This window comes from Thamnophis elegans, chromosome 8 (genome assembly GCF_009769535.1).
Source record: "Thamnophis elegans isolate rThaEle1 chromosome 8, rThaEle1.pri, whole genome shotgun sequence".
Lineage (NCBI taxonomy): Eukaryota > Metazoa > Chordata > Lepidosauria > Squamata > Colubridae > Thamnophis > Thamnophis elegans.
The window spans coordinates 14080767-14149723 of record NC_045548.1 but is presented as its reverse complement, the minus strand read 5'-3'; the positions used below and the strand labels follow the sequence as shown (position 1 = coordinate 14149723).

General features: G+C 40.5%; 1 protein-coding gene across 1 annotated transcript; it reads right to left on the bottom strand.

Moving 5' to 3' along the window:
• Positions 1 to 29181: 29181 nt before the first annotated feature.
• SCGN (secretagogin, EF-hand calcium binding protein) lies at positions 29182 to 56153 on the bottom strand. Its single transcript, XM_032222262.1, has 11 exons — positions 56061 to 56153; positions 55070 to 55140; positions 49835 to 49927; positions 48208 to 48297; positions 46361 to 46417; positions 45298 to 45375; positions 33290 to 33345; positions 32992 to 33037; positions 32828 to 32887; positions 30401 to 30469; positions 29182 to 29444 (listed from the first exon to the last, which is right to left on the bottom strand). Exons 1-11 carry the CDS (start codon positions 56131 to 56133, stop codon positions 29316 to 29318), a joined length of 822 nt encoding a protein of 273 aa, XP_032078153.1. The 5' UTR covers positions 56134 to 56153; the 3' UTR covers positions 29182 to 29315.
• Positions 56154 to 68957: the final 12804 nt, after the last annotated feature.

Sequence of the window (68957 nt, the reverse complement as noted above, 5' to 3'; positions counted from 1 at the left end):
AGCCAAATATTTTGGTGTTAAATATATAAATAATAAACAGAATAATGGGAGGCACAATATAATTTCCTGTAATAGTTTAATTTAGAACTGACCTTACAAGAACTATTTCACCCTGCTTAATAATATGGTTGGCCTCAAACTTCTTCTAAAGTTTTAGATTGCTCATAAAGTGGCAATATAATGTTATCTTTTCTCCCATTTCCTCAATTCTGTCTGATTGGGGACTATAAACTGATTACTAAATGTATGAATTCACCATTCAAATGTATTAATTCAGTTGGTGTGCTGTGTGTTTTATCAGTACACGGTCTATGTGTATTCAATTCGATATATTTTCTCATTGACCTTTATACTTAGTCTCGGAGATTAATGTACACACAATTAATGTACTCCTGAATTAACAGAGTAGCAAACTAGCACTAAGACTAACAGACTAGCAGTAAAACCGAACAAGTTTATACAAATATGTCTTTGTGATGTGAGGAAGGCAAAAAACAAACAAACATCCATAACTTGCCTGTCAAAATGTGTCTACATTTTCCTACAAGATCAAAGTGCTTTTCTTATTCATGTACAAAATATGCACGAGGATGAAAATATATATGAATGGTGAACAGAGGTTCATAAGTTGTGAGCAACATTTATTTAAGCAGGTTGATATATTCAGTTGTACCGCAAACTTTAGTTCTCTGTCTTGCCTGCAGGTGGCAGTGTCCAACTGTCTGTTTGCCGCAAAGGCAGGATTGAAAAATGCCCAAAAGGCAGAAGAGACAAATGAAGTAAACAAGATGAAATTGAAAATCTTTTCACTCAAGAATGTGCAAGTCTTCCTCCCAGCTCAAAAAGGCAGAGAATTGGTAGGAATGATAACAGCTTTCAGATGGGATCAGTTGAATGCCAGGTCTGGCTTCTCCTCCGCAGTCACAGCCTGTCCTCAGGATAGCAAGAAAACAAAACTCAAGGCCATAAATTCTAGTTATTTTGTTTTTCAACAGAAAGACAGTCAAAGAATCTGGAAAATGAAATGTAAGGCAGATGAAAATTGTAAAAACACGTTGCAAAAAAATCATAACACAAAAGGTCATGAATTAAATTAGGTCCTTAGAGCAGTGTTTCTCAACCTTGGCAACTTGAAGACGTCTGGACGTCAACTCCCAGAATTCCCCAGCCAGCTGGGGAATTCTGGGAGTTGAAGTCCAGACATCTTCAAGTTGACAAGGTTGAGAAACACTGCCTTAGAGCATCACATGAGCTTTAGTATCTAATGGTGGCTTTCTCTAAACATCAATTGCATGCCTAGCCTGGAGAGAGATGGAGATTTTAGATTCTGTGTTCTTATTAGGTCTATTCTTATGATTGTCTTGAGTTTGTAGTAAATGCAGTTCTAGGCTAAGCCACACCGATCTGCTCTATTTCTACTGGCTGAGCAAGCTATGAATGACATCAGCTCTAAAGTTAGGACAGATCACAGTTCAGCATCAAAGTGTCCTTGTCTTTTTCAAGCAATTGCATCTGATTTGCAAGCAATTTGATATCATGGCCAACAATAAATATTCTGGTGACGGGAAATTTAAAATAGGTTTATTACCTCATAAAATGGCCTCAGACCAAGAAGATGACTTTATTCTCTGGAACAACCTGAGAGATTTACAAGAACTCTCAGTGAGGGAGCAATCAATATCATCTACCTGTCAATCAGATTTTATTGTTGCAAATTGATTCCCAAACCATTATCGTTAGGAAGCAGAAGAAAAATATTGCAAACTGACTCAACCAGTCAGTTTCTTTTGTGGTGCTCATCGACCAGACTTCTGTAGTTTCATGACAACAATTGTAAAGCACAAAACAAGTAAAAAAATGTTTACTAAATACATGGTATTGTGGGAAGTTATCATCCAGCCCTCTCCCAGAAAAATGAAATATCCTAGGAAATATTGAAAAGGCAGAATATTTCTCTGGATGCGAAAAGAAAGAAACATGCTTTAAAAGACAGAATAGTTGCCTGTAGCTTCCTGCCCATCCCCACAGTTTTTTTTAATTTTTAATTTTTATTTTATACACATAAGCACATCAACAGAACACATAAACACATTAACAAAAATAACCATATAACTTAAAAACAACATAGGAACAATCGTATATCATACCGCAGTTCCGAATCGGTTTCTTTGCAGTCAGTGTTTTCCCTTCTATACATTTCTATCTTGCGTTCATAATCTCCTTATTCGTTATCCATTTTTATTTACAATTCTATATTTATTTATACTTAGCTACTTATGATCAAGTATTATTTACCTATATTGTGCTTTATATTTTTACTGTCATTTATTCTCTTACATACAGTTATAGGTATACATTCACATAGTTATTCTTTTTCTTTGCCATTCTTATATTATTATTCCATTTAAAAGGTTATAAGGTATAATTTGGAATGTATTGTTTACCATCCTTCACATCTGCTATGACACCACCTTATTTTCTCTTTCCTTTCTTTTCTCCCTCCCTTCTCTACTTCCTTCCTTCCTCTTCTCCTTCCTCTTCTTCCTTCCCTTACTTCTCCCCTATTCCTACCCTCTGTCTTCTCCTTCCTACCCTCTCTCCTTCTCTTTCTCTCCCTCCCTCCCACCTCTCCTTACCTCTTTCTTCTTCCCCTACCTCTCCTCCACATCTCACCTTATTTTCTCTTTCTTTTCTTTTCTCCCTCCCTTCCTTCTCTACTTCTTTACCATCCCCACAGTTAATAGGCCATTAAGAGACGGCCAAGCTAGTCCAGTTTACATAATAAAGACTTCACCAGCAGCTACAGGAAAGCATGATAATATTGGCCCTTTACTCAACTGACCACATGGCATCTGAGAACTCAACCAAATCTGGATTCAAAACACAGCCTAGAGAGTAGCCCCTGCATGGCCCCATGGGAGTCTGACAACCAATCAGAATACATTTCTTACACAGGAACAGGAAACAGAGAGGTGGGACTAAACAGGTTATAAAAAGCCTAGCAAGCCCCTCCTTCAGCCCTTCTCTTCTTCTCCACCAACATTGAAGCATGTGATCACTTTTTCTGTTCAGGGCTCAAGCCACGTGGTCCTGTCCACCGATAAACCATCTTTCCAAGCAGCCTCCATGTCTCCGGTGTCTCTTCCCCCACTTGGAGCTGAACCCAGAAGGACATTTCTTTCATCAGTATTAAATAAGATCTACATCAAATCTGGAAAATGAAGTTGTAGGAAACATAACTAGGAAAATAATGGGTGTCCTGTGCTTGTCAGAAGCTCAGGAAAGATGACTCCTAGGCCATTCAGGTTTGAAGTCTGAGGATGGACAACCTGCATGGAATAGTACAGAGGCTCGAAACTTGGCAATTTTAAGTATTGAAGTGGGCTTCAATTCTCAGAATTCCTCAGCCAGCATGAGGAATTCTGAAGAATTTGGGGAGTTGAAGATCACAAGTCTTAAAGTTGCCAAGTTTGGAGAGTCCTGGAATAGAGATAAGACGAAGAGACTAATTTTCATTAAAAACAAGGAGTTAACTGAAGGCCCAATCACTATATCTCCATATAGTTTGTATTGCCAGGCTATTTTAATGAGGTTAGAACAAGACAAGATCCTTAAGGATACCTTTTGGGTACATAAGAATAGACTAACAGAGTTGGAAGGGACCTTGGAGGTCTTCTAGTCCAACCCCCGCTTAGGCAGGAAACCCTACATCACTACATAAGACAAAAGGCCAATATAACTTAACAAACAATGTTGTTTAGTCTCATAATAAACTAAGTATATTGCTTCAATCATGATTAATGTATTCTCTCTCTCCCTTTGAACATAGTTTACAAAATGCTTATTTACATTGAGTCTGCACAGATTTTCTATCTGACATCTTTATGTATCAAAGCTCTGGCCAAGCCAATTTAAAACCTCTTGGTGCACAAAGAAAAACCTTTCATTGTGAATTCATTGCCTTCTCCTTTAAAGCAATGGCAGAACAGAATCCAGATTTGGCAGAAGACGGTTAATGTTTTTGAATGGTTCAGGAAGGCCAGTCAGGCAACTTTTGATTAGGCCTAATTGTTAAATGGACTCTTGATATAAGTCTGTCTCCGGAATGTTTGAAATGCAAAAGCTTAACAGAGTTTGAAGAAGGTGAAACAATCTGTCCCCCTTTTTATAAGGTCATAAGTTGATGTAAAATACATGTGTGGGAAAGAACAAAGACGCAGTCTAGAAAACCAGAAGAAAAACAAGTAGAAATTAGAAGCTTCTTGAGATGTACAGAATGTCTCTCCTGGAGATTTCTCCAAAAGTAGTGATGAAAGAAATCTCCTTCTGGGTTTGGCTCCAAGTGGGGAAAAAGACACTGGAGACATGGAGGCTGCTTGGAAAGATGGTTTATTGGTGGACAGGGCCACATGGTTTGAGCCCTGAACAGAAAAGGTGATCACACGCTTCAATGTTGGTGGAGAAGAAGAGAAGGGCTGAGGGAGGGGCTTGCTAGTCTTTTTATAACCTGTTCAGTCCCACCTCTCTGTTTCCTGCTCCTGTGTAAGAAATGTATTCTGATTGGTTATCAGACTCCCATAGGGCCATGCAGGGGCAATTCTCTGGGCTGCATTTTGAATCCAGGTTTGGTTGAGTTCTCAGATGCCATGTGGTCAGTTGAGTAAAGGGCCAATATTATCATGCTTTAATCCCCCCTGCAGCTGCAGTGGAGAAGTCTTTATTATGTAAAGGGACTAGCTTGGCCTTCTTAATGGCTCATTGACAAAGTAGGGATGGGCAGGAAGCTACAGGCAGCTATTATGTCTTTCAAAACATGTTTCTTTCTTTTCACATCCAGAGAAATATTCTGCCTTTTCAATATTTCCTAGGATATTTCATTTTTCTGGGAGAGGGCTGGGTGATAACTTCCTACAGTAGTGGATAAGCTGTGTAGTAGAAAACACATGCTATTTGTTTCATGTATGCCTCACTAAATACGTATATGTGGATAGATTGCATCTGAGAGTTATGAGACCAGTACAACTCTACAAGACATATTCACTCAATCCATATCTCAGAGGTTTGGAGAGCATTCCTTCATATATTTTTTTCTGAAAGGAAGACATGTTCAAGAGTCCTGCCAAAGATGCAGAGGTGGTATTCAGCCAGTTGTGACAGGTTCTAGAGAACCGGTAGCGGAAATTTTGAGTAGTTCAGAGAACCGGCAAATAGGCTGGCCCTGCCCTCCCAGCCTCCCAGCCTCCCAACCTCCCAGCTGATCTTCTTGTTGCCCTGAACAGGAGAACAGAGCTGGAAAGCAGGTTAGTGGGGTGGGAGGGAATGGGGATTTTCCAGTATCCTTCCCCTGCCACACCCACAAAGCCACGTCATGCCCACCAAGCCACACCCACAGAACCAGTAGTAAAAAAATTTGAATCCCACCACTGCAAAGATGGTTACATAAGATATAGCCATCCTACTGATAATCAAAAGCTTGAATATTAGTACAAAGCTTCAATTTACTTACTTACGTTTATGCATTTCAGATCAAACATCAACTTAATTATAGCAGTAGAAAAGATCATGTTGGCAACTCAAGTGGACAAACACAAAAATACAGTGTAATTGGTTTTTAAAAAAAAAACTATCCTAACTTTAACAGACAGATCGGCACAATCTGAAAAATAGAATTATTCCAATTAATTCAACATTCCATCTTCTTAAGAGGTGTTGGCTTGTATATTCCAGCAGTCTACAAAACTTTGGCCTGAAATTTCCAAGAACTCTGTGGGGGTGACTGGTTCTACTCTATTTTGATTTCACCGTCCAAGTGTATTTGAAATTGTGGATTGACTCTGAATTGTAAACATTCTTCCAGATTGTCAGGTGTTTTCTTGTGTATTTTGGCATCTGGGACATTTTGAACTCAAGAAAAGCATTGTAGACATCCAAAGCTTGTGGTTGGCAGGCTTCAAATTAAGTTGCAACCTTAACTACGGCCCATCTGGATATCTGCTTCCAAAGGCTAATGAAATAAGAGCATTTACTCAGGAAATGATATCAAAGGACAGCCAGGGCAGACATACCTTGTATAGGGGTTGCCGAGAGTTCATCAGAATCTGTGGTGATCTTTGAATGCTGCCAACAGGTCTCTGCATCTTTGTTTTACTAGCACGTGAAACAGAAATTCTTCAGTGATAAAGTTGATCTTTGCCCACCCCCCAGAAAAGGCTAGGATGTTTATGGGGAGGGGGAAAATGAGGGATGGGGAATGGCTTGAAAACATTGCATTGCTGTGATGGAGGGAGCAGATGTCCCCAGAATTGCACAGAAAGATAATGTCTGAGACCCTTGAGACTGAGAAAGTAGAAAAGGAAAAGGACAAGCAAATGCCACTTTTAATTAGTTTCAAAACAGGAAAGTTCCCTCTAATGCTTTCACTCTGAAAAGTAATTCAAAGTTAGGAGAACTTTGCATAATTACTTTAAAATGTAAGATATGTGCATTGATTCTTACAGTTTTGCCACCCCACCCCACCCCATCAATATCCAATATTTAATCTGAAACATCTTACCAGGGATGGGTTCCTGCCAGTTCTAACCTCTTCTATAGAAGAGGTTCCACAAATCTACAGTGCCATTTAGAACCGGTTCCAGCTCCCTCCCCCCACTCATCTGCACATCATCAAGATGAAGAGCGAGAGGAGGAATTCTGGGAGTTGAAGTCCACAAGTCTTAAAGCTGTCAAGTTTGAACACCCCTGGGTTTTTTTTCTAAAGGGTTAGGGCTGCAACGGTCTTGCAACTTGACAGCTTTAAGACTTGTGTGTTTCAAATGCCAGAGTTTCTGAGCCATCATTTTGGCTGCTAAGCAAGAGTGTTGTTAAGTGAGTTTCACCACATTTTACAAGTTGGCCACGCTCACCAGGTCACATGGCTGGCAAGCCACACCCACCCAGTCACATGGCCGGCAAGCCACTCTCACTTGGTCACATGGCTAGCAAGCCACTCCCACAAAGCAGGCCACACCTGCAGAAGAGGTTCTACAAAACGTTGAAACCCACCACTGCATCTTACCCTTTTAAAAAAAATATGATTTGCCTTTTGGTGTTATTGATTTATTCCACTTATAGCTCATTCTTCCATTGAAATTGAATGTTCAAGTTGGTGAGCCCGGCATAAAAGAAACGACAGAGGAAAATCAAGCTGTTAAAAAACAGGTTGATGTAAAAAAAAATATTAGGTGAACTGAAGGGAACTCAAAAGATTGTAATAATCTTCAGTCTCTTCATTTGGCAAGATGCTACAATAATCAGGTTCAGGAAGAAGACTAGATTTATGTGAAGTATTTTGGCTGGGGAATTCTGGGAGTTGAAGTCCAGACATTTTCAAGTTGCCAAGGTTGAGAAACATTGCTGTACACGGTTTCTCCTTAAAATAATTCCAAAGTGGTTTACAGCAAGAAGGCGGAAGGGCTTCTGGGCATGGCAAGTGTTTTGTGAAGAACATAACCTAAACCACTACAGATGCAGAATCAATGTTTTCAAGACTCCTGCAGACATAAAGCACCTGATTTATCTTTCTTTTAATTGATGCCATAGGACAACTTTCCCTTCCAGATACAATGGGACTACAATTCAGAGCGTTTCCAGCCAGCTTGGAATCACGAGTGTTGAGCGGGCATGCATTGACAGAATCATTGTTTGATCTTTTTTTATTAAATTGCAAGTCCAATAAATAAAGAATGTATTATTTAAAAATGTGAAACCAAGCAGCCCAAGAGAACAAGCTTGAACCTTCTACGGCTTCATTTTACCATCTCTGGTATTAACTTCCTGCCAACCAAAAGTTGAAAATGCTGCATCCTTTGAAACTTTTGTTGCTGTAACACAATGTATTCATCTTCAATGATCGCTTGTTTCAATGGCGACTGCGTTTCTTGTCTTTCTAGGTTAAAAATGGTACCTGGATCCTGGTAGTTTGATTCAGATCTGTCTGAACCATCCAGATAGGGATCAAAAGAGAAGGTGCATATATGAAATTCCCAGAGGATCCCATTTTAACCTTCATCAAATAATGTTGGAAGAAACATAACTTTAACTATTATCCAAAAGTTGAGCTCTACTTATAGGAGAATGTGCCTTTTTTTCTTCCTATTCTCCTGTTTTGTCTATTTTGGTTCATATTACTGTTGTTACTTTTACAATAAGCCATTGTCCCAGCTACACCTGTGGTTGAGGCCATATTTGCATTCACTTGCAGTTTTAAAATAAATTGCAAACCTAATTTATTTCTAATAATCTGATGTAGATGCATTTAACATATATAGCTTCTACACACACCCCCACCCAATTACATCAGTACAGAAATGCTTATTTGGGGTTATCCTTAAGCAAGAGTCCTGTGTAAACCCTACTTTTTTTTTTTTTTTTTTGCAAATGCTAATCCTAGAAATACATTTTTCAATATAAGCATAAAAGCCTAGCTTTTCTGAAGAATCAAGCAGATAAAATGATCTAAATCAGAGGTGGGTTTATGACAGTATGGCCTGGATCAGCCAAACTGATAGTGGTGGCGGCAGGAGGCTCCGCCCACCTGCCCAGATGTTTCTGCGTATGCGCAGAAGCGTTGCGCTCGCGAGCATGAATGAACCGGTAGCGCTGGGATTTGAAACCCATCTCTGATCTAAATGTTCCTATTTTGAAAGGCATCCTATGCAATTAAGCTTAGATTGTTTTCTGTGGCAAGTTTCTAATCGCTTTTCCCAAACCTGTGAATTCCTAATATATCATTTCCAGCACCCAACCAACATGGGAAAAACTGGTGCAAGTTATCATTGAGTCGGCATTTTGGAAAAACATCTTTTAATATTACCCCCATTCTACCCTCACCAGAGATCATCCAAAAATATGACCAATGCTGTTTCCATCTCATCTCCGGGCCTGGATTCTGACTGAAAGCGGCCCAGATAATCAATTTCATCTGGGGTCAACTGAAGGTGCTGCACAATCAGTTTATCTACAACCTTTCCTAGAAAAAGAAGGTTGGAGACTGTACAAATGTTATCTAACACAGCTGGGTCCATAAATGGAGTCTTGAAAATGGGAGAAACCAATTCCTTTTTAGGAGGCAAAGGGACAAACACGGAAAGCAAATCTGAATGATTTCATCCAACAGATTCTGTGCAAATTCCTTAGCACAGGGGTCGGCAACCTTAAACACTCCAAGAGTCAGAAAGGTCCTAACCGAAAGCCCCCCTTTCAATTCTGGAGCCGACCGGAAGTCCGGTTCCCCCACCATAGTATCTCCTCTTAGCGTGGCATCCTTTTTCCTCTCCCTGCCCCAGAGGTGAGTTCCTACCAGTTCGGACCAGTTCGGTAGAACTGGTTCGTCAAATCTACTGAACCGGTTAGAAGAGGTTCCACCAGTGGACCCGGAAAGCAGGTTCCAAAAAGTTTTGAAACCCACCACTGACACACATACACCCACACACGCACGCACACACACACATTCACACAGAGAGAGAAAGAGAAAGAAAGGAAGAAAGAAACAAAGAAAAAAAGAAAAAAAAGTGAGAGAGAGATAAAAGGAAAAAAGGAAAAACGGACAGAGAGACAAAAGGAAGGGGAGAGAGAGAGAGAGAGAGAGAGAGAGAGAGAGAGAGAGAGAGAGAGAGAGAGAGAGAACACATGGCCGGCAAGTCACTTCCACCAGGTCACATGGCTGGTAAGCCACTCCCACAAAGGAGGCCACACCCACAGAGTAGGTTCAAAAAAATTTTGAAACCCACCACTGACCTGTCCTAACCAAAAGCCCTAACCCTAACACTATCAATTGGGGAGCCGAACGGCAACAGGGAGCCGCAGCAGAGGAATGAAAGGGCCACAGGCAGCTCCAGAACTGTGGGTTGCTGACCCCTTAGCTTTAGCACAACCCTGAAGGTAAACCTCAGGGCTCCCTTATCCAACAAGGTTCAGGTCACTCTAAATAGGGTTACTAGTTGGCTATCTGTGGATGCAATGCTGAAGCTTCACCACCCTTCCCACCGTAAGGCAGATCTTACTAGTGGCTCTCACTTGTGTTCAGTTGAGTTCACTTGATTCCCACCCACCTGTTGCCTAGGATGGCTGTATTGCCCCATCAAATGCACTTTTTCATACTGTTACAATTGCACACTGATGCTATTGGATAATTGGTTTGCCACCACGTACCTGGCATCTCTCTCTGCCCTTCAGTGTATTTATGTTAATCCAATGCTTACTTTGCTGTCTGGAGCGACTTTTTAATTGATAGGGCTGATGCTGAGACGTTCACTGCATTGCAGTCCTCCCTTTGATCAGCAAAATATCCCCTTAATTAGTCCATGAATTTTAATAACTGATAAGCACACTGATGACAGGTGTCCTTGCAACGCATTTTCTGCTTTTGGGAAAAGCTTGTTACAGGGAAACAGTCTTCCTTTTATTTTTATAAGAAAGGTTATTTAAAAAACGGAATGGTGTTCATTTCTAAAGCAAAATGGAAACAGGTGCTAGAATATTATAGAATATTAGTAATATACAACAGAATGGGCATGCTCCTGGTCCTATCATTAAAGCAGGTTCATCTGATGGGAACCAAGTGCTGTGCCTTGTCTGTCGTGGTGTCTGTTCCCCTTCAGCTGTTGAATTGCTCCAATCCTGAGGTCCTTTAAACAGGTCTTGAAGGCTTGGCCTTTTCCCCAGAGTAATGGGATAATGTCAGTTTGTTGGAGTACCCAAAGGTGCTTTTCCAAGAGGCAACTGGACTTCCTTGTTTTTTTAAAGATGTTTCACTTCTCATCCAAGAAGCTTCTTCAGCTCTGACTGGATGGTGGGGAATGGAAGGTTTTATACTCCTTGCAGACAGCTGGTCATTTGCATTCTTTCAGAGAGTCATTGAAGACACTCGGAGGTTCATCTGTGTCATCAGGGTCACCTGCGTGGTGCAAATGGGTGTGCGAAACCTCTTGGAATTGCTGAAAGGACTGTGTTGCAGGCTGGAGATAGATGATGTCATATGCCTCCCCCTCTGTATTCAATTTTGACATTGATGGCAGCAGCCTAATGGACCTGCGTGACAGTGGTGGGATTCAAATTGTTTTTACTACCGGTTCTGTGGGCATGGCTTGGTGGGCGTGGCATGGCTTGGTGGGCATGGCATGGTTTGGTGGGCGTGGCATGGCTTGGTGGGCATGACAGAGGAAGGTTACTGCAAAATCCCCATTTCCTTCCGATCACCTGAAACTCAGGAGGTGAAGAATAGATGGGGGGTGGGACCAGTCAGAGGTGATATTTACTGGTTCTCTGAGCTACTCAAAATTTCCGCTATCGGTTCTCCAGAACTGGTCAGAACCTGCTGAATGCCACCTCTGCTGCGTGAGCTGCAGGAAGCCTTGGTGGTGGCAGTGGTGCCAAGGTGCATTGGGTGTGCAAGGGGAATTCTCTCCACATGTGGGCCAAGGCAAGACCTGAGTACTACTGTAGGAAATTAGCACCCATCCCTCTCCTAGAAAAATGAAATATTTTAGGAAATATTAAAAGGGCAGAATATTTCCGCTAAAAGAGTGGCAGAAACTCATCCCCACTCATCTTTGTCAATGGGCCATTAAGGCCTGGGCCAGACTATTCTACATAACAAAGATCTACCCCCTATGGCAAAGCCATAATAGGAATCCCAAAGCCCTTTCATCATCACCCAGCAAGAGTCTACCAAGCTTGGGACTCAGGACAGCCTACAGAGTTGCCCCTGCATGGCCCCATGGGAGTCTGACAACCAATCAGAATAGAAGCTCAAATTCAAAAGCCCAGAGAGGGCATAAAACTCAGGCACTCTCAGCATCTCTTCCCTTTTCTCCCCAGGGCCTCAAGCCATGTGATTTTTTTCAGCAGTAAACCTTCTTTCAAAGCAACTTCCATGAATCCAGTGTCTTTTTCCCCACTTGGAACTGAACCCAGAAGGATATTTCTTCCAACACTATAGAGTGAACAGAAAAAATGGCAGTGATGGTTAAGGTGTTGTAGGAAGTTATCACCCAGCCCTCTCCCAGAAAAATGAAATATCCTAGGAAATATTGAAAAGGCAGAATATTTCTCTGGATGTGAAAAGAAAGAAACATGTTTTAAAAGGCAGAATAGCTGCCTGTAGCTTCCTGCCCATCCCCACTTTGTTAATGGCCCATTAAGAAGGCCAAGCTAGTCCACTTTACATAATAAAGACTTCTCCACTTCAGCTACAGGAAAGCAGGATAATGACCACATGGCACCTGAGAACTCAACCAAACCTGGATTCAAAACACAGCCCAGAGAGTTGCCCCTGCATGACCCCATGGGAGTCTGACAACCAATCAGAATACATTTCTTACACAGGAACAGGGAACAGACAGGTGGGACTGAACAGGTTATAAAAAGCCTAGCAAGCCCCTCCCACAGCCCTTCTCTTCTTCTCCACCAACACTGAAGCATGTGATCCCCTTTACTGTTCAGGGCTCAAGCCAGGTGGCCCTGTCCAACAATAAACCATCTTTCCAAGCAGCCTTCATGTCTCCAGTGTCTTCTTCTCCACTTGGAGCCGAACCCAGAAGGACATTTCTTTCATCAGTGTTAAGGAGTTATACATTCTGGTGCATCTACTATTTGCAATTACAACAAGCCACAAAATGTTGGCATGAAATGATTGCTCCCAGGTAAGATGACAGATGCTGAAGAAATACAAGAGCCAACCAATTTTCCTTCAGCGTCATTTGCAGCTAGGAAACCAAACAATTAAATTGCCTTGGATGACAAAAACAGAGTATGCAGAACATAAAGCTACTGTCCTGTTTTGCAGCTGTTGCTGCTTTTTAATTGTTGTGGTAATAAGTTTTGAATCTCGTCAGTCACTTCTGATTGATTTAAAATAAGAAGCCACTCAAACCTGAAATATGCATAATTTATTTTGCTTTGAACAGAGTTTGTAAAACACGTCTGGTTTGTAAAGTTTGTTGGGTGCATGTGTGTGTGTGTGTGACTGGAGAGCATGCATTAGTTTAAAAGCCTGTTGTGTTGCAAGAGGTATTTCCAGTGGTGATTGAAAACAGGAGACTTCAACCAGGTCTATTTTAATTGCAAAATAAGTCAGCTGTTAAACGTGAAAATTGCAGTGTGCACAGAACTACAGTGTGCAAGAAAAGCAAAGTAAAAATAACCATTGGGAGGAACAACTGTGACAAGCAACTTAATGGTGTTATATACCTACTGCTGGGAAATGTTTCATTGAATAAGCCACCAGAATAAAAACAGGGAGATGAGAAGTTCTAGTCCTGCCATAGGTACAAAACCAACTTGGTAACCTTGGATCTTCTCTTGGTCCTAAGAAGAGGAAGGCAATTGTCAGAAGGCATTTCTAGCATTCTTGGCAAGAAAACTGAAGGGTTTAGTTTGGCTAATCACCAGGCATCAATGATAACTCAAAGTGTGAACACACACACATGGCTACACTTTAGCAATCAACCACACCAACTACACAGAAAAATATAGTTCACTTTTTGGCTCCTTCACTAGCCAATCCAATTACATTCTTTGTGACAAATATTTATTTTGTTTCTTTAAAAAAACAACACACAAATATTTCGTCATTTGTCAATCATTAAGACGTTGAAGTACAATTTTTTGTGTGTGTGCCCCTCCCTCCCTCCACCCCCCAACCCCCCTCCTCCTCCCCCCCCCCCGACTTCCCAGAACCCGTACACGGTATGGATTTTTAACTAACACAGTCTAAAATCTATTGAGAAAAAAGAGATAAAGAAATTAATGACATTCTACATTGACCTTAGCTTCTTCTTACTGAACTAACTTTTAGCAGTTTAAATCATTTCTGCTTAACCTTTTGGCAGGTCCACCAGATATGATAATCCAATTACATTCTTATGGAAAGTCCAAACAGCATTTAAGGATGTTTTTTTTTAAAATGACGATGGCAGCTACAGTCCTGCAATGGAAGCCCAGAGGTGGGTTCCTACCAGTTCGCACCTATTCGGTAGAACCGGTTCGTCAAATCTACCGAACCGGTTAGAAGAAGTTCCATCAGTGGACCCGGAAAGCAGGCCACACCTACAGAAGAGGTTCCAAATTTTTTTGAAACCCACCACTGGTCCTTGGATATGATTATTCTACACTATCATGCTCATATTTATAAAACTCAGTGGCTCTGTGAAAGGTAAGGATGACTACTGCGTTTGTGGTGCAATCAGAACATTGCGTGTGTTGAAGTTGTTTTAACGCAAACCAAAGATGCCTTTTAAAAAACAAGTTTACATCATATTCTTATGCATGCCAGTGCTGTGTGTGAGGTAATGGTGGTTCCGACAAGTGTCATCGGCATCTTCATATCTGGTTACATGGGCGGCAAGCCACTCCCATCCGGTCACATGGGCAGCAAGCCACTCCCACAAAGGAGGCCACACCCACAGAGTAGGTTCGAACAATTATTGAAACCCACCACTGCAGAAGCCCCATGAATGCAAGTGTACTTAGAAGAGAGGGAGGACTTCAATAACATTGCCATCTTAATTCTTTTGATTCTCCCTGAAGACACCCTGGGAAGGCCATGGATGATCTTAAGTTTGGTTTTACCATGTGATGTTCTCTGTAAAAAAAGAGGAATTTGGACTGAGCTAAAGCCGGCAAACTAGAGCAATGTCCTTACATAAGTACATTTAAAAAAAAATACTGGCTGTGTTTCTTAGAATAAACCTTGTGAGTCGGTAGAATCAACAGAGGATTTGCAAAGCAGTCACTGGAACAACTATATTTCTAAATATAAAACTATGAATAGGTTTAAAATAATATAATGGCAATCTTGATAGCCACCTGTGGCCTGCAGTATCTAATTTGGCTGAGCTTAAAACAGAGGCGAATGGATTATTGCCATTCATTCCTTTAGCTTCTCCACTGAAGAAATCACAAAATTGTTCTCAAACGCACTCCAATTTATGAGTTGGATGATTTCTTCCCCAATGAGTTAGCCTTCTGCTGCATACAGCTAAGTAATTATACCTGGATGGCTTTCTTGGACCTGATTGCAAAGCAATAAGTCAGTGGTGCTGGCATTTGTGGGCAATACAAATGGCAATTTTCAGCTCCCAAATCTCAGCAGAGGTGCAGTGGTTATCTTTTGATTCAATGTTTTAAATACTCCTTGACCCCCAATTTCTTTTCTTGGCCAACTTATTATTATACAATATATTTAACACTGTATATGGATTGGACTGGTCCAGCTGATAATTTCAAATACACAGCTATATTTTTGAAAGACACACTTTCTGCAGAAATTGCATCCCAGCCCACAAAACTGGGTTTGTTCCAGTGGTGGGATTCACATTTTTTTACCACCGGTTCTCTGGGTGTGGCTTTGTGGCGTGGCAGGGGAAGGATACTGCAAAATCCCCACTTCCTCCCCACCCCACTAACTTGCTTTCCAGCTCCGTTCTCCTATTCAATGCAACAAAAGATCAGCTGGGAGGCAGTGTGGGCGGGGCCAGCCTATTTGCTGATTCTCTGAACTACTCAAAATTTCCGCTACTGGTTCCCCAGAACCTGTCAGAACTGGCTGAATACCACCTCTGCTTTGTTCATATATAACACTTTACAAACTGTGGAATGTTGAACCAAAATGTGTGTTATTGCTTCTTCTGACACACATTCATGGAAGAGGAAAGGCAAAAGGATATATCAGCCTGAGAGAGACTCATGCATGGAATTGCAAGTCCCAGCTTAGACGGATGTTTAACCAGAGACCAGACATCTTGCTCTGAAGCATCTTTCTAGGAAGAGGCAGGCAAGAGGCAAAATCAATTTAGAGGAAAGGGAACAAATTTAGCCTCACGTGTTGAATTTCTGAAAGCAAAAGAGCTGCGTATTTCACACTGACATTCTCATTCTAAACGTATTGTCTCTTGAGTACGTTGCAGAATTCATTTTCGAGAGAGGAAGACATTTATTATGGATTGCAGCAACACAGGATAATAAAAATCTGGCATCTTGGAGAGATGACAGCAATTCAGTTCAGCAGCAAAACTGATAAGGAATCCAAGCACACTAGAGTATCCTTTTGGTGTTTTTAGCGTAATGAAGCCATTAGTCCCTGCGGAGAAGCTGAAAGGGGGAAATTTTGTTTTCTCCTTTCAGATTGCTTACAATTCTACATGTTTTAGATAAGCAGAGGAAAGATTTCACACAATCATTTCAATTACTCCTCGTTCAAATTCAAAAGCAGGTTTTCCAATTTGGATCGAAATAAGACTCAATTTATCAAGACTCAAGAAAACAAAGGTCATGGCATCCAGCCCCCTCAATTCCTGGCAAATAGATGGGGAAGAAATGGAGGTAGTGGGCTCCAAGATCACCACAGATGGGGTCTGCAACCAAGAAATTAAAAGACGCTTGCTCCTGGGGACGAAAGCTATGGCACATCTAGACAGCATACTAAAAACAGAGACATCACCCTGCCAACAAAGTCTATGGTTTTCCCAGTTGCAATGTATAACTGTGAAAGTTGGACCATTAGAAAGGCTGAGCACCAAAGAATTGAGGCCTTTGAACTATGGTGCTGGAGAAGACTCTTGCGAGTCCCTTGGACTGCAAGGCGGACAAACCTGTCAGTCTTAAGAGGAGATCAACCCTGACTGCTCTTTTAGAAGGCCAAATCCTGAAGATAAAACTTGAATACTTTGGCCACCTAATGAGAAGGAGAAGAGCCTAATGCTGGGAAAGATTGAGGGCAAAAGAAGAAGGGGATGACAGAGAATGAGTTGGCTAGATGGAGTCACTGAAGCAGTCAGCATGACCTTAAATGGACTCCAGAGGATGGTAGAGGACAGGAAGGCCTGGAGGAACGTTGTCCATGGGCTTCCAATGGGTTGGACATGACTTTGCAACTAACAACAACAAGACTCAAGTTACCAATAATATAGCACTGGTAGTCCTTGACTTACAACTGTTTGCTTACAACCATTCAAAGTTACAGCAGACTAAAACAAAAAGTTATAACCCATCCTCCCAGTTGTGACTTGACCCGGGGGGGGTCAAGGGAACATATTTTGGGTGCTTGGCAATTGGCTCGCATTTATGACAGGCTGCAGCATCTCGTGGTCACATGATCTCTTTTTGTGGAGTCCCCCCCCCCCAGTTTGGCAAAAACCAGCAAAACACACCCAATGGATAAGCTGGATTTGGATATTTGCTTAATAACCACGGTGACTCATTTAACGATCATCATAGAAACAACTGTAAAATCAAGTACAGTCCTATGGTGACTTGACTTATGACTGTATTGATATATGACCAAAGTTCTGGGCTTGAGGACCACCTATAAATATCAAGGTTGCTCCTGCCAGCACTTGTAATTGGATGACATTATAATGATACGGAATATCCCCTCCTCCTTTCTCCAGTTATTGTTCTATTTAGTTATGATATATTTCTGCTCTCTTGATAGTTTTATTTGAAAGATTTGGAATAAGTGCAAATCATGAGAAAGGGAAACAAATATACTGTTAATTTTTTTTATCCTGAGTGACCAGATTCAACAGGATATTGTCAAATGTAATTGACAATATTGCCTTGCTTTCTGCCATGCACATAGTGGGGATATTGCGGTACCTTTTAGAATCTCCTGATTCTGGCTTTTCTAATACAGATATTCCAGGGGTGGATTCCTGCCAGTTCTAACCTCTTCTATAGAAGAGGTTCCACAAATCTACCATGCTGTTTAGAACTGGTTCCAGCTCCCTCCCCCCGCCCATCCGCACCACACTTGCCCCGCCTGCCGCTCACTGATTGGCTGGCTCACCAATCGCCCCGCCCGCCTCTAAGAGTCCTATCTAAACCTTAAAGTCTTAAAGCTGTCAAGTTTGAACACCCCTGGGTTTTTTTTTCTGAAGGGTTAGGGGTGCAAGGGTCTTGTAACTTGACAGCTTTAAGACTTGCCTGCTTCAAATGCTAGAGTTTCTGAGCCAACATTTTGGTTGCTAAGCAAGAGCGTTGTTAAGTGAGTTTCGCCACATTTTACAAGTTGGCCACACCCACCCAGTCACAAGACAAGCCACTCCCACTTGGTTACATGGCCGGCAAGCCATTCCCACAAACCAGGCCACACCTACAGAAGAGGTTCTAAAATTTTTTGAAACCCACCACTGAGATATCCTCAGTTAATGTCCTCTTTAACTGGAATCAGAATTTCAGTTGCTAAGGGAATTATAAAGCATGACATCATGTGGCTGCATTGCTTAAAGACAGAAATCCCAGCAACTCCTGTTGCCATCATTAACCAAATGCCACCAGCTGTTAGGTAAAGGACTCCCCGGCCCCAAGCCTTGATAAGGTAAGGGACAGCCTTCTCTTGAATTCTCCCCACCTGTCTATCTCCTGCCCATCTCTGTCCTTTTGGCCACTCTGCACACCAGTACTCCCTGGGGTGGGTTTTCCTGTATTAGCATGCCCATTCAATTAGGCAGGTATTTTTCTTTTATCAGGCTAACAACTAGCCAATAAGGCTATCCTGAACCATCAGTTAAACTAAACTTACTTTGTTTTTTTTTAATTATTATTAAAGGTTGTAAAAAAGGCAAGATTTACAAAATACAAAAAGAGAAATAGAACTCATTACATGTTTACAGCACAAATGACAAGAATTCATACATATATATACATAGTCCATCTCACCTTGCCTAGTATGAAACTAGGTTACTAATTCTATGCAGGTATTCATAACGGATTTTTCCTATCAGATCATCAAAGTTTTTTCAACACTGTAGTCTATGATATTGCTTGTAGGTGAATTCTCACCTCTAATATATCTTATCTCATTTGTTACTTAGTCTTTGTATATCATATTTTCTTTTAAATTGTTCCTTAAGTTATTTTAAGTTAATAAAATATCGCATTTATATATCTTAATTCTCATTGTCTTTCTTACTTTGATGGACAATATGAGAAACCTATAGTTACCCTGTCTCCAGCATCTCTTAATTTTTTATTTTTAAGACATTGGCAGCTAACACCTGTAGCGGACTGAGTCGATTCTGCTGTCCACCACCACTGACTCCTCTCTCTCTTTACTACCCGTTTTCATCAATGTAACCAGCTTCTTCTTTCCTATTTCCAAGCAGTCCTCTTTTCTCTCACAATTAGTAAAAAAAGAAATATAGATTCAGCTAATGGCTGAAAAATGATAGGACTGGATTATCTATTAATGTCTCTTAAGCGGGAAAAAGGCAGGTGGGAACTTCAAGGCTATATTCCACCATACAATTACAAAATAACACCCCATTAAAGGTTCCACTATACAACAGGAACTTTCTGTTCCCAATCAGATTATTGTTACCACTAGCTGTCCGTTTTAACAGATAATACCAGTAATTAAAGTGTTCCACGTGATGAGTTATTATTATTAGGTGGCAGATGTTTAGCAGTACTCCTCGCTGGCACCTCTCTAGACGAGTATTTTAATTAATACCAATAATGCGATGCAAGCATATATACAACTAAGTACTGTATGTCACTTAATCAAAATATTGTAGCATTTTGTTATTTTTAATGTATTTCTGGCTGCCGCTCAAAGCACCGTTTTAAAAACAAAGAAGGTGCAAACTACAACACAGCCTCCTTCATTTCCAAGGTGAAAACTATTCTATTAATATTACTTGACGTATAGTTTTGTTGAGAACACGCATTAATGAAAACAGCATAGTATCAAACGATGCATCCAAAAACAGAATTCTTATTTTCAAGTGGGGTAAAAAATAGTTGTGCTTAGAGCCAGCTTTGCTGGCTGTGGAATTCTGGGAGTTGAGGTCCACCCATCTTAAAGCTGCTAAGGTTAAGAAACACTGGCTTAGAGTAAGAATGCCCATAGAAACTAGACATCTAGTAGGGCAACTGTGGAGCAAGAGATTGCATAGCTGATTCAAAGAGCCTCTTTTAAAAGTTTTCATAAAATGTGTGATTGTCTGCACAGCCACGAAAGAGAATATAGATTTTAAAACAAAAAGATCCCACAGTAATAACAGGTGGTCCTCAATTTATGACCGGTCGCCAAGCCACCACTCAAAGTTCTGAAAGATTTCTCTCCCCGCCCCCCAAAAAACATACTTATGATCAGGTTTCAAAGTTGCTGCCCCTGCTGTTGTTCATCCTTACGACTTCAGGGACACTGTACCCCCCCCCATCTCCCTCCCTCTCCTTGTGTCCATGCAGGCCTTGGCCTGCTCTCAAATCAGCCACTCAACCATGCAAGGTTGCTTAAAGCCGGTCATCAGAAGATAATGGCACACAGAGGACAATTATAGTTGTACTGGAACTGCTTTCTATGTGGCAGTAGCTTTTGCTGACTGCCTTTAGGCTCCCTTGCATGATGGGGTTGAGAGCAGGCCAGGTCCTGGGGGGAACCCTGAGGGGCTAAGAGTGAACCACTGGGGGGCTGGGGAGAGGTCTTGGAGAGACCGAGGAAGGGCCTCTCTCTCTGTTTCTCTCCCCCCCGCCAAGACTCCTTGTGCTCTGTTCAAAAACCTGGACCATCATTTAATGGCCCTAGCAGGGAGAGCAGGGAGTGTGGGTCATTAAGTGAGGCCATATCACTTAAAGGGCCATTGCCACCTGCAACCATAATGGCTAAACTTCATGGCAGCTGTAAGTTAAGGACTACCTGTATGTTTTCTACTGTTGGAAGAAAAATCCAGTTCCAAGCTGGGAATAAAATGGAAGCTGCTTAAGAAAGAAAGTTTATTGATGAACAGAACCAACACGCCCACCGCGTGCAGTTCTGGGACAGCTGACAAAATGGAGTTGAGAGTGAGTGGAGTTTTATACCTTCTTTGGGTTTTGTATTTGTGAACTTGTCCTTTAATATACTAATGGCTGTTGTCAGTTTCCTATTGGGTTAAAGCTGGCTCCAGAGGCAAAAGGGAAAATATAAATCCTAGGTGTTTGTCTGAGCTAATCTTTCCCTTGCCTAATTGTGCTGCTTATCTGGAGTTTCTGTCTGACCCAGTCTTTCTGAATGGATTACCAAATCTGCATTTCTAAAAGCTGGCTATAGTTTCTGCATGGGTCAGGGAGACTGGGGCTGCTTTCTGCCTCTCTTAAGATTCCCCGCCCCATTTTTCCTTTGGGGAAAATATTCTATCCTGCCTTTTTACTATTCCTCAAAATATTTCATTCTCTAGGAGGGTGGGTGGGTGCTGACTAGGGGTGGGCGGGTTCCAGTATTCACCACTGCCAGTTCGCTTGTGGGTGCACCACTTGTGCACGCGCGCACTTGATATCGCTGTGCTCTCAGACGCAGTGCCATAAAAATTGCTCTGTGCATGCACAGAAGCATAAAACAAGATGAACCAGTTTGGGGCTGTTCCAATGACCCAGGCTGATGAACCAGTACCGGTTCAGCTGAACCAGTCCGAACTGGTAGAAACCCACCACTGCTACTGACTTTCTACACTACAAAACAAGCAAAGTACCGTTTGAACAACCATCTAAATTGGCCAGCATTCACAAATAGAAGACGGAGTAGGTAAATGTTTGTTTACAGATTACTTGGGTATGTGCGTGTGCGTGTGTCCCCTCACCCACCTACCATTAGCCCCCATCCCTTTTGTATTTTCAAAAGACCCCCTTCAAGACCTGGTTATATTATCAGGTTTGGGGCTCCCAGGGAACTGGGGATTCGTGGGTCTCCAACCTTGGCAATTTTACGACTTGTGAACTTCAACTCCCAGAATTCCTCAGCCAGCACATGCGCTGGCTGAGGAATTCTGGGAATTGAAGTCCACAAGTCGTAAAGTTGCCAAGGTTGGAGACCCCTGGCTGTAGATGTTTCCGTTATTGGGGTGATCTTTTTTATTCTCTCTTCACCTAAGGATCTTTACATTTGTTTTTATCCTATTTGTTTCTTAATGTAGATTTCTATATGTTTTACATCTATTGTTTTTCTATCTGCGGTTTTCATCTGATTGTTGTGTGGAGTGCTTATAGAGTTCTCTTTTGGTGAGATCGGCTACTATATAAATTCCATTAATAAGTAAGCAAATATCTTCCCCTCAACACTTCTCCATAAAATAGCCATTTTACAAAACTGGTTTTATAGATTGAAATCATTCCCAAGGTTGGAACAAATGTAACTCAATGGATGAATAAGAACAAAAGAATTCAGCAATAAAACAGTGAATGGAGACAACTCTGATACCGTATCAAGAAAAAAGGAATAAAAATAGAAATGATGCCCAGGAGTTGCCAGCTCTCTTTATATCTTCATATGTCCTGACCTTTTCTATTTACAAGGAACCCTTTTTATTTTCACCTAACTAATTCTGTTAAAACCCAGACCTATTGAAGGGTGAGAAATCCAAGATATTCACAGATTGAGAAGTACGTAAAATGATGGCCCCAGAGAATTGCCTGGGAAACAGTGTTTCTTAGGAGGAAAATGTACCAAGAATATACATGTGATGGGTTTTGCATGTAGATCTAAAGAACAAAGAGTCATAACAGAGACTGATAACTAATTTAATTTAAAGAGCTGAGGTGGCGCAGTGGTTAGAGTGTAGTACTGCAAGTTACTTCAGCTGACTGCTAGCTGCAGTTCAACAGTTCGATTCTCACCAGGCGCAAGGTTGACTCCATTTCCATTTCCATTTATTGAATTTATAGGCCGCCCAATCCCGAAGGACTCCGTGCGGCTTACAGAAATAAGAAATATTAAAAAAGGTTAAAACAAATACAACACAACAAATTAAAAGAAGCACAACATGCACCCAGTCTAAGCGGGGCTGGACCTCAATCAAGAGGAAGACTCAGTCTTCCATCCTTCTGAGATGAGTAAAATGAGGCCCCAGATTGTTGGGGACAATATCCTGACTCTGTAAAAGCACTATGAAGCGGTATATAAATCTAAGTGCTATTGCTATGTAGTCCTGGAGACATTTTTTTTGTCTTACTTGCAGAACTGTAATCAAATGTGGAGGCTGATTTTTGCCTTTCAGAAATGTAAACATCAGCTCCAAACTATGAAAGCAATATTTGCCAGAAGTCAATGGAGCAGATATAACCATCACGGTGATAAATTTTACAGTTGTATACTGGAAAATGCAGCATACAAGTGTTGGAGGTTGGGATAAAACATTCTCCAAACTGTCATCAAGAGAAAATGAAATGATCACAAAAACTGATAAAAAAAAGTAATGGATGTTGAATGTACTATATTGTTAATGAGCAAGTGACAAGCTGGGGCAAAAAAAGAGAGACATGTTTGCAGTGAGCAGGAGTCTATGAAATGAATTTGGGCAGTAACCAATTGGTAATAAAATGGAGGCATATTAAAATGACTAGATGGAAGATTGCATCTTTATAATTCCATTTTCAGTGAATAAGTGGAATCACAACAGATCAGGACTAGAGATAAAATCTTTATGACATACACATATGGCATTGTGACTGTTTTATCCAGTTTGACTTAAAAAAAACAACACTAGCCAAAACCTCACAGCTCTGCCAACTGAAAACAAGAAAAGATTTACACAAAACCTGCAAGCATCAACTAAAGCCCAGCTCCCCAAACATTAAAAATATATGCATTCTCTCGTGAGAGAGGACTTGATGCTTAAAAATATCAGGTGCCTGAATTTCTGGAGACGTTATGTGTTTGAACAAATCCACAGCTTGAACAAATCCTCAGCATTTAGAATAGCTGTCGGAAAGGCGTATTAGACAGAAATGAGCCAGTTGCCTCTCAGTTTGTTTTTTTTGCTAGTTCTGAGAGGGATAAGATTGTCAATGTACTTCTTCTAGTGCTTCAAAGACTAACTGATGCACTTGGGGGCTCTTCAAGGAATTTTGAGGTATAAAAGAAGTTCTCTGGCGATTGCATTACCTTCAGTTTGCAATAAACAGGAGGGAAATACCTATTTGGCATGAAATCAATTTTTCTGTGGCTCATTTTGTAGGTCAAGATTAATACAACAACAACAACATTGTGAAGGCTAATGCACGATCTATAAATTGTTTTAGCAGACATGAATAAGGGAAAGAGCCAGCCTGTGATATATGACTCGATTTTGATGGCTCAACATTCTTGCAGAAATTGACTTCAGTTGATTGTACCAACCCATAAAATATCGTATTTCTATGCTTGCTCCCAAAATGGCAGCAATGGCTCAGATTTAGGTTCCCTAGTGAAGAGTCACTGTAAACTTATTATATGTAAAAAAAATATTACACAATGTAAAAAAGATGTGGAGGCGCTAGAAAGAGTGCAGAGAAGAGCAACAAAGATGATTAGGGGACTGGGGGCTAAAACATATGAGGAACGGTTGCAGGAACTGGGTATGTCTAGTTTAGTGAAAAGAAGGACTAGGGGAGACATGACAGCAGTGTTCCGATATCTCAAGAGCTGCAACAAAGAAGAGGGAGTCAAACTATTCTTCAAAGCACCTGAACACAGGACAAGGAGCAATAGGTGGAAAATAATTAAGGAGAGAAGCAACTTAGAACTGAGGAGAAATTTTCTGACAGTTAGAACAATTAATCAGTGGAACAACTTGCCTACAGAAGTTGTGAATGCTTCAACACTGGAAGTTTTTAAGAAGATATTGGATAACAATTTATCTGAAGTGGTGTAGGGTTTCCTGCCTAAGCAGGGGGTTGGATTAGAAGGCCTCCAAGCTCCCTTCCAAATCTGTTATTCTATTCTGTTCTATTCTATTCTATTCTATCTTTTTGTAATGCTTGTTTACAAATATATACATTGGGCATTGAAGGAGGCATACTTCCTCATCACTGTGTCCAATATTGTACCCGGTAACTGCCAATATTGAAAATAGCAGAAAAGAAAAGAAGAGAAACTGCAAATTATACCACAGTGGTCAGCTTATGAACTTATTTCTGAATGATTTTTGCATGGTTTTCAGGAGACTAATAAGCATTTCTAACTGATGGATATTTAGCAATAGCAGTAATGTAACATCTCTCCTGCTCCAAATTCTACTAATATTATCAAAATTGATATGTCTTGGAAAATATGGGGAATTTTGTACCGAAAAAAATTCTGTCTAGTGCCAAAGGAACCCTTTAAACATTGGTTAATAGATTCCAGTCCTAATGCCTTACAAAACTGAACATCTTACAGACTCTAAAGACTTCTACAGTTTTTTTTTCTCTTGGGGTTAGTTTAAACACCTGGTGAAACTAGGAAGTGCACAATTGTACTTTGTTGAATGAATCCCTGCTATCTATACATCACACCAAGCCATAAACCACAATTCAATTGGACACACTATGCTGTTTATGCATCACACTAACCTATAAACCACAACTGGAAAGCTGCCATTTGTTCTCACCCTTGGATAACCCACAGAGTGAAAATGTTTTTTTTCTCTCTCTCTCTCTCTGTCTGTCTGTCTGTCTGTCTGTCTCTCTCTCTCTCTCTTTCATTCCTTCTCCATCTCAACAGCAGTTCCTACTGTGAATGCATTACTTTGTGGATTTGGAGGATGAGCTGCTCTATATGGCTTATAGAAATGAGATGTATGAGTTAATCAACACCTGGAGAAAAAATCCTCTCTGCCAGCATGACTAACACAATCCCAGCATTGTTTCTGGAATAGTTGCATCTACACCTGCAGCTGATGGCAGATTGTGAAGAATATAAAAACATGTGCCATGATGGGTTCAGGGAAAGAGCCAGAACAGGATTCCAGTTTGCTTTGGCTCAGTTTTGTAACTGGTAGCAACATTGCCATGAAAGCTTGCTTGATTACCAAATCTGAAAGCAGTACAAAAATGAATGGAAAATTGGAATGTGGTACAACTTTAAAAATAAAAACCCTCCTTTATTTCTCTATAATAGGGCAAGGAGATAGCGAGAAACCAATAAACAAAACCGTAGGGAGGAAAGGACCACTGTTACATTATCCAAAAATTTTGATCAACCTAAAACGCTGTTTGCATTCTATTCTCTTGCTAAGTTTCCTTTGTGCATTGCAAATTCATGCTGCCAAGGAAACCAAGATAATGCATTTTTTTTAATGTGGTTTCCCCTCCCTTCTTCCCCCTTCAGAAATTCAGTGTTCTTGATCATCTAAAACTAGCGGGAATTTCTCCAATGGCCTTAAGAAATGATTCAGAACCATTTTCAATAAAATATTGTAAGTTTTCTTTTCTAAAAGTGGTGTTCTAACAACAATTTCAGTTTGGTTTGTCAGTTAGAGGCAGCCACAAAGTTGATCCAGAAAAGATCGTTTGCAATTGCCACTGGAAATTGCACTGACTCCTATGTTCATTCAACATGTGTTAAGTCTGATTCAGGTATAAGATTTGCATGCCTACATTTACGTACCCTCTCAAGATATATTGTTCTAAGCAATGCAAGGAAGCAAGCATTTCATTACTATGTTAAAGTCATATATTATGATTCTTAGCTAGCACTTATATCAATGGTCAAGATCTTGGGTTCTGCACATAGAACTAGACCAGGGGGTGTCAAACTCAAGGATTGGGGGCCAGATCCAGCCCACAGAGTGCTTAGATCTGGCCCACAGGGCCACCCTGGAAATAGCAAAGGATCGTAGCATGGTGCCTCTGCCAGTGAAAACAGAGCTTGGGAGGACTGCAGCTACATTTTCGCTGACAGAGGGATGCAGGAGGCCATCACAGCTGAAAACAGAGCTCAGGAGCCCATTTTTGCTGGCAGAGCCCTTGGGCCACCAGAGGCACCCCCGACACAAGTGACATCAGGCTGGCCATGCCCCCCCCAAGAGGTCAAACACAACCTTGATGCTGTCCTCAATGAAATTGAGTTTGACACCCCTGAACTAGACTATTTATAAAAAATTATATGTCATAGAACGACATGTTAAAGGTGCCCATGGTGATTCTGTCTGACTTGGAGATTCTGTGGACCAGGTCTCTCCACGTCTTCCGAACTTGCATTACCTCTTTGACTTTTTCTATGCTGTGTCTGGTGTCAGCTTTGATGGAGAAAGATGCCCATAGTTAAATGCACTAATAGCATTAGTTATGTACAGAAAGGGAGAAAATAATTGAATGGCTTGATACAGTAATAATTGAATACTTGAGATACAGTAACATTTTTAATGCAAAAAAGAAACCTACACCAGTGAACCAGTGGTGGGATACGACCAGTACGCCCCATTACAGGGGTACTGGTGCCCACCTGCCTGCCTGTCCTCCTTACTGGTATTTGAGCCGATCGGGGCTTCTGCGCACGGAGTGTACAGCACCTGCGTGACGCTCCACCGAGCAGCTTGAGCATCGCAGGCGGTAAGTACGCATGCACGCGCTGTGTGCGTGCTGCGTGCGTGCATGTGCTGGACGCCCGGCCCCGTTGCACTGTACCAGTTGCAACAGGATCCAGAACCCACCACTGCAGTAAACATCAGAGCCTGGAACTGATGGGATGTGCACCAGTGTTTGTAAATCTAGCCCAGCATTTCAATTTCTCTCACTGTGATTCTCTAGTTGGCATTGCTTGCTGTTCAAGAAGCATTAACAAAGCTCATTATAGAAAGAAAATGGAGCTTATTTTGTTCCATTAAGTACTTAAGCAAACAATACTGATTTTAAAAAAAATGTAGCCAGTATGTTTGGCTGACAATGAAAGGTTTCTGGAAGAAAGACAAAGAGGTACAGCTGGCTAGTTATAGGAAAGGAACAACAAAACAGAATATGAAATATAGGCATACTGTTAATTTTTCCCTATCTTTCCTTGTGTTGTGAGCATTTAGTATCTCAGTTAAGTAAAACACATGTCTCTCCTATTTGCAGCTCCTTAGGTTTAAAGAGGAAATTAATTTGTTCCCTTTTTCAGGACCTTTATCAATTAGGGAGATTTTTTCTTTTCAGTGGCAATTGGTGTGAATTTAAATGATGATAGCCTGAGTGTTTTTTTTTTTAAATCTGATTTTTAAATAGCTGCATTGCTGATATTGGTTGAAACTGTGTTGTGACTTTTGTTTTTTTCTTGCATAATTTTGCTTAGGTATAAGTGCACATTAAATAAAAATATTCCGCCTCCTTCTCTCTATTAGCAGTTAATTTGCATCTTCTAAATTTGCTAGAATGTAAATAAAATTGTACAGCACCAACTTATCAGAAAAGCAGAATTAAAAAAAAAAGGAAGTGAGACCATTGCTAAGGAGCATCTTAGTTATTTTTATTTACTTTTATATTGTGTTGTAAACCAAACAAAGCTTTGGAATTCTTTTAATGGTAGGAAAATCAAATAGCTTTTAAAAATAGATATGTATAAAGCAATACTTTTCATTGTTGCTTCCCAACAGACCTTCACAATTGCCAGCTATGTCCTCTTCTGCCTTTGGTGATAGGACATGAAAAAGACAAATAATTTTCACACATAGTATACCCATCTCCATATATTATGGATATGTAATAAATAATACAGATTCGAGTTGTATTCTGTGTTATCAACTCTTTGCTTTATTTTTCTGTAAATGTTAAAAAAAACAGTTTGAGTTTCAAAGGTGATACAGGTAATCCTCAATTTATAACCGGTAAATTAGCAATCATTTGAAATTATGACATAGTTCCAAAGTTTTGACAGCTGCCTTCCCCCACAACCAAGTGACCATGTTTCTGGGCACTCAACAAGCAGACCACATTTATGGCTGTTTGCAGTGTCCCACAGCCACATAACTATGATCTATGATGTTTTTTTGCTGAAAATTGGTATTTATTTGTGTGTTTTGGCAAAATTATCCCATAGCAACAATGGGTTCGCTTAACAACTGCATTTGCTTAGCAACTGCCACCAAAAAAGTTATAAAATTGGATTGGTCGCATGATAATCCAATGTTGCAACTTATGACCATAATGGGCAGGCTCTATCACAGTTGTAGGTTGAGGACTACCTCTACTGTACTTGACAGTAGAAAAGGACAAAGCAAAGGAACACCAGATGAAGGACACAGTTGAGGGAATGGAAATATTAAAAGCAAAATAAACAGCAGAAACTTTTCTTGTGGCAGCAACCACAGAACTTTCTCATTGATCAAAAATGTTTAAGACTATGAGAGATAATATCTCCTTTGAATAACACAGCTCCAGTTGCGACTCATCACATTTTCTATCTGAATACATACTTGTGACTACATACTTGCTAATTGAATATCCTTAACCTTCATGAGCCTATCTTCTAAGTTTCGTATGGCAGATTATTATTACATAGTACTGAAAAAGGTTTCACAAATGTCTGCACACGTTTTCACAAAGAAAAAAAAAAGCTGTTAAGAGCATAGAAAAAAGCATATTAATGCCTATGGGGTAGTTTTAATCCCCAGACATAAGGCAAGTTCAGATTTTTGAATTTTCCCATCCTTGTTCACATCGCAATGATGAAGCAGGATCTCTCGGAATTTATCCAAATCTGTACCCGTAATGCTGGGCTATAACAATGAGAGAGAGAGAAAGAGAGAGGAAGAGAAAGAGAAAGAGAAAGAAAGAGATTAAAGTGCATTTTGGAAAACAAAATAGTCATTTTTAGCATTAAGCTAATCTACTTTATTGATTTGATTCGATTAAGTTAAGTTAAACTCAATGCAATACCTTAAAAAATCTAGAAAAATTAAAATAACATAAAATTGAACACAACATGAGAACAACATATCGTTGCCAAGGGAATTACACACCAGTGGCCATGACATCAGTCTACCCGAGAGCCTTTCTCTGCCTCTTCTACATGGTTCCTTCATTTCCCAGCTTAGCCTGCAACTATTCCGTCAAAGTCCCTTATTCAAGTATAAACAAGGCCCAACCCTATTTAGCCTCCTAACCCAGCGAGGTTATATCTAATTGGAGTCAATGAGAAATAATGGAGTTGTACTCCAGGGTAATAGATTTAATTTTTTAAAAAGCACATAACATGAAACAGGCTTCTTGAACTGTGGCTCTTCCAGATGTTTTGAACCTTAACTCCTATTATCCCTAGCAAAGATAGGTAATTGCTTGATCTTTGAGGGTAATGCCAGATGTAATCTAGCATAAAGGAAGTTATCAGATTGGGGAAAGTTGCAAGAAATATATAGTGTAGAATTGAAATACACAGTTAATACATTACCAGCAAATATTTATACAAGGGAGGAAGGATGGGGAAGGACAGTAATTGAGGAAGTATGGCTAATTTGAATGATACAAGCTGTAATGTATGCAAAAGTTTATGTTGCATAACATTTTCCCACTCTTCTCCTCTTCACTTTCCATAAAAGAGAAATGTAAGCAGCTTATTTTGTTCAATCATTAAGCAAATGAACCGAAACATTCACAGGTCGACTAATAGATCTAGGACTGCGAGCAACTTTTGGTTAAAAAATAACGGGCAGAAAACATAATAAGAATAAGTTACCTTGACAAGCTCCATCATATCTTTTACAAACCCATCAACTTCTGGACCTTCAAGAGCTCCTGTCTTACTCTGGAATATATAACGATCAGGAACATTTATGGAGTAAAAATGTTGACATGTCTATCTACATACTTTGCTCCTCTTTCTGGCAATAATATATTCAACCTTCAAAGCTATATCCATAAGAAGGATCTCATAGAAAAGAAAAATAAAAGAAAATTACCAGAATCCATAAGGGAAAAATTACTGCCTTGCTCCTATCCTGTCAGCTTTGAGAACAAGTAGACACATAAATCTTACAAGAGCTGTGGCATATTACAGACTAATGGGATACGAGCATCAAGTTCTTTCCGCCACATGGACCAGATCAATAAGAGTCATACACTTTCTACAAGTGCTTTAAATGGGTGTCATCTGTGCAAACAAAAGGAGGAAACAAGTATGCTGGCCTCCTCTACATAATTCTATTGTTCTGCTTCTTATGGCCAACAGTTGACGTTGAAAGCTAGAGATCTTCATCTATTCGTGGAAATTCTTTATGCAATTCCAATCCATCAAAATGAAATGAAATATGACATCTATGAAAACCTTCATAGATAGAGACATTTTTCCACTGCCTATAGCAGGGGTGTCAAAGTCACGTTGTCACGTCATCGTCATGTGATGTATCATCACCTTTTTTGCTTTCGCTAAACCAGGGGTGGGGGTGGTCATCACGTGGCACTTCTGGCCTACAGACCATGACTGTTCTGACCGAGGCTTCCCAAAAGCATAAAGCAAACTCCTTGTTCCGCCAAAATACCCTTTTATTAATTTACTGTGAATTCTGCTCATTCATATCCAGCAAAGTCTTTCAAGGGAGGATTTATAGTCACAGACCTTATCTGGCTTGGAGAGCTGAAAGGCCAATATTTGCAAAACTTGGCAAGGAGTCTCAGAGAGTCACGAACCAATGAAGTGAACTAATTGTCTACTGCAAACTCCATTCCCCTTTCGCTCCTCTTTTATTTCCTTTGGGAGAAACCATTCATCATCCATTTGTGGCCTTACTTCCAAGTCAACCCCTGTTCTTTAGCTGTTTCCTTCATCTGAAAACTCTGCACATGCGCACACTGGGATCAGACTCCAGCTGTTTGTCTGGCTCACTGATGTCTGACTCTGAAGGCAGCTGAAAACTGGCATATGGCTCTGGCCCCCTCTCTGGCTCTGACACAGAGTCCTCATCAAAGTCTTCCTAAGACTCCAGCACTGGCCCATGTTCCTCCCCAACCTCCTCACTGTCTGAATCTGCTGCCAGCTCTGCTGGTTGCTGGCAGGCCACAACAGTGAGTTTGACACCCCCGGATAGTCTTCATCTGTGCATTACAATGAGAGACCAGAATTATCTGTATTGGTACCTAGAGGACAAAAAGAATTACTATGAATGGAAGACAGCCAGAACCCACTTATGAAGCAACTTGTAATCCTTGCCAAAAACAAAAAAAACCCTCTTGCTTTAACGATTACAAAATAGATACAGATTCTTGCTCATTGCCAAATACCTCTTGAAATGTTTTGCACAGCCTTAACAAATTTTAAATATATATATTACTTTTGACATTTTAAGTAATGGAAGGCAGAAAATGCTCTCCACTGAAAACAGTATTTGTTTGGAATAATGCCCTCTTGACCCATTTGCCCAGCAAAGCAGATATAATAATCTCTGCAACTATATGTGTATGCATGGATTTGTATACACACTTACATTTAAAAATAATTACTATAATTTTAATAAAGCAAAATCCATTTTTACACTTTGTGAAGAATGGTAACCAAGTGACTTGTCGTTAAACTGACTAGCCACAATAATATCACATCAGCAATGATTGTGCAAATAGTGTGAATTATCTAATTTCAATGCAAATTATATTTGCATGAGGACACCCATGATTTGCATGCCAACTAAATAGGACTCATTAATGACAGATAAATTCCTCTTCATAGATTATTAGTTGTTCCCGACTCTAGGGGGTGGTGCTCATCTCCGTTTCAAAGCCAGCACTGCCCGAAGACGTCTCCATGGTAATGTAGCTAGCATGACTAAATGTCGAAGGTGCATAGAACACTGTTACCTTCCCACCAAAGGTGGTTCCTATTTTTCTACTTGCATTTTTATGTGCTTTTGAACTTCTAGGTTGGCAGAAGCTGGGACAAGTAACAGGAGCTCACTCTGTTACGCGGCACTAGGGATTCGAACCCGCAAACTGCCAACCTTTCTGATTGACAAGCTCGGTGTCTTAGCCACTGAGCCACCACGTCCCATCTTTAAAGTAGACATAGAGTATTTGAGAATGTCTTCCAATAAAAGGCAGCATTCATAAAACGGGCTACTATCATTTCGTGTTTTTCAAGGTTAGTAATCCCAAATAGTAATAATAAAACTCTTACCACATCGTAGTGTGCAAAGATTTTCTCAAAGTCTCTTTTTCTTTCTTCTCCACTGGAAGCCTAAATCAAAGAACATGTAGAAGAGGAATTAATTTTTTTTTGAGGGGGGGGGGAACCACAGAAAAAAAAGAATAATCAAGTTTCCTGCAATTTGCTGTACTTACATCCAGTTTAAATTGAAGGAGAAAATTTTCCTGAAGAGCTAAAATCCTGAGAGGAGAGAGCCAAACCATTATTTTCTGAGAATTCATTTCCACAGAAATAAACAGTTGTGCTTGACAGAGCTCAGAGAGAGAGGAGATTTCACAGGACGTTAGCAGACATTTCTGGCAACAGTAGTTTGTGATATGGAGCATTGCTACCTTGCTTCCAGGAAAAGCAAGTCCTGAGCCTTTAGCAACTGTACAACAGGAGGTAAGCTGCCGAAGCTACTCCAAGTGAATCAAAACTGTGAATATTTACCTTGCAAGGTCATTCAGATCCAGTCGGCCATCGTTATTTTTGTCAAAGAGCTTCATCTACAAAGCAAATAGTGGAAGTGAAATGATTAATACTGGGAGAGCTTAAAAAAAAACCAGCACCCCAAACCAATACCCTGTTTTCCCAAAATAAGACCTCCCTGGATAATAAGTCCAATTGGCTTTTGAGTGCATGCACTAAAATAAGCCCTCCCCTGAAAATAAGCCTTTCTCAAAATTATTGCAACACAGCAGCAGCCATGAGTTGCCCACACTCGCTGCCTCTTGCACCTCAAAAATAATAAGACCTCCCCAAAAATAAGGCCAAGGGCTTATTTCGGGGGTCAAAAGAAAATAAGACCCTGTCTTGTTTTCAGGGAAACACAGTACCATTTTACTAATCAGAATGAAACACTCAAATTACTTTGAATGACAGTAGACAGACAAATGGTAGTTGCTTATGTGGTGATCCCAAGATGTTCCTAAGTCCATAGATTTCTCCCAGGGATATTTGGATTATTCAAGCCATAACTTTAAAATAATGCTTTGTGACTCTTCTTTCAGCTAGCGGGCATTGAATATGTAAGCAAGATATTTACCTCTTTCTCCCAATTTCCAATTTTTCCCTAACAACTGATGGAATAGAGTTTTTTTTTAAGTCTAGGTTGATTCAAAAGAAGGTGCTACTACCTTTAGTAGAGCTTGGTCTCTGGAAAGCCTGTATAAACCTGCAGCCCAAATGAGAATTTGGCTAAAAATCTGAAGCATGTAATTTTAGGATAAGACAATTGGGTAACCCTTAACAAGCTGCAGGGACAAATCAAGAATTAAATGTAGGTTGCAAAGGAACAATTGGTGGGGGAGTACTGAAAATTTAGGATTTTGCATCTGACATCCTTATGGGAAGACTTTATTATGTATTGTTTGGGAGTCGTGGGTAAGTACCAGAGGTGGGTTCCTACCAGTTCGCACCTATTTGGTAGAACTGGTTCATCAAATCTACCGAACCGGTTAGAAGAGGTTCCACCAGTGGACCCGGAAAGCAGGCCACACCTACAGAAGAGGTTCCAAAAATTTTTGAAACCCACCACTGGTCCTTGGATATGATTATTCTACACTATCATGCTCATATTTATAAAACTCAGTGCCTCTGTGAAAGGTAAGGATGACTATTGCGTTTGGGTTGCAATCAGAACATTGCGTGTGTTGAAGTTGTTTTAACGCAAACCAAAGATGCCTTTTAGAAAACAAGTTTACATCATATTCTTATGCATGCCAGTGCTGTATGTGCGGTAATTTAAGGTGGTTCTGACAAATGTCGTCGGCATCTTCATATCCGGTCACATGGGTGGCAAGCCACTCCCATCCGCTCACATGGGCGGCAAGCCACTCCCACAAAGGAGGCCACACCCACAGAGTAGGTTCAAACAATTTTTGAAACCCACCACTGGTAAGTACCTATGTAAACACTGTAGGTCTAAGATGTCAAAAGCAGCCTGCCTCAGAATTTCTTCCTTAGCTACTGGAACTACAATTCCCAGACATTTCTACCAACATGACTAAGAGTTCTGCAGCTCAACATTTCTGATAGAAGCAGTTCTAGTACATTGGGGGACACTATTAGGAAGAGGTTTGCAGGAGCAAGTCTCCTGAATTTGTTCTTGGAAGCCATAGGCCAGGGCTCTCCAAACTTGGCAAATTTAAGACCTGTGGACTTCAAATTCCAGAATTCCCCAGCCATGGCTGGCTGAGGGATTCAGGGAGGAAGTCCACAAGTCTTAAAGTTTCCAAGTTTGGAGAGCCCTACCATAGGCCATCAGAAGAATGGGCCTTATCCATACTCTTGCTGAGCCTTCCAAAAACATCTGACACTACCAGAGAGCTTTGTCTATGTAAAAATGAGATTTGATTAAGAAGTTTCAGTCTCTTCGTATCAATTTATTAATGTAAAATCTATTAATGTAAAAAGCTTTCTCTGCTCACTGAAGTATATTCTAATTCCACTTAACTTTATTCTTAGCATTTTCTTTCTTGCTGGTTGGTTTACTTTTGGCCCCACTCTCTGCCTTTTTCCTGTCATTTTGTCACACAAAAAAAAGGGAGGGTAATTTTTTTTTGAGAATGAAAGGAAAATAGCAGTATGTATACTGGTATTTTTTCTTTTTTATCTATATTGAAATGGAATTATAAATACCATCAACACAAAAGGGAGTTTGCTCAGAAGCTGAAATACACCAAGTGAATTAGAGGAAGAGTGGGAAGCAGAGGAGAGAAGAAAGATAGGAAGAGAGGGATAGGAGAGAGGGTGAGGGGGGAAGATGAGGTGTATAAGGAGGAGTGGTAAGGGGAGAGAGGAGGAGAAAGGAAGGGGATGTAGACTAGAAAATGATGGAGGGAAGAAAGGAAGTAGAGAGGGGGAGGAGAGAGAGGGAAGAAAGTAGATAAGGTATAAATATGGTGTATGGAGAGCAGAAGAGCCAATAACTGGGTTTTTTTTTGGGGGGGGAGGGTTGGTAGTTGATGGTAAGATGAATTGATGTAATTACTTAATAATACAACATGATATTGACTATGTAATAGTATACATGTGATTATATGCTATGAAAATGGAAAATAAAAATTTTCTATGTGAGAATGAAAGGAAAAGAAGAAAGAGTGAAGGAAACAATGAATGGAATAAACTATAATAAAAGGAGGTTGAGAAGCTGGATTTAATTTTTATATGTGGAAAGCAATTTGGCAAACTGCACGGCTTAGCTTCGGTTTTAAAATATTCAAACTGGGATAATGTTTAATCTTTTTTTTTATTAATGCTACCATTAGGAAAGCTGTAAAAAAAATCCCAGGGGGGGCGAACATGATTATATCCATATGTTGCCTAGTATCTCATCTTTCTATCCTTTAATCTTCAGGCTCAGCGGCTTAGAAGATAGGGCCATCTCAAAATCAGTATCCTGCACTCCTACAGTACATGATTTAGTTTTTTTCAGATGTATGTGCACCAGTGGTGGGTTTCAAAATTTTTAGAACCTATTCTGTAGGTGTGGCCTGTTTTGTGGGAATGGCTCGGTGGTCATGTGACCGGGTGGGCGTTGCCAACTTTGAAAATGTGGTGAAACTCACTTAACAAGGCTCTTGCTTAGCAACCAAAATTTTGGACTCAATTGTGGTCATAGGTTCTCTTTCTTTTTCCTTCTCTCTCTCTCTCCCTCTCTTTCCTCTCTCTCTCTTTCTCTCTTTTTTTTCCTTCCTTCCTTTTGTTTCTCTCCCCCTCTTTCTTTCTTCTCTCTCTCTCACTTCCTTTTTCTTTCTTTTTTTCTCTGTTTGTCTCTCTTTTTTCTCTTACTCTCCCTCCATTCCTTCCTTCCTTTCTTGTGTGTATCTCTTCCTTTCCTGTGTGTATCTCTCCCCCTTCCTTCCTTCCTTCCTTCCTTCCTTCCTTCCTTCCTTCCTTCTTCCTTCCTTCCTTTTGGAAGAGGTTCCAAAAGGTATGCTAAATTTCATGAACCAGTTCTGATGTACTGGTGCGAACCGGGAGAAACTCACCCCTGGTGTGCACGATGTACACTAAGGGTGTCCAGGCTTGGCAACTTTAAGTCTTGTGGATTTCAACTCCAAGAATTCCATCTGGGGAATTCTAGGGGTTGAAATCCACAGGTCCACAGGTCTTAAAGTTGCCAAGGTTGGACATCTCTGATGTAGCCAAATGGAGGCTTAAGCTTATTTACAAATACTATACAGTCTATGAATGGTAACTAGAAAGGTCCTTCTACAAAGATGTCCCCAAGATCAAGTGAGCAGTTTCTCTCTTTATCTTTGCATCTTACAAATTGCCTGTTTCTGCACCTCATGATCTCTCCCTCATACCCACTCAAGATGTGCCACCCAAACCCTCAACAGGAGAAGGGATCATGCTCTGATACAGTGAAATCTCTAACTTTCCAGCAGTTCCCATTGTGGAAACATTAATGAACTTGGATTATTAATCAGAAATATGTCAACTATCAACCGCAACGTAAGGATATACCTGGCCTCGTTTCACAAAAGAAGACTAATTGAGATGCCTGATAACAACTCTGTTTTTGATTGAAGCCTTCACTATCTATTGGAATTGACACATGATGAATGGCAGAATGAGCCACAGTGCTGCAGTGGTTAGAATGCAGTATCGCAGGCTAATTCTGTTGACTGCCAGAGTTCAGCACTTCGATTCTCACCAGCTCAAGGTTGACTTGGCCATCCACCCTTCTAAAGTTGGTGAAATGAGGACCCAGATTGTTGTGGGCAATATGCTGACTCTGTAAACCTCTTAGAGAGGGCTGTAAAGCACTGTGAAGTGGTATAGAAGTCTAAGTACCGTATATACTCGAGTATAAGCCGAGTTTTTCAGCCCACTTTTTGGGCTGAAAAAAGCCGCCTCGGCTTATACTCGAGTCTACAACTGGATCCGGCAGTGCTGTTGCCTGTTGGAGGAGGAGGAGGCGAACCAGCCTGCCATCGCCAGCCACGCTAGCCTGCCGCTCTTCCCACCCCCCTTCAAGCCCCACAGTCCAGCGGATGGAGCAGCGAAGCCCCGGGGCTTCGCTACTGCTCCCCGCATTTTCTGCACGGGGATCCCTTGGAGAGGGGATTCCAGCCTGCCATCGCCAGCCACTGCTAGCCCTGCCGCTATTCCCACCCCCTGCTCCATCCGCTGGACTGTGGGGCTTGGAAGGGGTGGGAAAGAGCGGCAGGGCTAGCGGTGTGGCTGGCGATGGCAGGCTGGAATCCCCTCTCCAAGGGATCCCCGTGCAGAAAATGCGGGGAGCAGTAGCGAAGCCCCGGGGCTTCGCTGCTCCATCCGCTGGACTGTGGGGCTTGGAAGGGGGTGGGAAGAGCGGCAGGGCTAGCGGTGGCCGGCGATGGCAGGCTGGTTCGCCTCCTCCTCCTCCAACAGCACTGCCGGATATCCGCCCAACGCTGCGGGGGCGCCAGCGGGAGCTTTGGCGGCTTCACCTCAGCCGCAGCGCTGGGCAGCAAATGTGCTGGTGCTGTTGGAGGAGGAGGAGGCGGCGGCAGCAATAGCACCTGAGGACAGGACAAGAAGCAATGGAAAACTTGTCAGAAGGAGACTCAAGCTGGAAATAACGAGAAATCTGACAGTAAGAACAATTAAAATCCTAGGAAATGTCCTTTCATGAAAATTACTTTTTCAGTTAACGCTGCCTGACATTAGTTGGGTGAACAGAACTATTAGTTGGCCAATTCTAAAAGGGAGCACCAGAAAGAACTTAAAATATTTTTTAAGAGAGCTGGGTTTTTCATTTATATTATATGTATGAACAGAATTAACACAAATTGCAGATACCAATCAAACATAAGAAAAAAGGATGAAATAATGCTCATTTTAAAAAAACTCAGTGAAAATAAAAACAATATACCAAGAAGGTGGCATACTGGTTGTGATTGATCTCTTCGGGGGATCCGGGGATCCCCTATACAAGTATTTTAATATTGCAGACTTGCAGTATTATAAGTCATACTGATATTATAGAACACTTTAATTAAGCGGGTCCCTGACTAACATAACTTTGAGGTTTCAAATAACACTGATTTTTATTTTGAAATTTACCGTAGCTGCTGCATTTCCCACCCTAGGCTTATACTCGAGTCAATAACTTTTCAGCTTTTTGGGGTAAAATTAGGTGCCTCGGCTTATATTCGGGTCGGCTTATACTCGAGTATATACGGTACTGTTGCTATGGCTGTTGCCAAGACAGAAACTAGGGGTTGGTGAGGCAGTGCCTGCTGACCAGAATCCCAAGGGCATTACTAAAATTTCAAAATAGTGATGAGAAAACTCACTTGCTGCCCTATGAAAATGCCCGACTCATGAAATAATGAGATATTTCAAGCCTTTGGCCATTTCTAGCAAGACGTTTCAGCAACCTCATGTGAAATCATACCAACGCTGCAGGAGATTAGAGTTTTATTGTCTCTTTTCTTGCACCTGGTTCATTGTCTGAGATCATCACTCAGTTCCATTGTATGAATCATGATTCACTACTGCAAATATGAGCCTAGCTTCATCTATAATTCACATCCCTTCTTTTCCCTTCTCTTCTTCTGGCAAGCTCAAAAGCCTTCGCTTCCCTTTTACAACACTGTACAGTGAAATAGGTAATTGTCGATAAACAGTTAATCTTACTCATTACATGGCCTTTCCTCTCCTTGAGGTTTACTTAGCTTTGTCAGTTCTGTCATTAGTGTCTGAACTGAGCTGAAAGCAAAAATCCCGTCATAACTGTTACAATAAGAAAAACATGTAGCCTGCAGAGAGACCTTATTATTAATTATTATTTATAAAAAGGTAAGGTTTCCCCTGTCCAGTCATCTTTGACTCCAGGAAGCAATGCTCATCTCCGTTTCTTAGCCAGGAAGCCAGCGTTTGTCGAAGAAGACGCTTTTGTTATCAGGTGGCCGGCATGACTGTACACTGAAACTCATGGAGCAAGTTATCTTCTCATTGAAGTGGTACCTATTTATCTACTTGCATTTGCATGCTTTCGAACTGGCAGAAGCTGGGCCAAGAATGGGAGCTCACTTGGGTCTCAAATTACCAGTCTTCAAGTCCAGCATCTTAACCTCTGGGCCACCAGGCCCTTCCTTATCATTTAGATCCCATCTGTGTTATTTTTTTATAAATAACTCAAGGTGGCAAGGGTACCTAATACTCCTTCCTCCTCCCGTATTCCCTACAGCAGCACCTTGTGAACTGGCTTGAGCTGAGAATTGGGCCCAAGTTACGCAGCTAGCTTTCATGCCTAATGCAGGTCTATGTACAGTTTCCTGGTTTTTTAGCCTGATGTGATAGCTAACTGTATTTTAGCAACCTATCCCAAAGAGCATGATTGTTTTTTCATGTACCCATCCCTTTTCTTTGAAAGCTCTTCCCGGAATTTGTGATGGGTTAATGTACTAAGGTGCACAGGACGTGGTCTCCTGCTGCACCTAGAATAATTTTTAAAAGAAAAGCTAAATAGATGGTGCCATGGGCTTATGAAGGACCCAAGCAATTATATTCAAACACTATTTTATATCTCAGGGATCCAATAAGTTAAATTATTCATCAATTCTTTGGACAAAATGGAGAACATTTCATCATCCAGGTAGCTGAGAATTAATCCATAGCATCCAAAGAACTATCAGATCCCACAGACTAGGCCTCCTCCGAATTCCATCTGCCGGCCAATGTTGGCTGGTGACTCCTCGGGGGAGGGCCTTCTCTGCGGATGCTCCCAGCTTCTGGAACGATCTCCCCGTTGAGTCCGGACTCTACTACCCTTCCGGCCTGTTCCGGCAGGCCTTGGGCTGTTGAACTATCCAGCCCCATTCGAGGTTACGACTTTTGTTGAATTTTAAATTGCTGCTTTTTATTTTATTTTTGTATCTCCTCCCCTTTTTATTGTTAGCCGCCCTGAGTCTCTCGGGAATAGGGCGGCATACAAACCAATAAAAATAAATAAAATGGATTCCCCTCCTCATTTCCTTTAAATTTCACATTTTAAAAAGGTTTAAAATTACATTTTACATAGGTAAAAGGTGCAGCTACATCTGATGGAAGCATATTGACTACTGGAAATGAAAGCCAATTGCTGACAGCCGGGCAGATATTATCATGACTTGCTATTTTAGCCAATGAATAATAATAACCTCAGTCTGGAAATGTTTATTTTGGAAGGGTAGGTAGAATGATTTGCAGATGAATATCCCAGCAATGAGCTTTCCTTTCACGTGGCATAGACAAAACATAGCTTTGTGAATTGCAGAATGCTAAATACCAGGACAGGGGTGGGATGCTACTGTTTCGCCCCGGTTCGGGAGAACCTGTTGCTAATGTTATGGCTGGTTTGGAGAACCTCTAAATCTCACCCCTGGCTGGCCCTGCCCACCCCTCTCCTCCCACTCCTCCCTGCTCCTCCCAGGAGTCTCCACGGCCCGTTTTGGATGTGAAATAAGCGCAGAGCCCGTGTAGAGGCTTGGGGAGGGGGAAAACAGGCCCCGGAAGGACTCCGGAGCCCAGGGGAGGCAGTTTTTGCCCTCCCAGAGGCTCGAGGAAAGCCTCTGGAGCTTGGGAAAGGCGAAAAAAAACCCTCCTCTGTGGTGCAGGAGGCCGAGTAGGCCATGGCCACTATGGCCACGCCCACCCAGCAACCGGGCAGAGAACTTGTTGCTGAAATTTTTGAAGCCCACTCCTGTACCAGAGTACTTTAAAAGTCATACCATAGAGCAGTGGTTCCCAAATTTGGCAACTTTAAGACTTGTGGAGAGCTGGCTGGTGAATTCTGGGAGTTGAAGTCCACAAGTCTTAAAGTTGGCCAAGTTTGGGAACCACTGCCATAGAGTAACTCTATGGTCATCAAATATATATATAAACGACTTGTAAGGCCTTCAAGACAGAACTGGAATTAATGGAGATAGAATTTATAGAGAGCTACACTGCTACAAAGGCAATAGAAAGCCCTATCAGAAAGATCAGCAATGATACAATGCTACCTGGATGACTGAGAATCTTCATCAACATCAGCAAGGATAAACTTCTACAAATTAAGTTTCCTTTTTTTTTTAGGAAGGCATATAAAGGTGATCAGAGTTGCCTTGATTGCCAGTGCACCATCACATTGACATTGGTGCAAATATATGTTTGGACAATTCATCAGCCAATTAGCACCCTCAAAATGCTCTCAACTCCCACCCACTCAATATGGACAATGTACATGTTTAGCTAGCAACAAATAAAAAGAGGATTTGTACATCCTTGCGTTATGCTTTAGAGGACATGATGCCCTCATAGTGAGTCCTGGGTGATAGACTTGCAGCCATGTTAACTTGGTCCTTTTAGTTCAGCGGCGAAACCTTTTTCTTTGCTGATCAACACTCCTAGCAGGGACGTGCAGTCACTAGAGGCAGGGGAGGCGTGGCCTCACCAGTCATGAGGAGAAGGAAAGAATTTTAAAGAATTTTTAAAAAATAATTAAAGCCAAAGTAGTTGCTACCAGATTCACAGTGACTTGGAACAGTGCTTAGTGTTAACTATAGAAGGAGGCCAGAGAAATAGAGGCCTCCTGTGCATAAGCAATTTTTCGCCTTTTAAGAGTTAAGCAAGGGTTAACAAGCAAAAAATTTCATATGCAAAGGAGGCACGTGTTCTCTCACCTCCTGTAGAGGGCATTTTTAGAGGCTTTTTAGAGTTCTCTGGGAGCAACTAGCTCAGTCTGACTCAGAGCTCTGGCCTTTCATGAGGGGAGGGCAGGGCAGGCAGAAGCAGAGTTGAAATCGTCTCTGAAACAGCTGGAAAAGGTGCGTGTGTGGGGAGGGGGGAGGAATTCAAAAAGTTTTATCGGAAGGCAGCAGGGGAAGGGGGGGTATGGCAGAGGAGCTGCTTTCAAGCCTTTGGAAAATATATCCAATCCAACTTCTGTGTTTGTGTTTGTTTGAGAGTGAGAGGGATCCAATTCCTCTGTGTGCGTGTGTCTGTTTGAGAGAGGGGGGAGGGAGGGAGGGAGGAGGGGGGGGAAGAAGGAGGGGGAGGGAGAAGAAAAAAAATGGGAAAACTTATTTTGCAAGGGGGAAAAATGCTGTCGCTTTAAATCGGAACTGAGCATGCCTGGCTGTGGAATTCTGGGAGTTGAAGTCCACAAGTCTAAAAAGTGCCTCACCAGTCATAAAGCTGACCGCACGTCACTGACTCCTAGGATGATAGCACTATGGCTTTGTTCATCATCCTTTGATCCCACTGACACGCAAAGATTTGCTAAGGAATGGCCTCCTAGTAGCTGGAGGAACACTATTGCTGGATTTCAAAGGGGCCCACTACTAGAAAAACTACTCTTTAAGTCACCATATGTCTCCTCCAATTGTCTTAGCAAAGGACTGGGTTAGTTATGCAAGTGTGCTGCTTTCAGGTTGAACACTTTGCTTTCCCAGTTTAAAATTTAAATTCAATTTAAATGTAATTCAAATAACCATGTAACCAATGGCTACTTACAGATGTGTTCTGTTTCCGGAATTGAAATGTACCGGTAATAAAAGATATCAAGACTCTTCCCTCTGTGTGCTAATAATCTTAGTCCTTATCCCCGGACTTTTCTGTATTTTTTTTTTTATCTTTCAGGAACCTTTTTTTATATTATTTAATGAGTTCAACATAATTGAGATAAAATATCTCAAAAAATGCAAGATACATGGAAAGAAAACATAACGAACAAAATTACTAGGATTACTAAACAAACTAAACATGTCTTTGGGCTAAGTGTTCCTGATTATTGGTTCCAAGTGAGCTTTTTAAAAAATAGGTTAATAAGAAATATTGAAATGGAAAAGGCTTACATGCTTAGGCCATTTAGAGGGTAATCTATCTGCGCTCACTTGAATATAAAATGATTGAAATTAGTGGCTTTTAAGTACATATGTTGTGCTATTAGAGCTATAAAGGCCAAATACAGTTTAAACTGAGCATGGCAATAAACTGGCAGCCAATAAAGATGAAATAATAACAATAACATTGGACAAATGTGGTTGCAGAGCAAGCCTCAATTAATATCCTGCATCTGAAAATTTACTTTTGGTTGCTGACATTCTGCAAAGCATTCACCCTTTACACTTTCAAGCTGTTGCCACAGCCCCAAAAACTAAAGGAATGTTTTTGATTTAGAACAAGAATATGACCAACCTTCCCAGTGATGGGTTTCAAAAAATTTTGGAACCTCTTCTGTAGGTGTAGCCTGCTTTCCGGGTCCACTGGTGGAACCTCTTCTAACCAGTTCGGTAGATTTGACGAACCGGTTCTACCGAATTGGTGCGAACTGGTAGGAACCCACCTCTGATCCTTCCTCAACATCTTACCAAGCCTCCTTAAAGCAGGACTTCCCAAGCCCTTTCCTTCCTTACCCAAAGCCACTTATCAGTAATTCCTTTTTACTGATATCCTTTTAATCAGAAAGGTCTTATTGAAAGATCTATTGGGATTGGATGATGAGTTTGTGTGTCCTTACCAGAGGTGGGTTCCTACCAGTTCGCACCTATTCGGTAGAACCGGTTCGTCAAATCTACCGAGCCGATTAGAAGAGTTTCCACCAGTGGACCTGGAAAGCAGGCCACACCTACAGAAGAGGTTCCAAAATTTTTTGAAACCCACCACTGGTCCTTGGATATGATTATTCTACACTATCATGCTCATATTTATAAAACTCAGTGCCTCTGTGAAAGGTAAGGATGACTACTGCGTTTGTGGTGCAATCAGAACATTGCGTGTGTTGAAGTTGTTTTAACGCAAACCAAAAATGTCTTTTAAAAAACAAGTTTACATCACATTCTTATGCATGCCAGTGCTGTGTGTGAGGTAATTTAAGGTGGTTCTGGCAAGTGTCGTCAGCATCTTCATATCCGGTCACATGGGCAGCAAGCCACTCCCATCCGGTCACATGGGCAGCAAGCCACTCCCACAAAGGAAGCCACACCCACAGAATAGGTTCAAACAATTTTTGAAACCCACCACTGGTCCTTACTGAAAGAAAAACCACTCTTTCCTAATTTTGGGTAAATTACATGGGTTTAGGAAGCACCGCTTTAAAAGGCATCAGCTGCAGATGATACTTTCCCTCTAGCACAGTGTCTAAAAATGACATATTACTGGGTACAAGTGGTTTTGTACACCAAGCCTCTGAGTCACATAAAGGAAAAATATAGAATTCCAGAATTGGATGGTCCTTTTGAGAGAACTCAGAACTCTCCTTAATTCATTTTTCTCTTTGCTCTTGCCTCTACCATTTCCATTTTTTCCCTTTGCATCATGTTTCTGAAGGTAGAAGATTGCTGTTTGAAACCATCCTTAAATCCTATGTGCTTTGTGTATAATATTCTTTTTCATCCTTTGCTGCACACATCCAAGTAATGTAAAAATCCTTCAGGCTGCCTCAGAGATTTAGGAATTACTATAATGCTAGGAATAATAGTTAAGAATTTTCAGTTTACCATGGTATCCGTATATTCTTTCAGTTTTGCTTCGGAAACGTTTTTTTCCTGCTGTTGAAACAGATCTTGCAGAAAGTCCTAAATTCAGGAAAGAGGGTAGAAGTTATGTTTCAGCTTCATCCTAGAACAATATGCATGAGTCAGAGCTTGATTCAGACAAGTCTCATGCATAATTCATGGATGACCAACTTTGTCTCTGTAGTTGAAAATAGGCACAGCAGGTTTCCACTATTTAAAGAGACACTAGCACCTCTACAAAGGTAAAAGAAATAATAAATTAACCTGCAAATATTGCCACAAAGGGGAACAGAACATCTAAGTCTTGTCTATAAGCATGCTGTGGGCCTATTCATTTTGGAGGCTTATTCCCAGTCACTGTTGCTACCTCCAAGGAAACTTACCATATTTTTTGGACTATAAGACACACCAGAGTATAAGACGCACCAAGATTTTGAAGAGGTAAATTAAAAAAAAAAAGTTTTTGCACTCTGCAAGCCTCCCAAACCCTCTGCATGCCTCATTTTTTGCAAAAAAGGGGGTGGGGGTGGGGGGTGGGCATGCAGAGCTTTCAGAAGCTTTTAGAGTGTTCTGGGGGCTGAGGGGGGGTGGCAAAAATGAGCAAAAAAAAACAGGACTTTTTTGCCAAAAAAGGGGCATGCAGAGGCTTTGGAAATCCTGCCCCTTTGCAAAAATGAATGTGCAGAGGATTTGGGAGGCTTGGAGAGTAACTCCTGGGGGCTGGGGGGGCAAAAAATGAGCAAAAGCCTGCCCTCCCCAGCCCCCAGGAGCACTTTTCAAGCCTCCCAAATCCTCTGCACATTCATTTTTTGCAAAGGGGGCAGGATTTCGATAGGCCAAAAGTGCTATATTCAGTGTATAAGACGCACCCCGATTTTCACCCTCTTTTTTGAGGGAAAAAGGTGCATCTTACACTCCGAAAAATACAGTAATTGCAGCTTCCACCTGGAACTCTGCTTAGTACAGGTGTTGGGTCCAGCTAATCAAAGAGTAGCTAATAATAAAAGCCGCATCTGGATACAGTTCCAGCAAGCCCAGGACTTACTCGGAGTTCACAGGCTGAAATAAAGCCACTGCTGTCAGCATCGTAATGGCGCCAAATCTGCAGGAAAGAAAAAAGTGTGATATTTTACAAATTATGTCCTTGAATTAACATCACAACCTCAGCAATCAATCCTTTCACAGATTTCTCTCAGGACCATTACAGTGCTACAGGTTCAGATAGCAGAAGCCTGAAGAAGTGGTTGTACCGCTAAAAAAAGCAAAGTAAATAACATAGAACATTTTCTGTTAATCTGGTTCATTAGATCAGTTTCACAGAACTGTCTAGTAGCAATAGCAATAGCAGTTAGACTTATATACCGCTTCATAGGGCTTTCAGCCCTCTCTAAGCGGTTTACAGAGTCAGCATATCGCCCCCACAGTCTGGGTCCTCATTTCACCCACCTCGGAAGGATGGAAGGCTGAGTCAACCTTGAGCCGGTGAGATTAGAACCGCTGAACTGCAGATAACAGTCAGCTGAAGTGGCCTGCAGTACTGCACCCTAACCACTGCGCCACCTCTTAGTTGCCAAATCACAAAAAAAGAGTCATAGTATTAGAAAGAAGATTTTATATATAGTCCTCAATTGCCCACAATTGGGCCCAAATTTCAAAGACTGCGGAAGAAAAGAGTGCAGCCACCATTTTATTTGCTATCTGTTTATTTTGTCCATAACATACTCTACACTGTCCAATTTTATTACTGGTTTCACTTGTTTGTGTTACTGATTTTTTTTCCCATGAAAAGAAGTCAAACTACAGACATGCTAGCTCAGTATGGACGTGTGGTTTCCATGATCGCGCATCCAGGCCCGGCTATTGCTGTGCAAATAAGATAGCTTATCTTAAACTGCATTTTGAGGCTGAAACTGATAAGCCATAAAATCTGTTCTAACCCGGTATAGAATTATCTTTACAGGATGAGAAATGATAATAATTTATGAATTACTAGGAAGTCCACAAATCACATCTCAGTTTCCATATAAAAGCTGGCTAAACTGGGCATCTTCTTGGGGAATGTGTTAAAGCTGTTGAGTTTTTCTCAGTTTATTGGCTGAAAACTTATTTTTACTAGGTTTTTTTTTTTATTGTAAGAGACTATGGTGCATAAGGCCAGCATGTTGCTAGCATATTTTTCATAAGAGAAATCTGATCACTGAACTACATGGGAAAATAGGACACAAGCTTTTAATTCTTTCCATATGAAGTAAACATGGCTTAGCCATTAAACCTTCTGATATCTGCAGTTTGTTAAACCAACTGTGATATTTTCACAGTTCAAAAACACATAGTCCTTTGTGGTTATATTTGCTTTAAAGAAAGATAAGGTTGTAATTTATGAACTGAATAAGCAGCTACAAAAAGGAGTAGGGTAGGGTAGCGTAGCGTAGGGTAGGGTAGATTAGGGTAGGGTAGGGTAGAGTAGGTAGGGTAGGGTAGGGTAGGGTATGATTACCTGTGTCAAGAAGCATGTGTTGTCACTTTCAACAAACCACACACAAATAAGAGATGATATATTACAGAACACAAAAAAGAGATGGATCTAGGGCTCAAATTCATCTCAAGGAAGTTTTGTAGAAGAAAAGTTGCTGATATTCAATGCCCACATATGTTTTACCTCCCTCATTTTCAACAACACTATCGTTTTGTCCCAGATAAATATATATTTTGGGTATCAAAAGAAAAGAGTAGAAATAGTCTCAGGTTTAGCTCCTCTCATCACACAAAAATACATTCTGTTTTTAAATACCAAATCCATCAGTACTTATTTTATATGAAGCAGTGGACTGAGTGAAATAACAATCACAGTTGTTACTTCAAAAACTGGAACAATGCAGCAAGAACTCTTACCCGCATGAACTCCACGCTGCTATTCAAAGGAGTTTCTCGTTGGAAAAGTAGCAGAAAGTTGTCTTCCTCAGTCAAAATCATACTGGCAAGCTAAAATAACATAAATTATTATCATTGTATAATAATAGCAATAGCAATAGCAGTTAGACTTATATACTGCTTCATAGGGCTTTCAGCCCTCTCTAAGCAGTTTACAGAGTCAGCATTTTGCCCCCACAGTCTGGGTCCTCATTTCACCCACCTCAGGAAGGATGGAATGCTGAGTCAACCTTGAGCCGGTGAGATTAGAACCGCTGAACTGCAGATTAACAGTCAGCTGAAGTGGCCTGCAGTACTGCACCCTAACCACTGCGCCACCTCGGCTCTGATAATCAGTATCCTCAATCGATATTAGGTCAATCAAACAAGTTAAGAGGGTAACTCTGTGGTTTTTAATGTGTCTCACACATATGGCACATATAAAAAAGATATGGACCTTCAATCATATAGTCATCATCTTGCCTTTTTAAAACCTTTTTTATCCCTACCCCCATCTTCCCAATGCCCTTGGCTCTGTATGTTTACAGGACTCAGGGTTGCCTAGCAGGCATGGTCAAAAATCAAGATGACAAGCACAACAATGAGTTCTAAGCTTTTCCTGTTTTTTTTATGTGTATCACATGAGTGTAACACATAAAAACATGGGCGGAGCTCATATTGTTGTGGTTGCGATCTTAACCTTTTTATTTTTGAAATTTTTTTATTAGTTTTATTACAGAAAAAGAACAAAAAAAAATCATCTTACATTACATCTTGTAGAAAGCGTAGCCATTGGTCACAAGTACATTTCGTGCGTGCCTTCCACAATCACATATATTCCATTCAGTTTAGATTGTATATCTTAACATTTATATATTTTACTGTCACCATACCACCATTTTCATTTAATTAAGATTTCAAGAACACAGCCACCTGCTGGCATTTTTTTTTCTTTCCCCACTCTCAATCAATTTGCCATATCTTATATCTTTATAACATATTCTAAGAAAAAAGTCAATTAATAGGACATCTAACATTTCCTCTCCCTAGCATATCTTTATTATTATTATAGTTAACTAAAGATCTTAACCTTTTTGACCTTGTCAAAAAGAGCCGAGGTGGCGCAGTGGTTAGGGTGCAATACTGCAGGGCACTTTAGCTGACTGTGATCTGCAGTTCAGCAGTTCAAATCTCACCGGCTCAAGGTAGACTCAGCCTTCCATCCTTCCACGGTGGGTGAAATGAGGACCCGGACTGTGGGGGGCAAGTTGCTGACTCAATTTGCTAAAAAATTTGTAAACCGCTTAGAGAGGTATATAAGTCAAATAAATAAATAAATAAATAAATAATAAATAAATAAATAAATAAATAAATAAATAAATAAATAATAAATAATAATAAATAAATAAATAAATAATAAATAAATAAATAAATGTCTTGTCAACACTTTTTGTGAGACTTTTGCCAGAAATAGGAATCAAGTATGGCTGAAATGAGAAAACAGCAGCGATATCTAAGGTACAAGAAATTCTATTATTAAAACTGGCTCTTGGGTGTGTTCAATTATCTATGCTATTTTCTAAAAGTCCCAAAAGAAGAAAAGAGGCACCTCTTGTATTTGCAAGCGTCCATCATTAGTTACATCGTAGGTTGACATCAATTGTTCTTTCATCCTCTGAAACTTTTCTTCGCTAATGGGGCTCTGTTACAAAAAAAAAAAAAATGATCACAGGACTTTGGCTACAACTGACATTCTAAGAGTAACAGAATGTTCTTTTTATGTTTCTTCAAGATCACCCACGGAAGGCTTACAATTGGTGTTCTGTATTGAAAGGAAAAGATTTAGAGCAACTTTAATGCTAAAGGAGTAAAAAATCAGTTTGATCTGCTTTGCTAACGAAGATTCCCAATTAAATACACAGTACTTGCTATATTATCTTGTAGGCATTTGTAACTGGAGGAACAACACACAACCATATGTGCACATATGTAGCACAGAATAAGAAGTTGTAGAGAACCACAGCATCTGCAATTGTAGGTAATCCTCAACTTACAACCACAATTGAACCCAAAATTTCCATTGCTAAGCAAAACAATTGTTGCGTGGCAGCTTCCTACCTCCAACTTGAAGATATCCGACTGCAAAATCAAATGACCTTCATCTTAGGCAGAATTTTTGGGAGCAACTTTAGAAGTGTATGAATTGGAGTCATGCAAACACCAGGGTGTCATATGGAACCACATTCTAAGGCATAATTTTTATAACTCCTCCTTTATTTCATAGAATTATTGAATGTAAGGACTGGAAGTGACCTTGGAGATCAGTGGTGGTGTCCTCAGCAAACCATGATGGTATCAAAAATAATACCATGATTTAAATGCCACTACTACAGACTTGCTTTCCAACAACTGGCACACGTCACAGCATTTGTGTGATGCCATTGTAAACACCCTGAGTCCTCCAGTGGAGACCCATGGACCCATCTAGTTTGGTGCCATGCTTAGTGCATTGAGTAACAATTGGTGAGAATTGTTGACTATAAACGTCCTGGATGACAAAAGGGTCACAGAAATGAAACACCCAATCCAAATATGTGGTGCATGACCTTAAAATTAGTCAGGACTCAGGAGAACACCAAAACCAGAGTATATCTATTGCTAAAACTTGTCTATGCTCCAAGAGTTATGGAAACAAGAATTTGGAAAACCCCAATACCTCCAGATATTTTATCCCAAATGAAGGAGCTTTCAGAAAGTATAACAAAGAAGTGGGTTGATTTCCATGGCTGATTTTTAAAAATATCACCTATGACTATAATTCAAACTTCCAGCTTGACTTTCCAAGTGGAAACTACAAAAGGAGTTCAAGATCATTTAAGGCTTTGAAAATTATACTATAAACAGGATAGCAGAACAGAACATATTCAGCTGAATTCATCAGCTTTAGACATCAGCTTCCTTTTTAAAATAAAATTGCTAATTAATGGCTCATATGTTTCAACTCAAAGGTATATAGCCCAATAAGAATTTACCCTTGAATGTGTATGTGTGTGTGTGTGTGTGTGTGTGTAATTATGTAACTTGTAACTTGAAGCAAACATTAATTCTTTACATAAAACATATTTTATCAACAAGTTAGCAGTGTTAATTACAAAATTAGATTTCTAGTAACATTAGACAAGAACCAGTTTGTTGTAGTGCTTAAGGCACCACACTAGACACCAGGAGACTGTGAGTTCTAGCACTGCCTTAGGCACAAGGTCAGGTGGGTGAACCTAGGTGAGCAACTAATCCTACAAAGAAGACAGGGACAAGGCCACTTCCAAAAGTCTTGCCAAAAAAACCACAGAGGCTAGTCCAAGCAGGCACTGGGAGTCAAAATTAACTCAAAGGCACAATAAATAAATACACATTCAGGATTGTTTTCACCATCAAAGAATCCACGCCTTACAAATCTGGAAATGCCAAGAAATGTAACCCATTAGCAGACTGTATTCTTTAGGCAATTTTCTTTACTTAACTTCCTGTTCTGCACATTATGTGATATTCCTGAGAAATCCCATTTCTCTCTCTTTTAAATCCTCCCATAAGTTGTCTATAGTATGAGTATCAATTTCTGTCTTGATTATGATACATTCATATTTTCCTAGAAATGTTTGTAAACAATGCCCTATACTGGTATTAAAACTGTTTATATTAATAGAAATGTATTGTGTTTTTGATTGATTTATAATGTTCAGAGTTCAAATGTTCCATGTTGGTAGATATTGCACATGTGCACTTAATTATAGCTGACAGTTGATGAAAAATGTTGGATGAAGCCAGTCTATTTGTTTTCTTTGAACTCAGAATGTCGGGTGAACCTGTTAGAGAGGCCGTGAAAAATACTTTTCTGGTTAACCCACTATTCTTATTTCAAAACAAATAGCTAGTTCTCCTTTTAAAGTACATGGAAACAGTAACCAGGAACAGCTGAGCCGAGCTATCAAGGTTTCAAAATGGAACATTGGCTATTTTAAGGGAGGGGGGGCGCCCTCAACAACCCTGAGGGAAATATAATGACATTTTGCCAAATGTAGGTAGAAAACCAGAAGAAGATAATTTCTGGATGTCTGTGTTGTGAATAAGTCCATTTCTTCTCTGACCCAGATTTCAAAATTAACTCCCAGATTCCTCAGAGCATCTTGCCAATTAAAACCACCCTCCCAATTCCCCCATGTTGTATTTCAACCATCCAATTGTCTCTTTTTTCCATTTGCACGCTTGACAAATTCTGTCGTTCTATTGTTTTCCCCAGATGGAGTTGCTATTCTTACACAAAATGAGAAAAGATTAGAGTAGCGAAATGGGAAAAATACCAACAAGCAGAGACTCCATTGGTCATTAGGGAAAAATAGCAACAGGGAAAGGTTTAAAAATAATAATTATGGAACTGTTAGCTATTCAAACGGAGACAACTTTCAGTGTACACATTAGAATTTATTTGCTTGCATGATGCTCTTTAAATTTCCAAAGCACAAAAATAAAAGCTGGTTATTCCTTCTCACAATAACCCCGCTAGATTGTGTGGTAGATGTCTTTGCATCACTTTTATGGTTCCAAAATAGTCTACAAAATAGTTATAGATTGAATAGATCACTGTAAAGAAGAAAGGAGATCTCCCATTCTCTACTTATAGGATTATAGCCATTGGTAATATCTAATATTACAGTTATAATATTGGAAATATGCATAAATGTGACTGGCCCACCAAACAGATATGGCAGAGGAAGCATATGTCCCTTGCTAGTTTGACAGATTAATCAGGTGTGGTGAAATTTATTTAATCTTTCCTGTATAAGTTATTTTGTCTGACAGAAGTTCTTTAAGCCTGTCCATTTATTTAATTATTAAGCTTGGTCACAAAGTTAATCAGATATTTAGTTTGGATTTGGTTTTTCTATCATGAAATCATAATTGCCAGCTATTTAGCTGCTGTTGACCTTCATTCACACCAAGTTCTTTAATTTTTAGAAGGTAGGTACAACATAACTTTTCTCAGCATAACTAGTTAGTACCTATCCTCTTCATCAGGGGTGTCAAACTTGCAGCCCACAGGCTGGATGCATCACAGGCTGGCCATGCCCACCCCCGGTTTAGTGAAGGGGAAAATAGTTGCAATACATCACATGACGATGACAACATGACAATGCGAGTTTGACACCCCTGCTCTTCATTGTGTAATCGGTAGACAAGAAATAAATGTTGCATTCTCCTTTCACCTGTCAATTTCTTTTTCTCTCTTCTCAAATTTCTAACAAACTAGGATCCTGCAATTGCAATAAAATTACCAGAAATCTTTAGGCATTGAAACATATAAGTATGGTATTCTGGCTTCTCATGACTGGGGGAAATGTCTGCAGTGACATTCAGTGGAATGGAAAATTGTTCTTTCTACAAAATTTCATTTCATGTAAAGCATAGTAAACATGCTCAGCTAAAATGGCCATTTTTCATGATGAGCTCGCCTCTGAAAACAGAGAGGTAAAAAATAAAAATGGATATATATACTTCTAGAAAGAACAACAGACACTAATTTACTGTTCATACATTTAGAAATGTGACCCCTCTTTTAAAGAAAAAAATTAAATTCAGCTACTGATTGAACTACATCAGCTAATATTAATCCTTCTTTAACCTTCCTTTGTTTATTTTTTGGTGTTACATGGAAATATAAAGTTGTAATTAAATTGAGGTGCTACCAATTTAGAATAACTGATCACATACATATGCTTACAGTAAATGGTTCAGAGTTTAACAGCTGGGATCCTTTTTTTTAAAATTTTAGACAACCTTCAGGAAGGTTTTTAGTGCAACCTATTTCTGTACCTGGTTAATCTAAATTTACATACTTGCAAATTATCCTTATATTCCATATAAAGTGGAACCTTAGTTCAGATGTGATTTAAACAACCCACACATCCCAAAATTAGCTTTCCTTCATTTCTGCTTTTCAACAGGTTGCCCAGTTAGCAATGGTTAGAAATTGAAAAGTCTGATCACTATGGTGTAAATAAATACACAGCTAATGTAATAAAAGTATTGCGTATGGCTTTTGTAATTTCTTAAATTAAAACTACATGTTCAAGAACAGGCAAAGTAGACCATAGAGGGAGACTGTGTATCTCTTGTTGTACTCTGAATAGGAAGCAATCAAAACCAGGACAACACATTTGCTGAAATAAAATAACCATGCAGTATCTTATTTACAGATTTTTGCATCCAAGTATCAATCCAAGGAAATCTGATACTAATTTACACAACATCTGTAAAACTAACATTACCACAGATTCTATGGGCCATAGAACACCTGCTTTACAACGCAATAGATACACAAGGCTCATTAATCAAGCTAAACAGGTGGTACGGTTTCCTGAAAAAGACAGGTGAGCCTTATGCCTGAAATATGACCAGTGGGTTGGAGAGTCAACACAGAAGCAGCAGTAATGAGATTGCTTTGACAGGAAGCAAAGTAGACTCTGGGGGTAGCAAATGATTTTTAGTGGTAGGAATTACCAGGCAAATCAGTAAGAGATACATGTAAGGATATGGTTAAACACCCTCATCACGATCAAGCACCGCACAGAACAACAACCTGCACAGAGAGTCTTAAAAAGTCAACCTGCTATTTCAGTGGAGGAAGGGTGGAGAAACGAATTCAGCCACTCCTCCCAACGGCTCCTGATAAACAACTGAGTTCCAGAACAGATGTTCAGCTCTGCTGTATTTAATCCAGCCAGGAATAGGCTGGATAAGCTTTTGTTTATGTCATCCTTACTTGCACGGAAGATGATGGAGTACTTACTTTACTGCCCAGGATCTCAAGCAGGTGACAGAAAAAGTTATCAAGCTCTTTTCCTTCTATGTAACCATTGTCTAAAAATAAAATAAAATAAACCATATTACTGAATATGCAAAAAGTAGATCAATCCCAAGCCCGATGCCTTATATCACCAATTCCTATTTCATAAATGGATCGAATCTATGTCTCAAAGGAGCTTGAGACATATGTACGTCCTGGATCTGCTGTGGCTGAAGTGTTTTCTTCTAACATATGCAACTCATGTATGACATATTTGTGTGTTTATGTTTGTTGTATGTTTATTATACTTTTATGCCGCCCTATTCCCGAGGAACTCGGGGCGGCTAACAAACAAGTGGGGAAGGGGGAGACACAAAAAACAAACAAGACAGAAACAAGACACAACTTGTTTACTTTAATTGAACTGATTTGAATACTTTATTTGGCCATCTGTGATTCAACACACCAAGAATATGTCTCCGGTAACGAAGCACTCAGTGTGCATGCAAAGCCACAGAGAGAATAATAATAATACCAATAAAAGGGGGAAATAAATAAGGATAAATAAGAATACTCCAGCCACACTGTAGTAAGACTAATATACATAGACGTTAGACAAAACTGCAAGAATTAGGTGTTCGGCAAAGTGAGGGTATTGGAGTGGGGGGAGAGAAAAAAAACGGTCCCTGTGAGTAATGAGTCATTAAAAACTATTCAGGAGTAAACAAACTAACTGGTCATCCATTGATTAATCATCTCCAGCAGTGGCAAAAAGGTTCGCAGCTTGACAGGGCATCTTGTATTGGAAAGTGAAGCACATTGGTTACAGATAAAAAGTTCAGGCCAAGGGGGGAAATCCCAAAGAGCAGGGAATCTCAGTCAATCAAAGGGCCCGTTCGGGGGAGCCGAGAGAAGAGCGAAACAGACTTATCCCAAATTAAGTTTTTGCCCCGAGGAACCCTCCGCCCTACCCAAATCTCCGCCTGTCACTCACCGTCAGCGTCGAAGCGCTGCCAGAGGTTCCGGAAACTTGCAGCGTCCAAGAGGGGCAGGAGATCGCTGTCCATGGTGCTTACGACGGCCGAAGTTTGGGGTGCCGGCCTTTGAACCGACCCGCGGCGGCGACTGACAAAGGAAAGCGGCAGTAGTGGAGCCGCCCAGCGCTCCCAAGTTCCCACCTGCTGCTTCGATAGGCGGTCAGAGCGACCTCGAAGAGGAGGGGAAAGCAAATCAAAGAAACTGCGCGGATCGTGGTTTCCCAAGTGATTAATTGGTAAGGGGTGACTGACAACTCTGCTCCTAACAAAAAGCAAGGGGACGGAAACGGTGCTTTAAATTAAGTTGTCCTCGCCTTACTTGCGACGGATAAGCAAACAGTGTAAGATCTACACTGGGAGGAAGGAAACGTCTGTATTGGGAAATGTATTTGAGCTTTGCAAAATTTGATAAAGTTGGCATCGGTTTTTAATTTAAAAAAAAACCCACAGCATAATAAAGTGGTTTCTAGTGAGCGGAGAAAGCACTCTAACTATAGACCAAGAAGTCAAGAAATGACTAGGAATAACCTCTCATTATTTAATCAGAAGGCAGGGTGCATCTGTGGGATAGTTTTTTTAACCTTAATAATTACAGACAAATCAATCTTATGTGGTTCTTATGAATTACAGTTATTCTGCCAGAGATGTTTTAAAACATCACCTGTGTTTTCAAAAAGATTTCCTACACACTTAGCACTGTTGAGGGATACGAAAAGGAAATATTTTTTTAATTATTCATTGTTAATTAATCAACAGTATTTTCAGCACTCAAAATGGGTCTGAAGGCTCCATTGCATCTCATAGAAGCAGTCTATTTGTAGAACGTTAAATTAGGGTTTTTAAATGGTTTCTTATCAGATACCAATAACAATGGCTATATAATTACATCCAAGCCTTGACAGAGAACTGGTGTTGGGTGTTTTTGAGGCTGCGGTTTGAGCAAGATGGTAATTATTAGCACTATCCATTACCTTTCAGTTTTGTAAAAAAAATGTATCAGCTATTTTGTTGTCTTTTATCACATCCTGCAATTAAGTGCATATGGCTAGCCCTTAACCATTACTTTCTGAGAACTTTTATTTACACTCCTCCATATAAGACAACATAATATGATGGGAAGAAGTAAGAAACCACAGAGAGTAAGGCTCAGTCTATGACTACTTATACTAGTGATATTTCATATTTAGGAAAATACTCTTATTTCTACTTCATCCAATTTCCCGTTCTGCTTACAATATTAATTTTTACAATGAGAATCCCTTGCAAAGTCTTGAATTGATTGCATAAGAGTTGAGGCAGCAGTGCAAAAAATTTCTAAAAGAAACTCTGAAAATATGAATGTACACAAAATGTCTACATTTGTTCAGCTGCTTGTTCATTTATTCCATATATGAGTGACAGCTTGATTTGCAATTGGAGTGTCAGTTTTGGTTTGTCTACCATGGCCTTCCCCAACCGGGTGTTCTACAGATATATTGAGTGTCAACTCCCATGCTATTAGGAATAGTTAAATTACTATCTGACATCTCTGGAGAAGAGTGTGTTAGGAATAAATTTCAAAAAATGGGGTGAGAGAAATAGTTTGGCTGGCTTCGCAGCAATCAACATCCTTTTTCTTTTGTAAATTATTAACTTGAAAAAATTTTTGTTTGCTGTAATGCATAGAAACTGATCTGAGCTGGATATGAATTCCTTGAAAAAGGAGAATTTAAATTAGCAATAATACGGATATTCAATTCTGGAGCTATTCCTATGCCAAGCAAGAGAATGATGACCCATGGTTCCATTATTAGTTTTATTATTTGTCATCAGATTTCTGACAAAAGCTATGTAATCATCTTTATAACTTTGGGTTCAGGGAAGGCATCAGTGTTCTCGAAACCAACAGGCATGGAGGCTAATTTGGTCTAGTGGTGTTAAGGTGCCCACTAGAACCCAGAAGACTGTGACTTCTAGTCTCAACTTGGGCATGAAAGTCAACTTTGGGCTAGTTATTCTTTCTCATACCCACCGATCTCACAGGGTGGTTGTTGTGGGAAAAATAGGAGGAGGAAGGAGTATTATGTATGTTCATCACCTTGAGTTATTTATAAAAATATTAAAGGACTGATTAATTTAAGTATGATTATTTCTGATTATGTCTGGACCTAATCCCATATTGGGTGCTTGGCTTGTTTAATTTCTGGTCCCAGGAATAACTGCTAAGTAAAATGAACCCTTCTCCCAATTGGATATGAATTATGGGAAAAGGAGACATTTTCCCCATACTTCTCAGGAAAGACTATTACTAAATGAGTGATAGTCTTATCACACGACTAGACATGCATAAGATTAAACAATAAGAGAATATAGCTTTTTCTTAAATAGTTTGCAGAGGTCTACATCTGTCTTAATGGGACACGATGGCTCAGTGGCTAAGATGCTGAGCTTGTCGATAAGAAAGGTCAGCAATTCAGTGATTCGAATCTCTAGTGCCGCGTAATGGAGTGAGCTCCCGTTACTTGTCCCAGCTTCTGCCAACTTAGCAATGCGAAAGCATGTAAAAATGCAAGTAGAAAAATAGGAACCACCTTTGGTGGGAAAGTAACAGTGTTCCATGCGCTTCAGCATTTAGACATGATGGCCACATGACCACAGAGACATCTTCGGACAGCGCTGGCTCTTCGACTTTGAAACAAAGATGAGCACCGCCTCCTAGAGTCAGGAACGACTAGCATATGTGTGCAAGGGGAAGCTTTAACCTTTACATCTATCTTTCTTATCTATAAAATGTTCTATTAAGTATTTTAAAAAATGTGATCAGTTGAGAATAAAGAAAGACACTGTATATCAGAAAATGAGATACTCACATTCCCAACTTAGAGGTTTGATGAGGTTTAGAAGTTTCTAATCTATGCAGAGGTCGATTTTCTACCACCACCACCCTTTCCTTTGCATGCTTTTGGATATAACATTACATTTACACTGCTATGTTCATATCTATAGTTACATCAGAACACAATGAAGCTAATCTTAAATCAATACAATCTATCAACATTTGTATGGGCTTACACATTTGGGATATGTAAGCCCATTAAAATTAAAATGAAAGGCACTACCACTAAAGCTGAAGCATTAATTAACACTACGAACTCCCAAATGGACGAGACTAATTATTATACTCCGGATAAAGGCTTATGAAATGTTAAATGTGATATTTAAAGCAAGACTTGCCTCCATATCTAATGAATAGGCTTAAGCAAAACCTTTTATTACTCTCTCCTAATTTTCTAAGAAAAAGAATGGGTTCAGTGGGGGACATGATGAAAGAAAACAAATAAAGATGAAAAGAAGGGAGGACTGGGAATGAATTGGCCTTACTCTTTAATAGTTTTAGAACTGCTACGTTTGTCTTATTCTGGGAAAGAAGCTCAATATCTATCCATAAGATATTATTTTTGCTCAGTTCGTTTTCAGAGGGAAGCATTCAAATGTCATTCCACAGCAAATGCAGCTGACAAAACAGCCAATTCTGGCTCTGAATACGTTTGGCTTCCTTATGCCCCCAATGGATACTACCATAGTAAGCAACACTATCAGAGTTTAAGAAAGTCTTTTTCTCCACATAATTAGCATTTAAGCATAAACATTAAAATCTCTTCAGCTGTACCAGTTTGATTGTGGCTCATAAATCTATTCTTTTTTATGCATAACTCTACAGATTGATTCCTACAATATCACTCCAGGAAAAGGCTGTGAGTCCTCATAAAGATTAAAAACAATAAGCTACACTGAGAAGGGTTTTGTAGCCTCCTTGCCTTTAGCCAAAAGCCATTACTTCTAACAGAGGGCATTATTGTATCATACTGTAGTAAAATATACTGTATTTTTGTCCAAGAATGTGATGGCTTACAATAATAACCTCCTTCTGTTAGAATTATACTCAGTGGCTCATGTCAAGCTAGAATGAGATGCCAAGGGGAGTATTACAGGGCTCCATTCTTCGGCCATCACTGTTCCTATGTGCACCAAAATATGCACGAGGTTATCATGCTTATCGAACAAGATTATCAACTTCATAGATTACACCAAGATAAGGAGGATAGCAAATATCCTGAATAACTGTATCAAGATTCAGGATGATCTCTGCTATGTGTGATTTTTCTAGAAATACTTAAGAAAACAAGCCTCTTTGAACTCAAAGACATATCAAGGACCATCCTCCCAATCTTGAGAGGCTGACCTTTATCACTTTATTCCTAGATGGCAAATATTTTTACCCCCACATCTCTTTTATTGGTGTACAGTCCTCATCTTATGAGGACTGTATTTGTATCTCTAAGTGAGAGGTATGAATGGCTTTTAGAGTCCTAATGCAAAGAAGCAACATTCAAACCATTTCATCGGATTACATTTAATATATACATATACTGTCCTCAGTAATTTCTTAAAGTTAAAAAGGAAAAAAAATAATTTGTCTATATAGCAATAGCAATAGCAGTTAGACTTATATACCGCTTCATAGGGCTTTCAGCCCTCTCTAAGCGGTTTACAGAGTCAGCATATTGCCCTAACAGTCTGGGTCCTCATTTCACCCACCTCGGAAGGATGGAAGGCTGAGTCAACCTTGAGCCGGTGAGATTAGAACCGCTGAACTGCAGATAACAGTCAGCTGAAGTGGCCTGCAGTACTGCACCCTAACCACTACGCCACCTCGGCTCTGTAAATTGTCTTATGCTATGTTTCAAAAGTGACATCCCTTTTCTAAGTTAACAAGAGATGCCAGGTGAGGCCATTTGTAATTTAGATGTAACTATATCCCTTAGATCCTAATATTTTTATTATTATATTTTTGATTGCAAGTCCTACTGACAAACATTTTTAGTGGGTGAAGAAAGAAATACTGACTTCAGGCAGAAAAGTCATTTGGGAAAAAACTGTCGTGACTAGTTGTTCTGGTGTGCAGTGCCCTATAGAGTCTTTTGAGGGTAGAAGTTGAAACAATTTATGTCCAGGATGTGAGGGGTCTGTTTTGACTCGCGCAGTGTACAGGTCCTCAATGGAAGGCAGGTTGGTAGCGGGGTTTTTTCCCCTGTGGTTCTAATTATCTGTTGAAGTCTGTGTCTGTCTTCATTTGGTTGCAAAGCCAAACAAGATAGTTATAGAGGTACAGATGACAGACTCAATAATTCCTCTGTAGAACTGAATTAGCAGCTCCTTGGGCAGTTTGATCTTTCTGCGTTGGCACAGAAATAACATTCTTTTTATGATATTTTTGATGTTAGGTGTCCATTTTAAGTCTTGAGATATGATAGAACCTAGAAACCTGAAGGTCTCTACTGTTGATACTGTGTTGTTTAGTATTGTAAGAGGTGGAAGTAACGGAGGATTTCTCCTACAATCTCCTACCATTTCTACTGTTTTGAGTGTGTTTAGTTCAAGATTGTTCGGGTTGCATCACAAGCTAGTAGTTCAACCTCCCGTCTGTATGCCGATTCATCTGCAGAATGAGCCTTTCAAACAAGGCGATATCAGAAGTTGGGTCAAGTGCTGTCTACAGTTGGTGACTTCTTAGTTATATCAATGGCTTAAAAGGTCGGCTGTTAGCTCTGAGTGCCAATGCTAATGTCATTTCTCCAATGGAGGTATTGACTACGGCAAGAAAAAGTCTGTTATGATAAATTTCTCACTGAAGTTCCAGAATTCAGGCACTGCTATAGAAAGAAATTATGTACCATTTGCCTGGCTGTTCATACATGGAAAAAAGAAAGCTCAACAATATAGAATTGGATATTTTATATCCAGACAATTCACCTGTCCTTGAATGCTGAAATAAATATTCCTTGTGGGGAACTAGTTCAAAGGCAGTCTGTTGGCTTGACCAGGTTGGCGTGCTCCATTTCATCCACCCCCTGTTATGCAAGGACGCAAGTGAAAAAACAGATGAGTCTTTCCATATACACTTCAAACCTTGACATTTAAATAAGGGCTATTCTCATTTACGACATTTGTTCTTAACAGCTGTGTTTTGACGAACAGAGAGGTCTGCAAACCTGTACTGCAGCCAACAAAATGTTGCTCTAGGAAAAGAGTCTTTATCTATCCTGATACTTAATAAATACTTTTCTTTGCACTTGTGAAGGTTGCTATGTATTACTCAGAGGGGCACAATTTAGTTCAACAATAGCAGGCTTGCAAATCCAATTCTTCAAAGCACTTATGCCGAGAACCATTTCTCAAAACGATCAAAGGTCTATTACTGCCCCTGTATCTCACAACATGGCCTTCGAAGCTGTCGTTTGATTCTTGTTGTATTCTAGTGCTGCATAGTAAACGGCCCCTCTCAACTTAGCCCACTAGATACAACAGAGGTTATTCCCAGCTGGTTGAGAATTCTGAAGACTCTATTCTAACATGCAGGGGGAAGCTGCCTTGTAAACTTGTAATAATCCTTGAGGTTATTTTACAAAAACAGGGCAAATACCGTATATAGCCTCCGGCATATCCTACCCAAATGGAGTTACTTACTTATCAACACAATCAATCCAAGCCCACCCTTCATGAAGGATGTGACTTGAACAGAAACACAGCTGTCATTGTTCTCCAGTAGTATATAAGCTTCAATACTTTTGCTTGGGTGATTAACAGGCTCCTTTTTCTAATCCTGAAAAGTACTGTAGATCAGGCTGCTCAATATCTCTTAATTCTTATTTTAGAAATAGAGCTTCTACTCTCAGCATGATTAATAATCCGAAGCTGAATATTTAGGGAAAGACGCATCTGGTTTATGAAGGACGACTGGGCTCTTTCCTTTTCCTCATTAAATCTAGATAGGTAGGCATGCCCAACAATTTGAAAGAGACTGCAGTGGCAGAGATATGAAACTTATTAATGAAGAATAAAGCATCTTTGCAACTGAGAGCAAGCACCATTCTCCACAGGTTTCAAATGCTCAACATTTGGAGCAAAACATGTGTCTGCCTCTTTTTCTTTTATAGCTAGGCCTCACTTAATGATGGTAATTGGGGCCAGAATTTCCATTGCTAAGCAATTTGGTTGTAAAGTGTGACATCACCGGACAGCAATCCTGGCAGTCCCCATTGCTATCGTTAAATGAGATTTGTAGGTCATTAAGTGAGGACTTCACGTGACCAAAACTTGCAACTTTCTGCTGGTTCCAACAAGCGAAGTCAATGGGGAAGCCGGCAGGAGATTGCAAGTTCGAGTCAGGACAAGTCTTTGCTTAGGCGACTTGCAAGCAGGCTGGTGAATAGATTGGTGTTGCTGAGTGTCTGCAAACGTGGCCAGGAAGAGGGAGAGTTCTGTGAAGTGCAGGTAGGTGTATGGGAAGGTGCAGGGCAGAGGTGGGTTCCTACCAGTTCGCACCTATTCGGTAGAACTGGTTCGTCAAATCTACCAAATCGGTTAGAAGAGGTTCCACCAGTGGACCCGGAAAGCAGGCCACACCTACAGAAGAAGTTCGAATTTTTTTTGAAACCCACCACTGGTGCAGGGCCAGGTGGCAGGAGATAGCTGCAGAGGGCAGGTGGGTGTGTTTGAGAGTGCTATGGCCTGGTGCAAGTGTGGCTAGGTGGTAGAGGATGCTGCAAACCTGCCTGTATGCAAGTGCATAATCCTTGAAATACTTGGGAGAAAAAGCTGCAGGTGCAACCTGTGACCTTGACTGTCAGCTTCCCCATTGACTCTGTTGTGGGAAGCCAGAAAAGAAAGTCACAAATGGTGATAATGTGACTCTGGGATGTTACAATTCTCATGTGAACTGGTTGCCAAGTGCCTGACTCATGATCATATGACCACAGGTGTGCTATGAAGGCCAGCATTTTGAGGACTGGTTGGAAGTACCACTTTTTCACAATTATCATAATGTCGAACCGTCACTGTTGTTCATTGAGAACTACTTGTATATCAATCCAATGGGGGAGACCAAGCAAGGAATTTTTAATTATTAACAATGTGAATGCCAAACTAAATATAGAAATCTCTCTTATACTATAAATACTGATCATTGTCCAGGCATTTCTGATTCTAGGGGTTGGTACTCATATGTTTCTTAACCAAGAGAACCAGTGTAGTCCGAAGATGCTTCTGTGGTCATGTGGCCAACATGACTATATGTCAAGGTGCATATGATACTGTTACCTTCCCATCAAAATGGTACCTATTTATCTACTTGCATTGTATGTTTTGTAACTGCTAGGTGGGCAGGAGCTGGGGCAAGTAATGGGAGCTCACCCCTTTGTGTGGTGCTCGGGTCTCGAACCCAACCTGGCAGCTTTCCAGCCCTCAAGCTCAGCATCTTTAACCACTGATCCACTGCGCCCTTTCAGTGTATACAATTATTTCTTTCCAAATGTCTCTCTCCAATCAGTGTTGCAAAAGGAGTCCTCCATCACAAAGTCTTGGAAAATCAAACTGTTGGAAGAAGACAAGATACACTGACTTCATTCGTCTTAGTTTCACTGTGTCAGTAAGAAGAAATTAGAGAAGCTTAATGCTGTTCAGCCGAAGCAAATTGGATTTTCTTAGAGAGCGTCTCCTTCCTTCTCCTTCCTGGGCAAGGTCAATCTAATTAAAACAATTCTAAGATAGCTATTATCCTTCTCTGTTTTTTCATGTTCACCTAATCTTACTAAAAGAATAAATGTCAGAAGATGAAGGGTCAGTTTGTTTTCCTTATCAGATATGATGGATGATATTCCCAAGTTAATAGAACCTCTAAAGAACACTAAAGATTCCCAATGCTTAATTTCAAATTCTCTCGAACCAACTTAATGTCCTAGGATGCACATAAAACAATGCAGAGTTAATCTGTCTGCTCTTGAATTATTTCAGGTTTTCTACGGCAGTTAGAGAACTTGGGGTAGATTGTAAGGGTGACACCGAAATATAATTTTATGTCATTTTATTCTATTTTATATATGTATTAAATTATATTGTATTTTATCCTACAACTATTGTATTTTACCTTACTGTTATTTTAAATTGTATAAGATTTTATTGGCGATATGTGTTTGAACCTTGTGCTTTGATATGGCCTATACCCGTGATGGCAAACCTATGGCACTTATGCCACAGGTGGTATGTGGAGCCATATCGGTGGGCACGCGAGCTCAGCTCCGGTATGCATATGCACGTTGGCCAGCTGATTTTTGGGCCTTTTGGGCCCACTAGAAGTCAAGAAACATACTGTTTTCAGCCTCTGGTGGGCCTCCAGGGGTGAGAAGTCCATTTTCGCCCTCCCCAAGCTGCTAGAAAGGCTCTGGAGCCTGGGGAGGGTGAAAAATGGGTCCACCATGCCATTGCGTGGCAAAAGCAGGGGGAGTGCAGGGGTCACGCACACATGCGTAGGGGTCACATATAGACTTTTGAGTGTGGGCCCCCGTGTGCATGACACCCCCCCGCACGCTTCCCCCGATTTTGCCATGCAATGGCAAAAAGGTTAGCCATCACTGGCCTATACTGGCTAATCAATAAAGGCTAATCAATAAAGCTATCATATCATAGGACTTGAGGTGTATTCCAGATGTGTTCAAGCAGGGGTCCCCAACCTGTGGGCCATGGCCCACTAGAGGGCCATGAGGGGTTTGCAACTTGGCCATGGAAATGACCAGCAAGCATGTGTACACACATCTTCACTTGTAGGAGCAGCAGGCGCATACAAGTGACCATATGCATGCTGCTCGCACAAATGGAGCTGCGCGCGCACATGTTTGCTCGCCACTTGCGCGAACAATCCCTTTAGCCCTTCTAGTCAGCAAAGGCCAGAAATGTTAGGCAACTCTGTGTTAGAATCATAACTCCGAGAATTTCCAACCAACGTTTTCTGAAAATCTCAACACATCCAAAGGGCAACAACTAGTACCACGTTGCATTCATCAGGTTTTCTTTTTTTGGGGGGGGGGGGAGCGTTCTTATTGTCCCTTTGTTAAAGCAGAGTGAATGAGAAGAAAGTATTGAGACTTATTAAAAGTCACTGTTTTCAGCCCAAAGGTCTCAGAATAATTTTCAACGTGACCCATCAAAACCGCGCTCGACTAAGCCGCGCCTGATTAAACCGCGTCGCTGACGCCATCAACAGGGCGACAACAGCCAGCGCGGAGAAAGAAGGGCGCTTTAAATAGTGCTTTGAAAGCAAGCCGATTCAACTTAAGGGAAGGGTTAGGTTTAGGGTTAGCTTTAGGGTTAGGTTAAGGGTTAGGGTTAGGTTTAGGGTTAGGTTAAGGGTTAGGATTAGGTTAAGGGTTAGGATTAGGTTTAGGGTTAGGTTTAGGATTAGGTTTAGGGGGGTTAGGTTTTGGTTTAGGGGTTAATTTTAGGTTTAGCGTGCTTCTGTCTCCGTGCTGTTGTCGCCCTGTTGATGACGTCAGCTACGCGGTTTAGTCGAGCGCGGTTTAGTCGAACGCGGTTTTGTGGCAGAACCAATTGTCAAAGCGATCAATGCTCCATCTACATAACCAACAACAAAAACTGTATCGAGACACCATGTTATCTCCATCCCCACCTTTAGTTCATGCTGGGCAATTCTCTATTAGATTGTTTCAATGGATGTGCATTTCAAAATGGATTTAAAAAACTAGTGCAAGGATATTAAGAGCCGAGGTGGTGCAGTGGTTAAATGCAGCACTGCAGGCTACTTCAGCTGACTGCAGTTCTGCAGTTAGGCTGTTCAAATCTCACCGGCTCAGGGTTGACTCAGCCTTCCATCCTTCTGAGGTGGGTAAAATGAGGACCCGGATTGTTGTTGGGGGCAATATGCTGACTCTGTAAACCGCTTAGAGAAGGCTGAAAGCCCTATGAAGCAGTATCTAAGTCTAACTGCTATTGCTATTGGGGTGCTAAGGTGGTTTATTAACTGGAGAAGCCATTTGCTGAAGCAGTGGAGCTCTCCCCTTGGAATCTATCTGCTCCAAATCTTTAGTATTAATCTGGCCAAAATTATTTCCAACTATTCCTTTTGCACCAGAGGAGAGCTGAGGGTTAATCCGGTCCACTGTCCAACTCTTATGGGCAATGGCACTAGCCCACAGCTGCTCTGCAATTGATGCAAAGATCTGGTGTGAAAGTACTCTAAGCAGTTTTCCTTGAGACTCCAAAATTGAGGTGGTAGGGGGAGGTGTCCAAAGGTAAACTAGAATGTAGAGAAGGGACATTAAAGGGTAATATTGAGAAAGAATGGATTTCTCCTTTACTTAAACAATAAAGTTTTTCATTTAAAGAAATATTGGTATTTTTTCTCCATATATATATACCATATATACTCGAGTATAGGCTGACCCGAATATAAGCCGAGGCACCTAATTTTACCACAAAAAACTGGAAAAGTTATTGACTCGAGTATAAGCCTAGGGTGGGAAATGCAGCAGCTACCGGTAAATTTCAAAAATAAAAATAGATACCAATAATGTTTTTGAATATTTATTTCAAAGAAAAACAGTAAACTAGCAGTGTATTCAATGAAATACTTCACTCACCTCATGATGCTGATGTCCCGCTGTGATGATGATGTCCCGTGCAGCCGCGGGAGCGATGTCCCGCCTCCTATGACACACGGCACAGTGATTCCTATCATTGGATCACTGTACCAGAGGAGGTGGGACATCGCTATGTGGCTGCTTGCCATAACAAGGAGGAGGTGGGACATCGTTGCAGAGCGGCAGGAGGGGGAGGAAGGGGAATCGTAAGACAGCCCTGCATTACATTAGAACGTGAGGAGGGGGGATGGTGCGGTGCGCGCTGCGCGGCAAACTGACACAGAGGGAGGGGAAACTCACAGGGGCACTGGGCCATTCACGAGTGTCACCCAGCGGCATGGCCCCGCCCCTTTTCCTCCTCCATTTCGGGCAAATTTTTCACTGACTCGAGTATAAGCCGAGGCGGCGTTTTTCAGCCCAAAAAGTGGGCTGAAAAACTAGGCTTATACTCGAGTATATACAGTAATACATTTCTTCATTCTCTGACTGATCAAATTAAAACCATCATAGCATAACTTAGTTGCCTCATGCAATAATGGGTATTACCAGTATCTAGCTGTATAAACATTATGTCATGAAGCCAGCTCCATGAACAATATATTATGAGACATGTGTGACTGTCGCTTTGTAGGCATTCCATATGATCTTGAAATCCTGGCTGTTTTCCTTTGGGTTAAGATGAATGGAGCTCCTTGGTGGATGCATTTTTTAGATATGATTTGGGATTCCATCCTGTCGATTTATTCTGTCCCATACAAGTCCTGCTGTGCTGTCTCATCATGGTGGAATGTGGTGGTCCTGGCAGGATTGAGCAAAGAACATCAGGAGTATATATTCTCAGCAAAGTCATCCAAGTTGTGAAGGTCATTCCAGCTGCCCAGCTAAACTATCAGGCACTAGACTGGCCAATCGCAATACAGGAAAATGCTGGAGGTGGATATTACTTTATTGACAATGGCAAGAACGTGAATTAATACTATGCAGGAGAATATAAAGGTAAATCATTTTTTTTACCATAGACAGAAAATATAGTTATTGAAAATGTAGTGCTAGAAAGAACAGGATTGTATTGTGTAAATGTGGTGCCTAGGTTTTGTGTGTGTGTATTTTACAAGTTTGTTAATAAAAAAAAATTACTAAAAAAAAAGAAAATGTAGTGCTGGATGATGGACCTTCAAGACATCTAATTTCTGATGTTGCTATACAAAGAAGGAAATGCGAAATTATGGTGGAACACGGAACATGAAACTCATGAACATCGAAAAGCTCAGCATTGTTAAATTGTTAAAGATGAAATGATGAATTGAAATGACTACAAATTGAAATTTTACTCATCAGTGAATTGAGATGGAATGGCATTGGACACTTTCAGTCAGAAGGCCA

What these genes read in the sequence shown, in the direction of transcription:
- SCGN (XM_032222262.1), bottom strand. Translation starts at nt 56,133, where the DNA reads ATGGACAGCGATCTCCTGCCCCTCTTGGACGCTGCAAGTTTCCGGAAC. An exon ending in TCCTTCAATTTAAACTGGAT is followed by an intron (nt 32,888 to 32,991) that starts GTAAGTACAGCA and finishes TCTTTGATTTAG; the next exon opens with GCTTCCAGTGGAGAAGAAAG. An exon ending in ATATGATGGAGCTTGTCAAG is followed by an intron (nt 29,445 to 30,400) that starts GTAACTTATTCT and finishes TCATTGTTATAG; the next exon opens with CCCAGCATTACGGGTACAGA.